Below are 60,948 nucleotides of genomic sequence, written 5' to 3' on the forward strand. Positions count from 1 at the left end.
TTTAAGACTTTATTTTTCCTCACTGTACTTGTCACCATCTTACATATTATATATATATATATATATATTTTTTAAATCTCCCTTAATTAGAATGTAGGTTCCTTGCGTGGGGCAAATGGTTAAAGGCTCAACTCCTAGGCAAAAAGTTGGTGGTTTGAACCCACTCAGAAGTGTCTTGGAAGAAAGGCCTGGCCACCTGCTTCCAAAAGGTCATACATTTGAAAACCCTATGGAGCAGTTCTACTCTGCACACATGGGGTCACCATAAGTTGGAAATAACTTGATGGCAACTAACAACAACAACTAGAATGTATTTTGTGTATCTTGCTTGTTGCTGTATCCCCAGATCCTAGAACAGTGCCTGGTGCATTGAAGGTGCTCAATACATTTTTGCTGAATGGATTAATGAATCCATTGTTTTTTCCTATTCTCATTTCAAGAACTGAAACCATGAACATGTTAAAGTTAACATGGCCAAAACGTAACTCTATTATACTCACGCTGTGAAAACCGTGCCTCCCTTAGCCTCTCCCTCACATTAAATGGCTCCATCATTCCTTGTTGCTCAAAAACCTAGGGATCATCCTTGATTCATCTTTTTATCTCGTCCACCACATTCAACCATCAAAGATCCTTCTAGGTCAATCTCCAAAATATATCCTTAATCCATCTATTTCTTTATATCTCCACTGCCACCATCTAGTCTGAACAACATCATTTCTCCTCTGAATTGTTAAAGTAGATTCCTGACTCGTCTCACCACACCGTGGCCCCTTCCAATTCATGCTCCTCACAGCAGCCAGTGACCTTTTCAAATCAGAACATGTTACGTCCTATTGAAAAGGCTACCACAGCTTCCTTAGAATAAAATCCAATCTACACATGACTGAGAAGACCCTATGTGATCTGTCCCCTATCTCTCACTCTCCCCCTCACTATCACCCAGCCACCAAGCATTCTGTTAGAAGTACCAAGCTCATTCTGGCCTCAGGGCCTTTGCATTTGTAGTTCCCTCTGCCTGGGCTTCTCTTGCTTGGGATCTTCACTTGGCCAGCTCCTTCTTGACATCCAGATCTCAGCTAAAACTCATCTCAGTGCCACCCTGCTAGATCAGTCGATCTGAATCAGCCTCCCCATGCATTCTGTCACATTCTATATGGCATCGCCATCTGAAAGTATCTTGTCTCATTTGTATAATGGTTTACCGTTTGTCTTGTTCCACAGTGAGCTCTGGGAGGATATTTCCTCTCTTGTTCCCCCCGGCCTACTGACTAGAACAGTGGCTGACATATAGAGGTGCCCACTAAACAGTTATTGTACATATAACGGAAAATGCACTCCTAAATAGAAAGAGGTGGAGGTGATGTATTATAGAAAGCTTGCAAGTATCTTAAACGTGAAACTGGTTCACCGATTTCTACCAGTGAGGAAGTATTTCATGTTCCAATATTAGTCACTTTGATTTTAAAATATTCAAACTCTTTGATTCATTAAGAGCATTCCTGTGGAACTATCCTTAAAAAATATTTTTAAATGATCAAAGCTATATACACAAAAATGTTAATTACATCATTTATAAGGGCAACAAAAAATTAGAAACAACCAAAATGTCCAATAATCAGTAAGTAGATAGGGAAATCATAGACATTTAACATTATAATTGCCAACCTTACATAAGATCAATGAAAATGTTTCTGATATGTTACATTTTGTTTAAAAAAGCAGAATAAAAATGTGTATATTTGAATCCAAATCTCCAGAAGAGGTACCCAGGACTCTATATTTTAAATAAGCACTGATGACTTGGCAACCACTAATTTAGGGCAGTGAATGACATCATTGTGTCTTGAAAGAGTCACTGTAGTTTTTAGTACCCCAGTTGGTTTGCTCCCATAAATATCTGTTTCTCTTTCCTCCTTATTCTCCCTTATTAGAGAACCTCAGTGAACTATCTTAATAAGCCTTTCAACCTAGTTCTAGGAGCTCACCAGGTAGCAATGTCCTCAAGCCACACATGACAACATGAAAGAAATGTGCAGCCTGACCTGGGTTAGTCACTGAGCTACAGGTAGAGAGTAGACCAACACACTATTTATGACATCTGGAGGCAGAGAGAAGGAAGCAATTTTTTTTTTTAAGTGACACTAAAGTGATTGCGATAATAGATTGGGGGAGGGTAATAACAGAAGAAGGAAGTAGATATGAACACAAAATAGTGCTTCCTGTAGTCAGAGGGAAAGGTGGCCCTTTTCATTTCCTCCCCACCTTCGGGTGGCCCAAGTAGCCCAGAACCTGTCCAGAGACCCACCACCAGTTGCCCCAGCTCAAATCTGACTAGGCTAAATGCTGTGAAGAATTTCCCAAAGGGGAGGTGGTGTTCATATCTTCATTCCTGATATGTGACAGACAGAAGGGTGTCTCCAGAGCCTAATTGTCAAATGAGCTGTGAGGATATAAGCAGGGGAATCCAGAGAAGGAAGGAGGAACAAAGTATGTACAAAACAGACCAAGTGACTCAGTGGTCAGCTACCCAGCTAATCTCTCTTTTTTAGGCAATGATTGAGCTTTGACAGTGAGGGCAATAGGGTTACTTAATAAGAGACCTCCCCTACTGTTTTATCATGTTGGCCCAGCCAATAAGATTAGCTTCCTGCCTGCCTTGGCTTCCCATTTAGCTTTGCAAGTCCACACTTAGTATAGAGAGTCCAGCCCAGAACATCTAGAGATTCTGACATATGCCTTCCTCTAACCAGCCCCTCCCCTCTTACCTCCTGCTGCTTTCTGAGATGATTTCTTAAAACCACAGATCTGCCAAGTATTGCCCCAACCCACCAGATAAAATGTCCCCTGATAAGAAGATAGTGGCACAGTTTGCCAGGCCCCCTGGGATAATGGACTGATGGCTCTCCATCCTGAAGGTCCGTTTCTCCAGCTCTGGTTCCACTTACTGCCTGTCATCCCAGCCCCTTGACACTATACTCCAGCCAGCATAAGAGCTGACCAATCTGAATGATGCTCTAGGACCCTAGCTACTGGTATCCACCTAACATTTTGTAACAGAGTAGAGGATAAAGGCACCTTTAAAAAGGTGGCAATTGCTTATTTCCTTCAAAGATAATGATGTCTTCAGGAAGCCAGAACCTAAGCAGCAAGGCAGGCATCTAGTTCTTAAAAGCCTCTGCTGGCTGGCCTCTTGCTTTCTGAGGTGCGTTTGAATCTAGCAGAGGGGTTCGGAGCCAGTTTTTCATTCAGACCCCATCAGTGTGTTCCAGAAATCATTAAGACACCCCATGTCTGCAACTCTTGCCATTTCATTTTCTTCTATCACTTCTTGACTCTTAGCTCTCGTTCCATGTCTCCGCTTTTGGAATCTATCCCTCTCAGCTCTTGGCATCTTCTGTTCAGACACTTGATATATTGGCTTTGCTCCTTGACTTCACCATCACTCCCTAATCTGGCTCTGATATGCTCCTGCTATGTCTGCTTCTGGTACTGATGCTCTAAAACACACCTGGATTCCAGGATTGCCCTGTCCTCCCTCCAGTGGGTGGGGGGCAATGACCATGGAATAATAATGGCATTAAAAATACTGTATATTTCCATCCAAAGTTTGTGGTTGTCTTAGTTTCCTAGTACTGCTGTAACAGAAATACCACAAGTGAGTGGCTTTAAAGGACAGAAATTTATTTTCTCATAGTTCTGGACACTAAAAGCCCAAATCAAGGTCTTGGCAGTATAGATTCCTTCCTTGTTGGTAGCCCCAGGTGTTCCTTGGCTCCTTGGCTTGTAGATGATTCTCAGGTGGCATGTGTCTTCTTCAGCATGTCCATGTCTCTGTGTCTAATTTGCTCTTTTTTATAACTCAGAAGTGATTGGATTTAGAACCCACCCTACTCAGGTATGACCATATCAACATAACAAGGAAAACCACATTTCCAAACAGGGTAACATCCACAGGTATAGGAGTTAGGATTCTAATACATACTTTCGGGGAACACAATTCAATCCACAACAATGGACTGGACTTTTATTCTGTCAACATCTGCACATTCATTCTGGCTTGTTTATGCTCAGGACTCCAACTTATGATGTCACATTTTAATGGAGCCTGGAAAAAGTGGAGAAGTTATTAATGCGACACGTCATTCAATACCGTAATTTCTGTCAAAGATGTCATCAGCAAGAATCTCTAGTTAGTCTCGAATCAGAACCATTTTTTATTCTGAAGCTATGTAGATTGGAATTTGACTTGCAGAATAATTTCCCTCCAACTGCAGACCAGCTGCGGCTCACACTAGTGACAGCTCCTCTGTCTACCACTGCCCAACCCCTGTGGATGGCTGGGAGTGATGCTGAACCCTCTACTGTTAATGAGCAGAACCCCCCCATTCCAGACCAAGGACTAATAAATTTAAATACTCCCCAATTTACATCATCATTGTGTTATTGATTCATTGCATACTTATAAGCGTCTACTCTGTCAATGCACCAGGCCAGGTACTTGAGGCATATGAACAGAAATGAGACAAATTCCGTATGGAAAGGAATTCTAAACTTAATTTTAGGAAAAAAAATCAAACTTATTTATTTATCATAAAAAGTTGAGTGACCAATTCCCCACAAAGTTTTATGGACATCCCTAAAGTAGAAGCCAGTCCTTGAAAGTAAGAGAGGAATGACGAAAAAGAATATTCTTGAATAGCTAACTGGTCAGAAAATCTGAGTTCCAATGGTACTGTGAATTTAGTACACAATTACACAGTCTAAAAACTATGAGCAGCTTCCTCACCGATAGTGAAAAATAAACATATAAATATACAGAAAAGCAAACCCTATAATGTGCCTAAGAAACAGGTGTGGAGGTTGTTTACAATGAAGATTCCCAGAGTTTCTGATTTGGTAGATTTGGGCCCAGGAACGTTTATTTCAACAGGCACCCCCAGATGATTCTGACGCAAATTTCTGAGAATCACATTTTTGAGAAATTCTGACCCACAGAAATAAGAGACAGGGGCAGATCATGCATAGCTGACCAAAGACTAAATTGGGATATTGAGATTCAAATATCCAACCGCCCTGCTATGAAACCATTATGCCTTACCATCCTCCATTAAAAATTTCTTTAAATGTGAGAGACGGGGCCTGTAGCAAGTAAAGGATCCTGAAGATTAAGCTTCATTTGCTTTATGGTAACTCCGCTTTTGTGAAGCAGTAAGCCATGGAAATATCCGGGGAAGGAACCTTCCAGTCAGGAGGAAGGATGTTGGGTATGGGAAGGAAAACAGGCCAGTGTGACTGAAGCAGAGGAGTGATGGGGAGAGCAGGCACAGGGGACCAGAACGGGTCGGATCCTGTGGGCCTTTGTGAGGACTTTGGCCTTTATGGAGTGGGATGGAAAACCATTGAACAGAGTGATGTGCTCTGATTTATGTTACAATAGGATCACTCTGGTTGCTGGGTTGAGAATAGACTGAAAGGGGACCAGAGAGGATGCAGAGGCATCAGTTAAGAGGCTGTTAGATAACCCAGCAGGAGGTGACAGCAGCTTGGGTGAGCAGTGAAGATGCGAAGAAGTGGTAAAATCCAAACATACTGTGAAAGTAGAGCCTATAGGATTTGCTGATGGGTGAGATGTGGGGATGAAAGAGGAGTCAAGAATGACTTCAACTAAGGATGCAAGGTTTCTTTTTAGGGTAATGAAAATGTTCTTAAACTGTGATGATGGCTTCAAACAACACTGTGAATATACTAAAAGCCTTTGAATTGTACACTTTAAATGGGTGATTTGTATGGTATGTGGATTATATCTCAATAAAAATTTAAAATAAAGAATGACTTCCAGAGCAAAGAAGAGTGAATAAAAGCAAAGGCTCAAGGAAACAATTAGTCCCAAGGACAAATGGACCACATGAACCACGGCTCCACTAGCCTGAGAACAGAAAAAGTACACGGTGCCCAACTACCACTACTGACTGCTCTGACTGGGACCACAATAGGAGCTCATAGACAAAGTAGGAGAAGAATGTAGAACGAAATCCAAACTCATAAATAAAACCATACTTATTGGTCTAATAAAGACTGGTGGAACCCCTGAGACTATGGCCCTTAGACACCCTTCAAACTTGGAACTGAAATCACTCCTGGAGATCACAGTATAGCCATACAATAGACAGGCCTGTAAAATGTACAATAACACCAGTGAGGAATGTACACCTCAGAACAACCAATTATACGAGATGTAAAGGGTAGCATCTGCCCAAAAGCAAAGGTCAGAAGGAAGGTAGGGGCAGGAAAGCTGGGCAAATGGACACAAGGAACCCAGGGAGGAAGGTGTGAGAGTGCTGACACCTTAGAGAGGTTTGCAACCAATGTCAGAAACATATAAACTGTTGAATAGGAAACTAAATTGCCTATAAACTTTCACCTAAACCACAAAAAAAAGTTAAAAAAAAGAAAAATGAGTTCAAGGTTTTCGGTCCGAGCAACAGTTAGGGTGAAGTTGCCATTAATGAGTCCTTACTGAAACTAGGAACACTGTGGTCAGAGATGGTTTGATGGGACTCAATTTGGAGTATGGTAAGTTGGGGATGTGGTAAGTTTGAGATGTCTACTAGACACCTGAATGGAGATGGTCCTTAGGCATTGGATATTTGGATCTCAAATTCACAAGAGTGGCCTGGGCTGGAGATACGTTTGTTTTAGAAAAGACAACATGAGATAGGAGCCCTGGTGGCACAGCAGTTAAGAGTTCAGCTTCTAACCATAAGGTGGGCAATTCGAATCCACCAGCTGCTCCTTGGAAACCTTATGGGGCAGTTCTGCTCTGTCCTATAGGGTCACTATGAATTGCAATCGACTCGACAGCAATGGGTTTGGCTTTTTTTTTTTTGGTTTAGATGAGATCAGAAGTTCCTGGGTGGGATGAATGGTTAAGCTCTAGTCTACTAACTGAAAGGCTGGTGGTTTGAACCCAGCCAGAGGTGCCTTGGAAGACAGGTCTGGCGATCTGATGCCAAAAGATCATCACCCTGAAAACCCTATGGAGTGCAGTTCTACTCTATAACACATGGGGTCACCATGAGTCAGAATCAACTCGATGGGAATGGGTAAAATGAGGTCACCTAGAGACTTAATGTAAATAATGAAAAGAAGAGGTCCAAGGACTGAGCCCTGAGGCACTCCAACATTAAGAGGTCAGAGAGACAAAAATAGACTGAGAAGGAGAGGCCAATGGAGCAGAAGGAAAATTAGGACGGTACCGTGAACTGAAAGCCAAGTGCAGAAAGAGGATAGAGTGATCCACTGTCTCAAATGTTCCTGACGGGTCAAGTAAGATGAGAATAAAGAACTGGGTTCTTAAGTCTTAATTGGATTTTATACTCTGTAAGTCCAGAGAGCTTAATAAGAGAACTTTTGGTGATATGGTCAGAGTAAATAACTAATAAATAGCTATCATTATAATTGGAAACCCCGGTGGTATAGTGATTAAGTGCAATGGCTGCTATCCAAAAGGTTGGCAGTTCAAATCCACCAAGTGCTCCTTGGAAACTCTATAGGGCAGCTCTACTCTGTCCTATAAGGTCCCTATGAGTCAGAATCGACTTGACGGCAGTAGGTTTTTTTTTTTTTCTATCATTATAATTCTCTTCCCATGGATGTTTCACAGGCCCTTAATCTCAAAACCAAAACAAAACCAAACCCAATGCCTTCCAGTAGATTTCAGCTCATAGTGATCATATAGGGCAGAGGAGAATAGCTCCACAGGGTTTCCAAGGCTGTAATCTTCATGGAAAATCTTTAAAGAAAATTAGAAGAAGTCCATGAGAGCCAAAATATGACCTTGAGTACATCCCATCTGAATTTAGAGACCATCTCAAGAATATATTTGACACACTGAACAGTAATGACCAAAGACCAGATAAGTTGTGGAATGACATCAAGGACATCATATGTGAAGAAAACAAAAGGTCGTTAAAAAGGCAGGAAAGAAAGAAAAGACCAAAATGGATGTCAGAAAAGACTCTGAAACTTGCTGTTGAATGTTGGGTAGCTGAAGCAAAAGGAAGAAATGAAGTAAAAGAGCTGAACAGAACATTTCTACGGGAGGCTCAAGAAGACAAAATAAAGTATTATAATGAAATGTTCAAAGACCTGGAGTTAGAAAATGAAAAGGGAAGAACACACTTGGCATTTCTCAAGCTGAAAGAACTGAAGAAAAAATTCAAGCCTCCATTTGCAATATTTAAGGATTCTATGGGCAAAATATTGAAAGACACACATGCAGGAAGTATCCAAAGAAGATGGAAGGGATACACAGAGTCACTGTATCAAAAGAATTGGTCGACATTCAATGATTTCAGGAGGTAGCACGTGATCAAGAACCGAAGGTACCGAAGGAAGAAGTCCATGCTGTACCAAAGGCACTGGCAAAAAACAAGGCTCCAGGAATTGATGGAATACCAATTAAGATGTTTCAAAAATGGGTGCAGTGCTGGAGGTGCTCACTCATCTACGCCAAGTTTGGAAGACAGCTACCTGGCCAGCTGACTGGAAGAGATCAATATTTGTGCCCATTCCAAAGAAAGGTGATTGAACAGGATGTGTAAATTGTCTAACAATATCATTAATATCACACTCAAGTAAAATTTTGCTGAAGTTCATTCAAAAGCTGTTGCAGCAGTATATCAACAGGGAACTGCCAGAAATTCAAGTCAGATTCAGAAGAGGACGTGGAATGAGAATATCATTGCTGATGTCAGTCGGATCTTGGCTGAATGCAGAGAATACCAGAAGTATCCCCTTGTTCTTTTTGAATGACTGCCTCTTGGTCTATGTACAAGTTCCTCATGAGCACAATTAAGCGGTCTGGAATTCCCATTCTTCGCAATGTTATCCATAATTTGCTATGATCCACACAGTTCAATGCCTTTGCACTAGTCAATAAAACACAAGTAAACATCTTTCTGGTATTCTCTGCTTTCAGCAGAAGAACCTGTACATAGACAAAGAGGGAGTTGTTCAAGCAAAACAAGGGGATACTGCATGGTTTAAAGTCAGGAAAGCTGTGTGTCAGGGTTGTACCCTTTCACCATACTTACTCAATCTGTATGCTGAGAAGCTGGACTACATGAAGAAGAATGGGGCATCAGGACTGGAGGAAGATTCATTAACAACCTGTTTATGCAGATGACACAACCTTACTTGCTGAAAGTGAAGAGGACTTGAAGCACTTACTGACTGGCAAGAAGTGGGTTAAATTGTCCACGGAGTTGTATTCTGTTGTTTAGGTAACAGGTCAGCCAGTCCTGGATGTTAACTAGTTGACTACACATGGAGAGTTAGGGGAATAGGAAGGCTTTTTACATGTCCATTTTAAGAAAAACCGAAACTGCGTGTAACTATTAGATTTAAAACTATGATAAATTAAGAAGCAACAATACAGTTTTTAGAGGATTTTCTATGAATTTCTTTTATAATGAGACCTCCCATAATGTATTTTAAGCATAGTTCCATTTATAGAAATTTGTTTTAATTCAACATATCGAGAAAGCATCAAACTTTAATAAAACAAGGTAGAGTATGAATTCGATTTAAACCAAATTATAATAAGTTCTATGAAGGGATAGCAATAACCTAAATAGAAAGAAAAAAAAAAAATCCACCACCCATTTGTCATACTGTGGTGACCTGCATGTTGCTATGATGCTGGAAGTGACCCACTCATGTTTCAAATACCACCAGGATCACAGATGGTGGACTGGTTTCAGCAGAGCTTCCAGGCTAATATAGACTAGGAAGAAAGGCCTGGTGACCTACTTCTGACAACTAGCCAATGAAAACCTTATGGATCATAACAGAATATTGTCCAATATAGTGCTGGAAGATGAGTCCCCAAGTTAGAAGACACTACACAATAGCTGCAACAAGGGACTCAAAGACACCAGTGATCATGAAGATGACACAGAACCAGGCAACATTTCGTTCTGTGATACATATGGTTGCCACGTTGAAGTCAACTGGACAGCAACTAACGACAAGTATAAAAATGAAATTACAGTCTATTAGTGAAGATAAAACTAACACAATATACAAACACATGTCAGAAACATTTAAGCACAAAGCAAATATTGAATGCTAAACAACCCCGGGGTAGGGAAATTAAACCACTTCAAAGGATTTTGTAACCTGCAACAATAACGGATAAAATGACCAATTATTTACATGCCCAGTGAATGCGGAAAGGACGCCAGTTCTGCCTCGCTAAACACTACCACTGCCACTTCTAACTAATCTTGCTGTAGTTCCCCTCCTTTGCCTCAGCGCTTAGTCACGCTTAGCTTCCTCCTGCAGTTGCCATATCTGCCCCACAGCAATTAGATCCTAAGACAAAGCTCCAAGAGAACAGCACATTGGAAACTCTAAGATCAAGACCAGAACTAAGGAACGAAAAGCTTCAAAACGTAGTGTTTTATGCAACTTTATCTTTTTCATCGCACACTATGAGAACATAAAGACATAGAAATATTAAGCAATCTTTAAAATCTTTTTATTTTGAAATATTTGCAAGATTATACAAGGGACTCTTGTATGCTTTTCACTCAGAGTCACCAAGTGGTAACATTTCATCATTTTTATCACTCTGTTTGAACCATTTGGGAGTAAATTGAGACATCATGCCTCTTGTCCCTAAATACTTCAATGCACGTTTCCTAAGAACAAGGACATTCTCTTACAATTATCCAAATCAGTAAATGAAACATGATTACAATATTACCATATAACCTATAGCAACAACAAGAGAAATGGAGAAAATATTGAAGCTGTCAAGGATTTCATTTTACTTGGATCCACAATTAACGCCCATGGAGGCAGCAGTCAAGAAATCAAATGACGCATTGCATTGGGCTAATCTGCTGTAAAAGACCTATTTAAGGTGTTGAAAAGCAAAGCTATCACCTTGAGGACTAAGGTGTGCCTGACCCAAGCCATGCAATTTTCAATCACCTCAGATGCATTCGAAGGCTGAAGACCAAAGAAGAATTGATGTCTTTGAATTATGGTGTTAGCGAAGAATATTGAATATACCATGGACTGCCAGAAGAACGAACAAATCTGTCCTGGAATAAGCACAGCCTGAATGCTCCTTAGAAGTGAGGATGACAAGACTTTGTTTCATGTATTTTGGACATGTTGCCAGGAGGGACCAGTCCCTAGAGAAGGACATCATGCTTGGTAAGGCAGAGGGTTAGGGAAAGAGAGGAAGAATCTCAATGAGATGAATTCACAAAGTGGCTGCAACTATGGACTCAAGCATAACAAAGATTATGAGGATGGCGCAGGACTGGGCAGTGTTTCATTCTGTTGTACACAGGGTTGCTATGAGTTAGAACCAACTCGATCGCACCTAATAACAGCATATAACATATATTCTATATTCAAATTTTGTCAATTGTCCCAACAATGTCCTTTACAGCTATCTTCCTCCTAATCTAGGAACCCAACCCAGGATTACTCATAAATTTAGTTGTCATGTCTCTTTCGCCACCTTTAATCTGGCACAATTCATTAGTCTTCGTCTTTCATAACACTAACATTTTTGAAGGGTTTAGGTCAGCTAATTAGATTTGCCTACCTCAAATACAGGTTATTTGAGGTAATACCCACCAAATTTCTCTATTTTAGAGGGACTGTTTTCCTCTTTGTAATTAATATGTAATTTGTGGGGAAGTTATTTTGAGACTATGTAAATACCATGTTCCTCATCGCATCTATGTTTACCTTCTTGTCATAGCATCTTGTGATGATTCTTACCTAAATCAAGTATTTTCTTACCAAGATAATTCATGTACAAAAAAATTCACTGTTTTAAAGTATATAACTGAATGGTTTTTAGTATATTCACAAAGTTGAGCAACCATCACCACTACCTAACTGCTCTCCATCCCCCCCTCCCAACCCCTAACAATCACTAATCTACTTTCTGTCTCTATGGATTCACCTATTCTGGACATTTCATAGAAATGGAATCATGCAACACGTAGCCTTTTTTTGTCTGGCCTTTTAAAGCTTCATTCGTGTTGTGGCAGGTATCAGTACTCCATTTCATTTGCCAAAATCCATTACTACTTATTGAAAAATGGTGATTTTCTAACTCCATCGGTCCTTTTACACTTAATGTTGTTGTTAGGTGCCGTTGAGTCAGTTCTGCCTCATAGTGACCCTATGCACAACAGAAGGAAACACCGCCCTGACCTATGCCACCCTCCCAATTGTTGCTATGCTTGAGCCCATTGTTGCAGCCACTGTGTCAATCCACCTTATTGAGGGTCTTCCTCTTGTTCACTGACCCTCTACTTTACCAAGCATGATGTCCTTTCCAGGGACTGATCCCTCTGATAACATGTCCAAAGTATGTGAGACGTAGTCTCGCCATCCTTGCTTCTAAGGAGCATTCTGGTTGTACTTCTTCCAAGGCAGATTTGTTCATTCTTTTGGTATTTTATGGTATATTCAATATTCTTTGCCAACACCACAATTGAAAGGCGTCAATTCTTCTTCGGTCTTCCTTATTCATTGTCCAGCTTTCGTGTGCATATGAGGCGATTGAAAACACCATGGCTTGAGTCAGGCGCACCTTAGTCCTCAAGGTGACATCTTTGCTTTTCAACACTTTAAACATGTCTTTTACAGCAGATTTGCCCAATGCAATGCGTCTTTGGATTTCCTGACTACTGCTTCCATGGATGTTGATTGTGGATCCAAGTAAAATGAAATCCTTGACAAGCTCAATCTTTTCTCATTTCATCATGATGTTGCTCATTGGTCCAGTTGTGAGGATTTTTGTTTTCTTTATGTTGAGATGTAATCCATACTGAAAACTGTGGGCTTTGATCTTCCTCAGTAAGTGCTTCAAGTCCTCTTCACTTTCAGCAAGCAAGGCTGTGTCATCTGCATATCGCAGGTTGTTAACCAGTCTTCCACCAGTCCTGACCTCCTCCCCCCCACCGCCGTTCTTCTTCATACAGTCCAGCTTCTTGGATTATTTGCTCAGCATACAGGTTGAATATGTATGATGAAAGGATACAACCCTGACGCACACCTTTCCTGACTTTAAACCATGTAGTATCCCCTTGTTCTGTTCCAACGACTGCTTCTTGATCCATGTACAGATTCCTAATGAGCACGATGAAGTGTTCTGGAATTCCCATTCTCCACAATGTTACCCATAATTTGTTATGATCCACACAGTTGAATGCCTTTGCATAGTCAATAAAACACAGGTAAACATCTTTCTGGTATTCCCTGCTTCCAGCCAGCATCCATCTGACATCAGCAATGATATCACTTAATAGCAACATTATTTTTATTTTCCTTTGTCAGGAAGCTCTTCTAGAAAACTGCACTGCGTGGAGTTAATTTCAATAGACAGGTTCCCCTTGCCCTCTTGCCCTCAAGTGGTTTCCAATCTTAGATAAAAAGTCCTAAAAAGATCATCTTTCCAGGGGTTCGCATGACCTTCACCTACCTACACTTGAACAAACAGCAGTTTGTGTGTGTCCCTCGGCCGGTCACCTCAGAGGCTCCTCCCCCTCCTCCAGGTGTCTCCTCCCAGACGGCAGCCAGAGCAGGAGGAGGAGGAGGAAGTGACGCACAGGAAGTGTCCCTGTTCCCCTTGCAGTGGGGGGAAGGAATCAAACCCCCAAGATGGCGGCGGCGTCGGAGGAGCGGATGGCTGAGGAAGGAGGCGGCGGCCACGGCGACGGCGGCTCCTCTTCGGCCGCCGGCTCTGCCCAGCGACAGCCCCCACCACCCCCGCCGCCGCCCTCGCAGCCGGGGTCCCAGGCGCCCCCGGCCCCGGCGCTTGCTCCGGACCAGCTGCCTCAAAACAACACGCTGGTGGCGCTGCCCATCGTAGCCATCGAGAACATCCTCAGCTTTATGTCCTACGACGAAATTAGCCAGCTCCGCCTGGTGAGGCCCCCCCCGCCGTGGGGCCCCCGCCGCCCTTTCCCCTGCCCGAGGTCTGGGGAGGGGAGGAGAGGGCAGCGCGTACCCCCGTACCCCGGGGACGGAGCCCCCGCCAAGCCCAGCGGACGCCAGAGCTCTGAGCGCGCCCTGCCTCCCCAGGCTCGCCCGCCGTGTCCGTCAGTGGGAGTGGGCTTCAGCCCGAGGCCGCCTTTCCTCCCGGGCTGGGGCGACCATCGGGGCGAACTTTGCTTGGGCGAGTAAGGCTCCGTGCACCCCGCCCGGAAGCGGGGCGCGGGCGGGGAGGTAGCGGGAGTCGGATTTCCACCTTCCGCGCAGCCGGACCGTGGAAACCCGAGGGGTCTCCTCGCCTGCCTTTTGTATCCGACCCTCCAGCTCCCGGCCGGGGTCGGGGGAGAAAACTCAGAAGTGGGGAAACTAGCCCAGCCACGCTTGGTTTGTATTGCAAGAATAACGTATTCATTGTTCCCCCAACCACCCAAGTTTCCTTGTCGGAGAGGGTAAAGCAGGGTTGGTCAGTTCTCCCCAAAGCAGGTAGAGGTTCCCAGGAACTTGGACGCGTTGGCGTTAGCCTTGAACCCAGCGCTCCATTGACCAGTAAGTAGAGCCCTGGGAAATGACCGTTCCGGCTTCGCCTCCTCCTGACACTTCATCCGTAGTGAAGCAACTTGGCCCTTGACAGGTCTGCCTGTTTGTTTTCTCCTCTTGCAATTCATTTTCTAACTAGTGATGTACGTACACCCTCCAGCTTTAGGTTTTATCTCTTAAAATCATGGTAGTTCGGTCCATGATCTTTATAAATAATGAATTTGTTATTGGGATTTTACTTCTCTCCAGAGGTTTGACTGCAGGTTTGATAAATGTGTTAGTTCCATCAGATATTTTGCTTCCTTTCAGTGACTTTAAGTGGCTGAGGAGATTGAAGGAGGTGGACATTTTGAAGTGATTGCAAACCGATTCTGTGGTCGGGATTGTTTTTAAGAGGACAAAGACCTGTATCTATCCGAGTGCTGGGTAGCAGTTTCTTTTTAATAAACATACCATATTTTAGGCTTACACTTCCACTTTAAAATCGATTTTTAATTGCATTTTTAAAAGGAAATCATGCCTATTTTTTAAAAAGAAAGCTGATAAATATTAATTCAAACTGATGGCCAGTTTCTTCTAGTCAGCACAGCAGTTGAACCATGCCAGTCTGCAGGATGGAGAATTCTTCTGTTGAAAGTGATATTTCAAAATTGATTGTCCCTGAGATCCCAAAACATTTCGTGCTAGAATTTCACGGAGAATTTTAAATACTCCTTGCAATTTTCCCAGTGAATGGTCTTTCGTCAAGTTTCACGGTCTGCATTCACGGTGTCTGGAAATTGGTTATAACATTTGATTGAATGGAGGCATTCAGCCAGACAATGGCTTTGTAAAGCTTGGAATGTCCACAGTTTTATAAGTGTTGAGGAAAACTGTGGTTTCTTGTTTGTTAGCCATTTTACTTTAAAAAATTAAAAAACGTTTTTAAAGGGGGGAATACCACCCTATCCTAGGGAACAGTTAAAAACACGTCCCATAATTTATTAATAAACGACATCTCTTTCAAGTGAAATATTCAGCTGTATTCTTAATTTCAAGCAATCATCTATCTTGTCTTTTAAGGGTACCGATTCGTAATTTCAAACAAAGATTTTTTGTAAGGAATTCCTTCTTTACCACCCCCCTCAGGAAAAAATTCTGCAGCCAATTTTATGTCTGCAAAGACGGTTATTCATCTCCTTTAGTAACGAAGATGTATTCTTTTATTCCTTTTTTTGCTTAAGGTTAACAGGTAATTCATACATAGTTTATCTTTTGTGGGAATTTGGAAATGTCTTTGGTTGTAGATTAATTGATCTGGTGTCAGAAGGTGCAATTCAGGTAACATTAAAAGGAAGATGTCCTTTCTTACCACTAGATGTCAGCATTAATCTAATAATGATCTTTATAAAACTGGCAAATCTAGAGGCAATGTCTGGTAGATGCTTTACATGCATTTCCAATTCAAGTGGCTGTTTATACCTAAAGAGTTGTTTGCCCCCCAAAAAATAAGGAACTTTATCTGGTATAAAAATGTCTTCCTTTTGTTAGAAGACTGTTTTTTGAGTGGAATTACAAAAAGGCATGATATATTTGGACGGGAAACCCTGGTGGTGTAGTGGTTAAGTGCAACAGCTGCTAACCAAAAGGTCGGCAGTTCAAATCTACTAGATGCTCTTTGGAAACTCTCTGGGGTAGTTCTACTCTGTCCTATAAGGTCACTGTGAGTCAGAATCGACTGGACAGCAGTGGGTTTGGGTTTTTTTTGGTTTTATACTTGGAAGGGAATGATTTTAAAACCAGGATTTTCATAAAGCTAAATGTCAGTTATTCGGTGTCTGATGAGTTAGTTTATGTATTGTCCAGGGTTTTTTTGTCCTTTCCAGTTTACTTGCCTTATTAGAACCTCAGTCATAACTATGGTTAGCTCCTAAGATAGAAGATAAGTACACAAATGCGTGTCCTTATTACTCTCTATTTTCTTTAAAATATTTCCTTTTAACCGCTAAATGGAATTTTTGAATTATTTGTCAGTTTAATTGATGATACTTTCTGCTTCCTCTTACCATGAATAATTGAAATTTGACTTTCCAGTCCAGTAATTTCCAAGGGACTCTCTGAATTCCTTATGAAATTGGATTTTTTTTTCCTGCCATGGACCATGGCTCTAAAAATGTACCCAGAACCTGGAAATCCTGGTTACACTCAGAGATAGTTCTTAAATAATTAACTCCCGCAATGTATTCAGAATTATTTGGCTGAGCTTGCCTTTTGAAATGACAGAACATGTACCTTGAGTTGTTTTTCCAGTAAAACTGAGAAGTTCGTGCTGATGCAGCATTAGCGTGTCACCCAGGCCCCCTTGACCGGCACGCGAGAAACTTTGAAACAAGTGGCAAAGGTTAAGAAGTGAGGTCCTACCGTAGTTATAGAGCAGATCTAAAGCTAACTTTGAACCTACAGCTCTGGCTCCGGAGCACAATGTTCTCACCCACTGAAAGATAAGTTTGAAAGGCTTTTGAAAAGATATTTTAGAGAGAGCCTCCCACAGTGCTTTCCTTTGTGATTCACATGGAGCTCCTATTATTCATTACATGGAATCGTATTCGTGGTTCAGGATATGAATGTGACCAAAAGTAAATTCAGAATTCTTGCTAATATATCACCTGGAAAGAAATTTATAGTTTCTTTCACATCTTTCCTTGACTTAATGTTAGAAAATTTCAGCTGTAGAAAGGGTTGATTGGTAGGAAATATGAAGGAAGATGAGGAGCCATTACTTTTTTTTTTTTTAAGCAGGCTAGCCATCTTCTTCCTCTTTTTTTTTTTTTTTTTTTCTTCTTACTTTAACAAAGAGAAATTTATATTCTCACAGTCTAGTAGGCTAGAAGTCCAATTCAGGGCATCAGCTCCGGGGAAGGCTTTCTTTCTCTGTGGGCTCTGGAGAATGGTCCTTGCCACCAATCTTCCCCTGGACTAGGAGCTTCTCTGCGCAAGAACCCTGGGTCCAAAGGGTGCACTGTGCTCCTGGTGTTGCTTTCTTGGTGGTATGAGGTCCCCCCATCTTTCGCTTTTTACCAACAGTTGTCAAAGTTTTCATCTCAGGGCCCCTTTACGCTCCAAAAAATTATTGAGGACCCTAAGAGCTAACCTTGGAAAATACAAGAATACATATACATATAGTGGAATCACTAGCTGTCAGAGCAATAATGTCAGCACGTGTTGTGTTGCCTCTGGAAAACTTGCTATATACTTAAGAGAGGATGAAAGTGAACAAGGCAAATAACATCTTAGAGTTATAAAAATAGTCTGGCCTCACAGATAGCCCTCCACCCCAAAAGGTCTTGGAAACTCCAGGGATCCTCAGACCACAGTTGGAGACCCATTGCTCTATATTGCTGTATTACAGGCCGTACACACTCTGTATTGCTGATTTTTATTTTGAGTTTTTTCCCCCACCATCATTTCTTCAGGCCCCTGATTTTATTAACAGGTACTTAAGTAGAGGAAGGAAATTTTATCCTGTGAACAGTCCATTCTCCTGTTAATTCTGGTCTCACAAAGTGGAAGATGAGTTTTATTAATACCATCTGCACACCACTTTCCTTGAGCACACTTAAATGCACCAGGATAACAAACGTAAAGGTAATAAATGTGAGAGTGTCGAGGTTAATCGGGAGGGTTGAATCAGAGAAAGCTTTCTGAAGACAGTGAGTTTTTATACATTTAGCAAAAGCAGAAGAACATGCTGAGCAGAAAAAAATAGCATATAAACCGATGACATAATTGGAAAAGGGTGACTTAGTGGGATTGCGATGAGTTTGAATTTGGTTGTGGGAAATTTTAGAGGTCCTAGATTAGTGGTGGGTCTCCTCCCTCACCCCAGCTTTTTTAATTTCAAAACCATTTACCATTTGCCATCGAGTTGATTCTCACTCATGGTGACCCCACGTGTGTCACAGTAGAACTGTGTTCTAAATGCTTGTCAGTGGCCAATTTTTCGGCAGTAGATTGCTAGGCCTTTCTCCCAGGGTCCCTCTGAGTGAACTCAAACCTACAGTCTTTTAATCAGCAGCCAAGTATGTTAACTGTTTGCACCACCTCGATAGTCCTTTTACTTCAAAGACCAGACAATTTTAAGAAACCATTTTTGAGAACCTCCAGAATTGACAACTTTTGGTAGAGAGGGCAGGGGGCAAGTTGTTGTGGTTCTGTGCTGTCCAGTTAATTCTGATTCATTGACCCTATAGGACAGAGTAGAACTGTCCAGTAGGGTTTCCTAGGTTGTAATCTTTACAGGAGCACATTGCCAGGTCTTTTCTCCCATGGCATGGCTGGTGACTTCTAACTACCAACCTTTTGGTCACCAGCTGAGCGCTTAACCGTTACACCACCAGGGCTCCTTAGGGGAGCAAGTAAGGGCATTAAACAAAACAAACCTCCATTTCCTATCATAATTATTTCACAAGAGACCAAGTATAAATCCTTGTATGCCCTAGTAAAACTGAGTGGTGTAAATTCTTACAATATTGAAGAATGTACAACATAAACTGGCCTGTGCATATAAAATCCACAGAGAGGAGCAAAAGATAACCTTTGATAGAGATTACTCCCAACCACCTACTTCCCGAATCCTGCACTTAAGATTGGTTGAAAGAAACATCAGTCTATTTAATTTTCCAAACTTCTCAGGCCTCTCCAAGTACATTCTTTTTTCTCTACAGCCTCTCCTTTGTTTCCCTCTTCTAGAAAATACCTGTACCTTCAAGACACACCTCACGTGTTAGTACCTTAAGTAAAGCCTTTTTTGTTATTTTTCTCTCAACTTTATTCAGTATTTATAAGTTTCCATTGTATCATTATTGAACGTATGCATTATATTGGAATTATTGTTGGAAGGGCCTCTTTTTCCACTATTTTAGTTTCTTCCATGGTGGGGACATATCCCATCGACATGAATCCCAAAGGCCTTACACAGTCTGTGATATAGAATATTGCTGTTGTGGGGTGCCATCGAGTCACTTCTGACTCATTGCAACCCCATGTGACAGAGCAGAACTGCTCCATAGAGTTTTCTAGGCTGAGATCTTTGTGGAAGTAGATCTCCAGGTCTTTCTCCCATGGAACCTCCAGGTGGGTTCGAACTGCCAACTTCTAGTTAGCAGCAGAACGCTTAAGTTCTCAGTATTTGGTGAATAAATGAAATAGTTCATAAAATATTTCATTACTCTAAGTAAACAATAAAAAGCATATGTCATTGTGAAATAAGTGTTTTCTATATAAAGTCGATAGTGCTGCAAATGTACCTGCTTAATATTTACTTCTAACACAGATTAGAAAATAAAGAAAATGGTTAAGTTTTTAGTTTCACCCTAGAAAATCTTAGCAAAAATTTACAAGACTATATTAAGAAGCCCAGTGGCTAAAGAAAAGTAAACTCTTAGTAGAATGAAGACTGATGAGGTGGTCTGAAGTTGAAAACCAAAATCAAACTTGTTGCTGTCGAGTGGATTCTGACTCATAACGACCCATGTGTTCCGGAGTAGAACTGCTCAGTAGGATTTTCTTGGCTGTAATCTTTATGGAAGCAGATTGCCAGGGCTTTCTTCTGCAGTACTGCTCAGTGGGTCTGAAACACCAACCTTTAGGTTAAGAGTGGAGCGCAAACCATCTGCGCCACCTCTGGACCTTAAACCAGTTGCCGTTGAGTTGATTCTGACTCATGGAGACCCCCTGTGTTTCAGAGTAGAACTGTGCTGTATGCGGGTCTTGATGTCTATGACTTTTGGAAGGAGATCGCCAGGCCTTTCTTCCGAGGCACCTCTGGGTGGATTTGAATCACCAGCCTTTCAGTTAATAGCTGAACGCTTGACCATTTGCACCACCCAGGGACTTTTTTTGGTCTGAAGTTAGTATATAATTAATAAGAATAGCCACATCCAATGGCGCCTCAAGCCTGCTTCATCACGATCAGTGCTCGGTTCCTATACTGACAAGAACGGTGATGGTACAGATGACAACTGAGACTCATCAGGAAGGCTTTTCTTTTTGGCTTTTAGGGTGCTTTTGAGGAGCCCAGGGAGCAGACTTGTCTTCTTCATTTTTTTGCTCAGGCTGATAATAAAATTAATTTGCATTTCCTTTCCAAGTAAATCTCTCGGGAAGGGTACCCAGAGAAAGCTGGCTAGAATTTAAAATTGTTTGTAATTCTACCTGCAGATAATTGAGAATCAACTGTATAGCCATACAAATATGAACTTAAGAAATCAACACCAGGGCAAGAGAATTTTTTTGTAAAAATTAGAATATTCTTAGGAAAGAGGTGGCGGATTGTAGCTATAGTTTTATATGTGAGGGAAATTAACACGAGTTCAGTGAAAAAGCAGAAAGGGCAAGAGAAGAGCCAGAATGGTTGAGGCCCGTTCCTTGTTCATTTTTTAGATGATTTTCTCACCAGTTGTTAACTTTTTGCCACACTTCTTTATCTGTCTGTTTCCTGCACACATAATATTTATTTTACTGATCATCTGAAAATCCTATGCAGATATAATGACATCTCACCCCTAAATACTTCCCTTACGTCATCAGAATATCATCAGATGACCATAATATCACTTCTGAGGGATTTAATACTGATACAATCCATATTTAGATTCTCAGTTGTCTCCAAAACATCTGTTTTTAACTTTTTGCGGGGGGAAGTCCTAGATCTAATACAAGGTCATAAACTGCATTTGGTCTCTTTTAATCTAGAACATTCCCACTACCTTTTTCATCCTTTTATGCCATCAACTTTTTGAAGATTCCAGACTTGTCTGGTTGTTTCCTCATGATTCGCTTCAGGTTTTTGAATGCTTTGGGAGAATTACAGGAAGATCTTGGTTCAGCTCCATCTCTTATAAATTTTAGCAGTGTAGTGAGAATCCCTGTAGCTGTCCTTAAAATCCCATATCGCCTCAAGAATCCTACTTTCTAGACTGGTGCCAGCAGTATCTGTAGCAGCAGAGACTAATCAGTTGAGAATAATTAGGACAATTATTTTAATCTGTGTAGCTGCATGCACCAAGTGAAAAAAAAAAGGTGTAAGTTAGAAGACCTGGATTCTTAATTTCGCTCTTGCCATTGAATAGCTGAATGACCTTGGGTGAAATCCCGTAACTTCTTTAGCTCTGAGGTTTCTTACTGTAAGACGGAAGGATAGATTCTGGTGTGTTTACATTCCGTTCAGTTCAGGGGTTTGATAAGCAGCTTAGTCTTTGATAATAACTTCCGATTATATGGAGAACATGAAATGTTCATTCATTTAAGAACTGTAGCGTACCAAATGAATACATTAAAAAAATTGGGTACTGCTACAATATTTCCTTGATTCTAAGATACAAATATTACCATATTTTAACATTTTTGAAGTCAGAGTGCATCTTGGTCAACATATGTGTGTATTATTGTGGCAGTGCTTCCTTTTCTTTAGAAGAGCTTTTTTTTTTTAAATTGATAGCGTATCTCGATGTCTCCACAGCATTTTAAACAGAGCCAAAGTCCAGTATACTATATCTTTCAAGGCATCTGAGAAAATAATGCTTCCAATTATGGTTGTAATACACCATCTATTCTAAGACCATTGGCTGTTGGCAATGTTAAAATATAAAAAAAATGCATCTTAGAATCAATTAAAATTGGTATTAAAGATTAAACAGAAAAATTGTGGGTTTCACAGATTTATGAACTATGTGTCTTGCTTTGTTAAGAAGGGCCGTGGTGGTATAACAAATCTAAATAGATTTCTAAACAAATACAACTGAAGAAAAAAGTTTATTACTCATTACTTAAGCTAAAAATGATAAAAAAGAGAAAGCATGGCATTTTAAATTCTGAGGTAATTGGCACAGTAACAAAACCCACGTCCATTCTCTCATACTTGAACAGCCTTTAGCCTGAGCTAAATGTCTTCCTTGTGGACTGACCTGTTCCATTAGTTCCCCTCGTTTTCATATCGTGTACATTTTTCCTAATCCCTCCAGGCACTGATAGCCTTTGACATCGTCATCATCTTCGTGGATTAGGCACCAAAACTTTATTTTACTGTCTTGGGTAAATTGCAAAATTGTTCAGATTTTTATCTTGCTTTAATAACTGAGGAAAGAAAATACCTTCCCTTGAAAAGTCTTGGGAAATTACTAAAATCGCCCTAGATATAGAGCTGCGCTTTAAATGAGATAATTTTGCCTTCCAGGTTAGCATGCATGTCAGCAATTCTCATTAAACTGCTTGCCTGGGGAAAAATTAGTACATTTCTGTCTTCCAGAGGTCACTTTGCTTCTTTCTGAATCCTTAACAAAAGATGCGTGTGTGTCCTTGTGTTTGTGGTCAGTCAGCCAGTGCTTATGGAACATTCTGGAAAGGAGGAGTGCTGCCTTCAATACCGTTCTGCTATTACAATATTGATTTCTGAAAATCTTCTTCAGTTTGGCTTTTGTGGTGCTATTTTTCTGTCTTTGTGACCTCCTACTTTCTTTTTTTTTTTTTTTTTTTTACCAACTTTGAACTCTTAAATGTGAGTTGATGCACTGTTTATAAGCCTTTATTTTCGTATCTTCATTTAGGGTTCATCTACAGTGACTTCAGCTATCTCCCTGTGAAGATTTCAGAACCATATCTTTAGTACTAATGTTTAGAGAAAATGACCAATCAGCTGTCCTAAAACCAAGTCTTTCCAAAAATTAAGTGGTCGTTTAAAAGTAATTTCTCTTTACCACCTGATTCCCCCTGCTCAAAACATGGAAGTTTTTGCCCCACTCATCTTTGCCCACACATTCAGTCTATCTACAGAAGTAGTTCGCTTACTGATGGTTTGTTTATTCCAGACTTTGTACCTCTCATTTAGGAGTCCCTGCCCTCCCTCCTTTCGAAGCCTGATTCAAATCTTGTATCATGTGAATGAAGTCTTACCTGGTTTGACCGTATCTGGTTATTTATTCAGGTCCCTGGTTTTTTTCTGGGTGGTACAGATTGTTTGCTCACCTACAAACCTAAAGGCTAGTGGTTCAAGCCCACCTATCAGCACCTTGGAAGAAAGGCCTGACAATCCACTTCCATACAGCCAAGAAAACCCTATGGAGCAGTTCTACTCCGTAACATATGGAGTCACCGTGAGTCGGAAACGACTCACAGCGATGGCTTTGAGGTGTTTTTTGGTGGTGGTTGTTTATTCATAGTCTCATCTCCAGTCAGTACTTGTATCTAGTCATTACTCGATATTCATTTGAGTTTCTAGATTATTAAAAGATATCTAAATCCTAGCAGTCAGCTAGATTCAGCACAGTAAAATGCTAGTATAATAATTTTAGACAGTACCGTGGACGTTATTGACAGTAATATTCAACCATAATTTTTTTCTGCCAAAAAATTTCCATTGTCTCAGAAATTGTCAGTGAGGTTGTGGAGTCTACAAAGACAGAAAGCGTCTTTCTGTAAGATTCTGTAAGAGGGATGGTGCCTCAGGGTTTTTTTTTTTTTTTTCCTTAATTAGCAATATATACCAATTAAAAAAAGCCAAAGCCAAACCCATTGTCATCGAGTCAATTCTAACTCATAGAGACCCCATAGGGCACAGTAAAACTGCCCCATAGGGTTCCCAAGGAGTGCCTGGCGGATTCGAACTGCAAGCCTGTTGATTAACAGCCAAGCTCTTAACCACTACGCCACCAGGGCTCCAGATAACTTAAAACATCAAATAATTTTAACAGCAACAAAAATATAGTTTTTATAACCCCAAACTCTTATTCCCCAGAGGCACCCACTTTCAAATCTTTTCGCTGTTTTTTCTTCTGTTTTTATTATCTGTTGAGTTTCCACTATGAAAGATGAGAATTTAGTCTTCCTTCAGTCTGCTCCACCCTCATCACACACACGCGCACACACACAGACACTTTTCCTTCCTCCAATAATGCACTAGGAGTTTATTGTTTCCTCACATGGGCTTAAATACTGGTGTTTTCTGGCAATGTGGTTATTCAGCATTGGGCCACGACTCTCGAAATGTGGTCTGGGGATGCCAGGGGGGTTCCTCAGACCCCTCAGGGGGTTCATGTGATCTACAATATTTTCATTACAATACTAAGATGTTTTGGCCTTTTAGCTCTCATTTTTCACAAGAGGAGTTTTCTAGAGGCTATGTGACACATGATGACATCATACTGAGAGCTAATGGAATGTATGTGTATTCTTGTTTTCTAGAATTTTCTAATAATGACAACACATTGAATGCAGAAGCAGGTATTAGAATTCAGCTGTCTTCTATTAAAGCTACACATCAAAGAGGCTTGCAAAAATGTAAAATAATGCCACTTGCTAATTGTTTTGGAAAAGAGGTATTTTTCATTTTAAAAAGCTATTTATGTTAGGATATATTGGGTTTGTTATTATATTTTTTGCAGTAGACACTGAACAGATGTGGATGACTGATTTAGTTAAAAAATAGTACCCACCACATTTTAAAATATCACTTCATAGAAGATACTCTAAGTATCAATACTTAAGATTTATTATATTTTTATTTATTTTGCCTTAATATCTTCAATTTGATATGCTTTGGTTTAAGAAGTATCTGGTATTTAGTATTGTAATATTAAAACCTTCATTAGTTTTAATCCACTTTGCCAGAATTTTTGTCACTGTGTTCTCAGGAGAAGGCAAACTTATATCAGGAGTTTCATCAGTATTTCATTTCCGCAGATATTTGTCAAGCATTTGTGCTTGGGTGCTAAGAGAGAAAGAAACGTAAGATAGTCCTTGCCTCATTGACTTGGCCTTCATATAGATTAATCTCGGTGTTTTGCACTTTCAGCATCCGCACCTCCACACAGTGAAAATTTGTGTTCAGCTTCATGACTGAGTCACTGCAAAATTCTCAGGGATCAAGAAAAACAGATTTTGTGCACTAGATTTAACTAAGACCAGAAAGAAACTGGAATATAGTATACTGAGCAAAGTTTTCAAATAAATGTTATTTAAACAGAGAGTGCATTTAGCATAATTTTTATGTAGCACTTTTAAATTAAGTGATTTAGCGTGTATTGTTTTATTTAATCCTGGTGATATCCCTATGAGTTAGATCTTATCTGCATTTTACAGATGGCTGGCTAGGGCTTCCAGTTAGTAGCTGTCTTGCTCCAGAATGCGTATAGGATAGACTCAGATTTAGGTGTTCTGACTTCTTATCCTGTGTCTTTACAACAACCCTGCCTAAGGATTCAGAGGAGTTGAGGACCTGCTATACATTCCGATCTTCTGGAGGGTGACAGCACCTAGTTTAGGGCCTTGGCTACCATAAACCCACCATGGCTAACCCAAATCACTAGAAGAAAGAAAAAAATAAGGATTGTCATTCTGATGTATTGGTGATACAGAGTTTCGCTTCCAGTTTGAATATGCATTTTTGCCTAAAAAAGAATTTTTTTTTTAATCGTGCTTTAGGTGAAAGCTTACAGCTCGAGTTAATTTCTCATAAAAAAATTTTATATACATATTGTTGTGTGGCCCTAGTTGTAATCCCTATAATGTGACAGCATGCTTCCCCTTTCTACTTCAGGTTTCCTGTGTCCATTCAACCAGCTCCTTACCCCTTTCTGCCTTCTCATCCCACCTCCAGACAGGAGCTGCCCAGCTAGTGTCGTGTATCTACTTCAAGTAAGAGGGACACTCTTCACGAGTATTATGTTCTGTAGTCCAGTCTATCTTTGTCTGAAGAGTTGGCCTCAGGAATGGTTTTAGTTCTGGGTTAGCAGCGTCCAGGGCCGTGTCTTCTGGGTTCCTCCAGTCTCAGCCAGCCTCAGGAATGGTTTTAGTTCTGGGTTACCAGCGTCCAGGGCCGTGTCTTCTGGGTTCCTCCAGTCTCAGCCAGACCACTAAGTCTGGTCTTGTTACGTGACTCTGAGCTCTGCAGCAGACATTTCTCCTGCTCCATCAGGGGCTCTGGTGTGTTCCTCGTCAGGAAGGTCGGAGGTGGTAGCCGGGCACCATCTAGTTCTGGTCTCAGGCTGATGGAGCCTCTGGTTTATGTGGCTCTTCTGTCTCTTGGGCTAATATTTTCCTTGTGTCTTTTGTGTTTTTCATTCTTCTTTGCTCCAGATGGGTTGAGACCAATTGATGCATCTTAGATGGTCACTTGCTAGCTTTTAAGACCCCAGACCCCACTCACCAAAGTGGGATGCAGAACATTTTCTTAATAAACTTTGTTATGCCAGTTGACCTAGATGTCCCCTGAAACCATGGTCATCAGACCCCTGCCCCTGTTCTCTGTCCCTCGAAGTGTTTGGTTGTATTCAGGAAACTTCTTAGCTTTTGGTTTTGCCCAGTTGTGCTGACTTCCCCTGTATTGTGTGTAGTCCTTACTTTCCCAAGATAATTCTTGTTGTCTATCTAGTTAGTGAATTCCCATCTCCCTCCCTCCCCTGCATCCTCCTAACCATCCATAAATGTTTTCTTCTGTGTTTAAACCTTCTGTCAAGTTCTTACAACAGTGGTCTCATACAATATTTGTCCTTTTGTGACTGACTCAGCATAATGCCTTTCAGATTCATCCATATTGTGAGATGTTTCACATATTCATCATTGTTCTTTATCGTTGCACAGTATTCCATTGCGTGTATATACCATAATTTGTTTATCTGTTGATGGGCACCTTGGTTGTTTCCATCTTTTTGCTATTGTGAACAGTGCTTTAGTGAACATGGGTGCACATATATTTATTTGTGTGACGGCTCTTATTTCTCTAGGATATATTCCAAGGAGTAGGATTGCTGGATTGTATGGTCTGCTATTTCTAACTTTTTAAGGAATCACCAAATCAATTTCCAAAGTGGTTGTACCATTTTATATTCCCACCAGCTGTGTGTAAGTGTTCCAGTCTCTCCACAACCTCTGTAACATTTATTATTTTGTATTTTTTGGATTAATGCTAGCCTAAAAGGGAATTTTTGTTTCAGACTCTTAAAAACCTTTAAATATGTTCTTTTGTTGTTCTTCAGGACTGCAGTCTCTGACCATAATAGCAGGGATACATTCAGAACATTCAACAAATACTTAAAGTAAATGATGGTAACATGTGTAGGCAAAGAGTGATTTCTTAATGCAGTATTGTAAGGACTGCATTGCATGAGGGAATCACCCACACATACTGATCTAGATTCAGACAGCAAACTGGGGAATAATGCCAGCACGGAGAACCTGCAGCCATTGAGTTAATTGTCTATTATTAATTTGGTTATCAATTTTCTTATTCTTTCTTCTCTCTCTCCGTAGGTTTGTAAGAGGATGGACTTGGTCTGCCAGAGAATGTTGAATCAGGGATTTCTGAAAGTGGAGAGGTACCATAACCTATGTCAGAAACAAGTCAAAGCACAACTCCCAAGGTATGTCGTGGCTAGCAGTGGCAGTGCTTTACAGTTAGGAGTTTTGCTTGTTTCTTGATTATTTTAAATCTTAGTAAAGATTTACGTGTATGAAGTGATAACAAACCCCTTGCCATTGAGTTGATTCCATCTCATAGCAACCCTGGAGGACAGAGTAGAACTGCTCCATAGGGTTTTGAAGGCTGTAGTTTTTATGGAAGCAGACTACCACATCTCTCTCCCACAGAGGGACTGGTGGGTTCAAACCTCTAACTTGTAGTTCTCAGCCGAGCATTTAACCACTGTGCCACCAGGGCTCCCATGAGGTGAAAGCCACCTGAAAAAAAAAAAAAGCAATTTGAGCTTTGGTCTTCGTTCCTGAGAGCCAGGCCACACCTAAGGCTAATAATTGGGGGCTGACCAGACCAAGAAGGACCATGCACAGGCCCTGTCTTGACTAAGCCTCAGGAGGCATAATGTAATCTCTCATGGCCAGGTGGGGAAGCCAGCAAGAGCCTAGAGCCCTAAGGCACAGAAGAGCTCCTGGTAGGTGACAATTCACAGGAGAAGGTAATTCCTCCATGGGACATGGAAGCGCCATGCTGGGAACTGTCCCAGACCTTGCCCTACGTGTCTCTTCATTTGTATACCTTTTGGTTGTAATAAATCTGTAAGTATATGGCGTATACTCCATGAATTCTGTGAGTCATTCCAGCAAATTATCGAACCCAAAGGGGCAGTGAGAGCTAGCAGGGGCTAATGTCTGCCTATTTGGCAGTTTGAAGGACTATGTCCTTTTAACTTTTGAGCTCTGTTCCAGCTCCAGGTGGCTAGAGTCAGAGAAAGGCTACATGGACAGCTGGTCTGAAAGAAGGTGTCCTTCTAACTGTGAGCTCAGACCCAGCTCCAGGTGGCTAGAGTCAGAGAGTGTGCCACTCAGGCAGCTGGCCACAGGGATGGAGAAGTGGGAATTCTGGGGATTGGATTCACGCCGATCCTTACCACGCGTGCGACAAAGATGTGATTTGCCCACTTTGCCCCTTGGTTAGTGCAACATGTTAAGTGATTTTCAAGCTTTTATAACAAAGGGTACACAGATCACAGTAACTTCTACTCTGGTTTGTCCACTGTCAGCACTTCTATTCAGCATTGTACTAGAGGTGATAACCAGGGAAGTTAGGCAAGAAAATAAAGAAAAAGGCATCCATATTGGGAAGGAGGAAGTAAAACTATTTACAAATGACGTCATCATGCATGTAGAAGGTCCTAAGGAATCCACTGATTAATTAGTAGAGTTAATCAACAAATTCGGCAAGGATACAGAATATATAGAAATTGTATTTCTATACACTAACAATGAACAATCTGAAAAGTAAAGAAGACAAGTTCATTTACAGTAGTATCAAAAAGAATAAAATACTTAGGAGCAAATATAACAAAAGAAGTACGAGACCTGTATACTGGAAACTACAAAATGTCATTGAAAATAAATAAAGAAAAATGGAAAGACATCCCATGTTTGTGTGTGTGTCTCTCTGTGTGTGTACAGTGAAGCCTGTGAGAACCGGAACTTGACGGGACCGCCTTGTTTTTCCAGGTCTCAAGTTTTGCACCTTTGACAGGGTGCAGTCACCACTTCCTGTTGCTCCCTATTGAAAAAATATTTGAGTTTTCTTTCTCTGACAGGTTTCTGCTTTGCACAGGCTCCGGCTTTCACAGGTTTTACTATATGTATATGTGTGTGTATATGTATGTATATATAAATATGTATATGGAGCCCTAGTGGCACAGCGGTTAAGAGCTTGACTGCTAACCAAAAGGTCAGCAGTTGGAGTCCACCAGCCACTCCTTGGAAACCCTATGAGGCAGTTCTACTCTCTCCTGTAGGGTCGCTATGCGTCGGAATTGACTCAACAGCAATGGGTATGTATATGCAGAGAGAAAGACATTTACTTTAAGAGATTTGCTCACTGAGTTCTGGGGGCTGGCAAGCCTAAAATGTGGAGTTCAGGCAAAAGGCTGGAGATTCCTGCTGGCTCGTGGAGTTGTGGGGGGCTGGCAAGTCCAAAATCTGTAAGTTAGGCAGCAGGCTGGAGACTTCTGCAGGCTTGTGTCCCAAATGCCATATGTCAGGCAATAGGAAAACAAATTGGACTTCATCAAAATCCAGTTCTGTGTTTCAAAAGACACCATTAAGAAAGTGAAGAGACAGCCCACAGAATAGGAGAAAATGTTTGCAAATCACGTCTGATAAAAGACAGAAGTCTTAAACTCAACAATAAAAAGACAAATATCCAATTTAAAAATGAGCAAAGAATTTGAATAGGCATTTCTCCAAAGAAGATGTACAAATGACCGAAAAACACATGAAAGATGCCCAGCATCATTAGTTACTAGGGAAATGCTAATCAAAACCGCTGTGAGATACCACTTTACGCCCATTAGAATCTTGGCTAAAGTAAAAAAGACTAACAAAAGTTGAGGATGTGAAAAAATTAGCTCTTGTACATTGTTGGTGGGATTGTAAAATGGTGCGGCCACTTTGGAAGACAGTTTGGCAGTTCCTCAAAAAGTTAAAAGTAGAGTTACCATATGACTCAGCAGTTTCATTCCCAGGTAGATACCAAGAGAAATGTAAATACCCACACAAAATTTGTCTATGAATGTTCACAGCACATTATTCGTAACAGGCAAAAAGTAGAAATAACCGAGCTGTTCATCAGCTGGTGAATGAGTACAATGTAATGTGTCTATACAATGGAATATTACTTGGCAATAAAGTAAGAATGAAATACTGATACATGCTACAGCATGAGTGAACCTTACAACTATGCACAAAAGGCCACATACTATACGATTCCATTTATATAAAACTGTCCAGAACGGGCAAATCCGTAGAAACAGAAATTAGGTCACTGGTTGCCAGGGACTGCTAATAGGTTTCTTTTGAGGATGATGAAAATGTTCTGAAATTAGGTAGTGACGATGATTATATAACTTTGAGTAACTAAAAACACTGAAAAGTGTACTTTAAAAGGGGGAATTTTATGGTATGTGGATTATACCTCAATGAAGCTGTTTAAAAAATCTAAAGGTGCTGATTTTATGAGAAAAAAAGATAGTCTCTTGTCATACATACATCCATGTGTCTTTCATTTATCTATTTCCTCAAACTTTAATAGCCATTGGACTTGATATCGCCCCCCCGCCCCCCCCAAAACCTAGTTTTTTAAAATAAATTTTTTTCCAAATGTTTTATCAGTCCTTGGCAAGTATTTCTGGGTATAGTGATTCATTTATCATGAGACTGTGGCCCAACTGTAGGCTTTAAGTTCACACATAAAAGTTAAACTGTTTTATTAAGGCATTTTTATTGCTTAACATTTTAGTCCACAGTACTACTTTAATAGTTGCCCTTTCTTATTATAGGAGAGAGTCAGAGAGGAGAAACCATTCACTCGCTCGTCACGCAGACATCCTTGCTGCTGTTGAAACCAGACTGTCACTGTTAAATATGACTTTCATGAAGTATGTGGATTCCAATCTCTGCTGCTTCATCCCAGGAAAGGTAAAGTAGAATTACCAACTCAGAACAGCTGGATTGCACTGTGTGAACTTTTCAAATTATTATAAAGTTATAAAGTGATTTTGAAATGCCCTCTTTTCATTGTTCCTCCTCTTCTGATCTGTGAATGTGTGCTTTTCATTTCTCCTGTGTGGTTATCAGTGTAAATAGGTATCATATCTATGACCTTTATATTTATCCCTGCGATTAGGAAATAGACGGTAGAAGCCCTAACGTTCTTTAATAAGAAACTTAAGATATCATACTCAGGAAAATTTTTGAGTTTTTGCTTTGTTAAGATACCAGAGGTATAGCAGTGAACACGATAGGTACTGTCCCTTCCTACAAGATTTTTATAATTTTGGGGAGGGGAGATGGGAGAGGCAAACTGATTTTTGTTCTGTTCAAGAAATGTTTCGTAAAGACAACCTATAAGCTTTCAGATTTGGACACAATAAATAATTGCTATATTGTAATACAGTCAGTTGAGTAATAGTGTCCTTTAACATAGAAATAAGTATATTGTGGCCTATTTACTGTTATTAAGTTAATAAAGACCCAGCATTCAACACGTTACTCATATCTTTGGTGCTGCCTTGCTTCTTGTATTCAGTATAAATTTAGGTGAAATATGTCTGTCTTTTTTTTATATAGAAGGGGTGAAGATGGAAACTAAGGTCATTTTGCTACTTAGTTAATCCTGGCAAAAGAGTCCCTTAGCATGGTTGAAACTAATTAGTACCTAGTGAAATTTGAATATGTTATTTTTGTCATTTCCAGAGATAATTAATATTGGTGATACTTTGTGTTTTCTCCATTTCTGATTTTCTATAATATTTATGGGGGTGGGGGCAGTGCTGTTTCTCATAATTTAATTGAAATTTTCCTCTGTGTATCTCACTTTCCTCATATTAGCTACAGGTGCTTTTGTAAGGTGCTATAAAAGGGTGACCAGTTAGAAACTTTAAATTCTGATTGTTATGCCAAATTTTGTCCACATCTGATTTATAAGCCTTAACTCTTAAGTATTCCTGAGAAGCTCATTATCCTAATACAGGTTGCTCTCTACAGCTTTATAGTTTTCATTGCTTATCTCATTGTTAACAGTATGACTATATAAGAATTGCCTTACAGCCTTCATAACCTCAGAGACTGTAACAGTTAGTCGTTAAAGTAAACCAGTAAATATTGACACACTCGTTCGCTCTCTTTCTATGTTTATAAAAAAAAAATGTATATAGTATATATAAAATGTGATACATACAAATCATGTTAATGGAAACCAGTGTCACACTAAAGTGTCACAGACTACACAATAAAGTTTTATTGGAGCACTGTCAAGCCCATACTTTTAGGTACTCTTTGTGGCTGCTTTCACGTCACAGTGGCAGAGTTGAGTAGTTTGTAACAGCCTATATGGCTTGCAAAATCAAAAGTACTTATTAGCTAGCCTTTACAGAAAAAGTCTGTCAACCTTTGTTCTAGTTGATCAGGATCCCATGATTGGAGTGGTGATCTTTGCTGTCTGAACAAATGAAGTTAATTTCAGTTGAGTCCTGCTGTTTTTTAGAAACCGCTTGTTGACCTTCCACTTTAAATTCTAGTACCAAAATAAAAAAACAAAACTGAGATGGCAGCAGCGGAGAGCATCTTAAGTTCTCAAGATGCTGCAAGCCTTGTTTGTTGGCTCTTTGCCCTGAGCAGCTCTTTCACCTGAAGTCTTTGCCTTGCTATCGTTGTTTCATACTTACCTTTACCTAAGAGGGTAGACATCTGTTTATCCCTTTCTACTTAATAGCACCCACTTCTTCACAAAAACTCTCCTAGTTTTCTTTTTCTCCTTGTTACAAACCTGAACGTGACTGGAAATAAGCAACCAAGAAAATAGAAATGATTTTGTTTTTATAGATATGTGTCATCCTATCACACTCAATTCAGCTTGGATTATTTTGTTTCTTAAAATTGTCATCTTTATGACAATTTTATATGTGCCTAAAACAGCACTGTGTACACTGAGAATACTACTTTTTTTGTTTGTTTTTAAGTAGCTGGCAGTTTTTAACTTAAAAAAAAAAACCCAAACCATTGCCATCAAGTCATTTCTGACTCATAGCAACCCTGTAGGACAGAGTAGAACTGCCCCATAGGGTTTCCAAGGCTATAATCTTCACAGAAGCAGACTGCTACATCTTTCTCCCTTGAAGATAGTCTTAAAAATAGAAATTACTTGAAAGCATTTCTTTTACTGTGCTTGTCTCAAAATAAATATATACAGGACATAAACCTTTAAAATTAGAAAATAAGACTTGGTTTGTCTCCATATTGAATTTTTAGATCTCTTGTCCCCAAGCCATCTTACATAACTAGGAAACCATGTTTATACCCTCCAGGCAGTAATTATCACCAGTTATTTCCAGGGAAATAGTTCGACCACATCATCCTATAGTGACGAATGTCAGCATTTTTAGTCCCCCACCCTGCGTGCCTAGAGCTTCTGATCAGCTTTTTATGTGCTCCATTCTTAAGTATAAGAAGAGAATAGAGAATCACCAGACTAATAGGAAATCCAGAACAAAACAAATAGGAAAAAAAATACTTTTGAGAAAAATCATACATGGATATAAGACCAAAAAAATGACTAGTAACTTCAGAGAGATAGGAAAATATATATTCAGACACACGCCAGAACTATTTAGAAAAATTTCCATACACTTAAATTTTTTAAAGATGAAAATTTTTTTTTTAATTAAAGGGGAGTTGGAAGGGAATGTTAAAGAAATCTCAAGTAGAACAAAAAGACAAAGAAAAATGAGGGAAAAAAATAAGAATGTAGAGGATCAGTCTGTGAGGTCTAGTATTTAAATAGGAGCCCCAGAAAAAGACAGCAGAGGGTTGACTATGGAAATAAAATTGAAGAGGCTGTGAAAGGGCTCATCAGGTGTCTACATAATAAAGGAGAACAGATACCCACCAAAAACGGATCCAAAGAGACAAAGCTTTCAGAGAGGGAAAAGGAAACAGCATACAAAATGATGAGGCGTCAGAAGGACATGGGACTTCTATAAAGTGTCAGTGGGAGCCAGAAGAAGATGGAGCAGCGCCTTTAACATTCTGAGGGAAAAATATTTCCAACTTTGAATTCTGTACCTAGCCAAAATATCAGTCAAGTGTGAGGGTAGGATAAAGACATTTTCAGACATAGGCATTCTTAAAAAATATGCTTCCCATGTACATTTTCTCAGGGAGCTATTGGAACAAATGTGTTATCACAACAAGCGCATAAACTGCGTACAGAGACTGGAGATGAAGATTTAACACGAGGGAGATGGCAGGGATCCTTGGGATAGTGGAGAAAGGAGATCCCAGGAAAACACCTCTTAATCAGATACAGAGGTTAGAGCACATTAGGAGGCCCGCGGAGACAGATGTCCAAGAAGATGACATTGGTAGTATGCCTGGTGCATCTGAATATATTTAGAAGAGATTTAGATATTGGGAAAAGTTGAGGATGGGTTAGTAATAAACTAAATTCCTGCCTCAGTTCTGCCACTCGGATGTGGATGTAGTTGTGAGTTACCTTGGACTGTGAAGTCCAAAACGGGCATAGGTCCTGTGGGGGCCTTTGTGCTGCCAACCCTTAGCTGCCGTCCTTTGACTGTTTAGGTGAGAGAGAAATCTGTCTTGTTTAATCTACTGTTTAGCAAACAAAACCAAAAGCAGGACCTTGAACTGGTTGTACCCCTGCTGAGACTTTGCATTTCTACCCCCAGGTACACTGAATCAAAATTTAGTTTTCAAAAGATCCCCAGGTGATTCCTGTGTATAACTTCCTGGGAATTTGTTAGAAATGCAAAGTCTCAGCAGGGGTTCGAACTCAACTGAACCAACTCTTTTTAATGCTTGAGATTATAATAAGTTGGCAAGAAAAGAAAAGTATATGTATAGACAAATAGCTCATCTATAAATAAATGTTATATAAGCATAGTAATGTAAACACTGGATCTGGATCTAATAAAAACCATCACACAACTGTAGTGGGAGGATGGAGGGATGTGCCGTATGTGGGCGTGGAGGTAGAAGGGGAAAGAGCTGAACCCTCATCTTCCTCTGTAGGAAGTAAGTAGATGATCCCTAACACGGAAAACTCAGCAAATAGCAATACAAGCATGTAATTAGAACTATAAAGGTGAAAATTAAAAGAAAAGTCTAGAAAAGTGGTAAGTGGTTGTCTCTGGGGAGTGGGTCATGGGGGAAGAACTGGGGGATAAGCAGCTATTTTTTCATATCAAGTCTTGCAAAGCTATTGCACTCTTTGTGTACATGTATCATTTGGATAGACTAAAGATTGTCTGGGAACCTGAAGAAAATAAAGCAAATTAAACTTTTTAAAAAAACAACTGAACACATAGAATGGTACAGTAATTGATTTTTCACTGGCTGATGCAGAAGACGAACTTGATTAAGGCTTGCATTGTTTGCCAAACAGTAGATGAAACAAGATGAAGGCTCTCTCTTACCCACAGTAGGCCGAAGGCTTAAATGGTATTCACGGTATGTGCCAGTTGAAGCATACACATGATACAGTGAGCTCTGTGTGTTAGAAATGTAGTAGTTGGTCACCACATTTGGTTTGTATCATACTTTTTAAAACTTAAAAATGTTTTTGGTAATTATTATTTGATTACTTCAAGCCTGATTGGAACTCAGTGTGGCGTATTACGTGAAAGGCGTAGGAACGGCCATTAAGTGACTGACTGCCCTGCATAACACCTGTGATCTTTCTGCTAGAGCCCAGGATTCATACCATGACATTCTCGTTTTTGTTTCTGGGTTTTTTCTTTTTATTGTGGTTAAAAATTTATATAGCGAAACATTTGTGAATTCAACACTTTTTTATTTGTACAATTCAGTGACACTGGTTCCATTCATTATGTCGTACAACCATCACCACTATCCATTTCTAAACTGTTCCACCACCATTAACAGAAACTAGGTGTCCCCTAAGCTAAGACCCCTCTTCTGTCTCCCTCCCACCTCAGCCGTTAATAAACTTTGGTCTCTATACATTTGCCTGTTTCATGTAAGTAGGGTCACACAATACTTGTCCTTTTGCGACTGACTTATTTCACTCAGCATAATGCTTTTCAGCTTCACCCATGTTCTAGCATGTGTCAAGGTTCAGCCTCACCCATCTCCCAGCATGTGTCAGGGTTTAGCCTCACCCATGTCCCAACATGTATCAGGGTTCAGCCTCACCCATGTTCCAGCATGTGTCAGGGTTCAGCCTCACCCATGGTCCAGCATGTGTCAGGGTTCAGCCTCACCTGTGTTCTAGCAGGTGTCGGGGCCACATTTCTCGTTATGGCTGAGTAGTATCCCATTGCACATATGTACTACATGTTTATCCAATCATCTGTTGATGGACATTTAGGTTGTTTCCACTTTTTGGCTGTTGTGAACAGTGCACAATAAACATTGGTAGACAAGTTCCATTGGATTCTTGTTATTAAAATAATTTGCAGAAAGTGGTTAAACCTACTCAGAAAATGAAATATTTTGAAAATTGGGTAAATACTGCCTGTTGTTCATATGTGCCTCTAAAGCCATTATGGCCACGTTAACTCTGGGTGGTCCTAACATGCGGTGGGTGTCCTGTTCTTTCACCTTGTCCTCTGTTTATAACTTCTGGTCAGAGGAAAGACTATTTCATATTTTATTGAAAACACGAATTATCCTACTTGACTGAAATAATCTCTATATAGTAAGATTTAAAAATGTTACCTTTCCTAATGGAAAGATTTAAATAAATGGAAAGAGATACCTTGCTTTTACTCTATATTTAGAAAACTAAATACAATAAAGATAATAATATTCTACAAATTAGTTTATAGATGTAATTTAGTATCAGTTAGCAGTCCCTGTGGGATATTTTGATACAAAATTCATTCTGAAGAATAAAGGCTATGGAGAGGATTAATTGCATAATTTTTACATTAACCCCATAATGTTAAAAAAAAAAACTAGAATAATGCATGGTACATCATACAAACCAAACCCATTGCTACTGAGTCGATTCTGAGTCATAGCAACCCTACAGGACAGAGCAGAACTGCCCCGTAGGGTTTCCAAGGCTATATAATCCTTGTGGAAGCACACTGCCACATCTCTTCTCCCATGGAGCAGCTGGTAGGTTTGAACCACTGACCTTCCAGTTAGCAGCAAAGCACCTAGCCACTGCACCACAAGGGCTCCTTCACGGTACATCATAGTACTACTTAAATGTTGATTTCTCACATATCCATCCACATCTATTCAACCCCACTCTGTCTTTAGCAAGTGTACCCTCCTCCCAAGGAGCCCTGCTAACTGAAAGGTTGGCAGTTTGAACCCACCAGCTCCTCCACGGGAGCAAGATGTGCTAGCCTGCTTCCACAAAGATTATAGCCTTGGAAACCCTGTGGAGCAGTTTTGCTCTGTCCTCTGGGGTTGCTATAAGTCAGAATCAACTCAGTGGCAGTGGGGTCTGGTTTTCGGTTTTTTACCCTCCTCTTGCTCTAACTTATGTATTGAAATCCTTCTTCTCATTGCACGTCCTTCCGTAAAACCAAAAAACAGTTGTCCAGTCAGTTCTAACTAGTGGCAACTTCGTGTGTGTGGGAGTAGAACTGTGTTCCGTAGGGTTTTCAAGAATATGACCTTTCAGCAGCAGATCACCAGGTCTTTTTTCTGAGGCACCTCTGAGTGAATTCGAACCACCACCTTTCAGTTCGCACTTAACCATTTTCAATACCCAGGGATTCCTATGTCTTCCTTAAAAAAAAAAAACCATTTCTGTTGAGTTGATTCCAACTCATAGTGTTGAATATACCATGGATTGCCAAAAGAACGAAAAAATCTGTCTTGGAAGACATACAGCCAGAATGCTTCTTAGAAGCGAGGATGGTGAGGCTTCATCTCACATACTTTGGACACGTTATCAGGAGGGACCAGTCCTCGGAGAAGGACATCATGCTTGCTAAAGTGAGGGTCAGCGGAAAAAAAGGAAGACCGCCAAGGACATGGATTGACACAGTGGCTGCAACAACGGGCTCGAGCATAGTGACAATCGTGAGGATGGTGCAGGACAGGGCAGTGTTTCATCCTCTTGTACACGGGGTCACTGTGAGTCAGAACTCACTTGAAGTCACCTAACAGCAACAACAACGTAGTGACCCTGTAGGACAGAGTAGTCCTGCCCATAGTGTTTCCAGGGCTGTAAAGCTTAAACGAAGCACACTGCCCCATCTTTATCCTGCCAGTCTTTCCGTTAGCAGCCAAGCACCTTAACCACTGCACCACCAAGACTTCCTTAACCCATTGCCATCTATTCAGTTTGGATTCAGCAACTCTGTACAACAGAGTAGAGCTGCCCCAGGGAGCAGGTAGTGGATTCAGACTGCCGACCTGTTGGTGAGCAGCTGAGCTCTTAACATCTCTGCTTTCCCTTTTTTCATGCAACACTTGGCTTGCACGTGAAACTTACGGCAATCTGAGTTATGCTTTGCTGTTTATGAGTCTTTCACTAAGTCGTCATCTTCCAGCAAATGGGATCTGTGTCTTACTCATACTTGAGTGATTGCAACAGTCATTTCTGAACTCGCTCCAGCATGTAAGCACTATTTCAAGTGTTATGTATTTTTTAAATCTCTCTCAACAGAAATTCTGTTAACTGTCACCTTTATATTCAAAATAGAATTTGCTCTCTAAAGATAATATTCTTGTATTGAATTTAACCTTATGGCTTGGCCCTAAACAGTTACGTTTAATGTGTCAGTAGTGAATAATTTAGAATCACTTGACCCTGTTTACCCCTCACTGAATCAACATTTATTATTTGTTATGTGCCAGATACTGCTAGGTTCTCAGGACCTGACAGCGAAACTAGATACGGACTCTTCTCTCATAGAACTCACTGCAGGTGGTCCGTGACTTAAGACGGGGTTCTGTTCCAGCAGCTCTCATAAGTCAGTTCTGACATAAGTTGAATACCTCATTTTCTTTTAGTTTCCATTATTATTGCCTTTTATTATCTATCTTTATAAATGCAGTGTTTGTCTTCGGGGGTTGGAAGCATTACATATAAACTTACAGATCTATTTTAATGCATACATAAAAAAGTACACAAATCATAAAAATTTACTCTGATAAAGTGTTGGACAATGTTGGCATTTTGTCAGCTGCAGTAATAACGTGTGGACGGATCTGGATTATCCTTGGGAATGGGGTGGCGTTTCTAGTCAGAAAATTTGTGAAAGTTGTCTGCATGGTCGTTGTCTTTTTTCCTTCATGTGTTTTGTAGTAACATCTCACCACTTCCCAGATCTGCCTGTCAATTCTAGCAAAGCGATCAGTGTTTGGGTCCGAGTTTTCAGGCAACTGAAGCCCCTGATTTAGTTTAGACACCTAAATCTGTACAACAGTGTTTTGAACAGTAAATCATGAAACTGAACATTTGCGAATGATGACATCAGCCAGTGATGTGCTGCCGCGCCGTATGGAGCGCATATTACGATGTAAGATGTACCCCGAAAAAGAAAACGAGCCGTCCTAAGTGTGCTTCCTCAGAGCACGAACACCTCGTAAGTCAGGGACTACCTGTATATTGTGAGGAAGATGGGCAGAAAGGATGTATTTACAACTTGTAATATGCACTCTGAAGGGTTTGAAGAAGATGTTCATGTGATTTAAACTGGAGGAGGGCTCAGAAAAGACTACTCTGAGAAAGTAACATTTTACTGAGACCTCAAGTCTGAGTAAGGAATTTGGGGTGAGGAAGGTGGGAAGATGTGCAGGGAGAACTGTTGAGAAAAGAACTTCCTGTGCAAAGGCCCTGAGGCAGAAAGGGGCTTGGTTTAGTTCAAGAGCTGAAGGCCAGTTTGTACCTGTCCGTGCAATATACTAAGCTTGAGAGCAACAGAAAATAGTAGTGAAATCTTGTGACAAGTATTTTTCTTATTTATAACACACATTTAAAACTTTAATAAAAACAAATCTACTGTGGATCAGTTCATATCCTGGCATTTAGCACATACGATAGTTGGTGTGAAGGACCTTAAAAAAAAAAAACCTGTAATCCCACTTTACTTATATTTTTTATTGAAACATTTCTTAATTATATATTAGTTAACATACTTTTTTATTTTTCAAACACTTGATCTTCTGCTAGCTTCCATAAATATTTGATATTTGGATATATATATATGTGTAAACTACAGCCTGTTTCCAGCCCTTGAACTCTTTGAACAAGTCAAACAGACTCTGACCCTGAATGTTATCTTAAATATCTCAGAGAAGCCTTCCTGACTACCCTGTCTGTTGTCCCCACCTCCCTCAGTAGTAACTATCACATGACCCTTTTTTTCCTTTATGATGCTATTTTAAAGTATTTTATTATGTGTTTACTTTAGCTTCATGACAGTAAGAATCTTGTAAACTTTATTCACTGTTTTTACCCTGGTGCTTTCAAAGGAGACGAGTGCCTAGTAAGAACTCAAAAAATTCTTGTTGAATGATGTTTATCCTACAAGTTAGGGTATGCTCACATAATTAAATTTAGCCCAAAGAAAAATACTTTTTTTTTTTTTTTTTTAATATATGTAATAATTCCTAACATGGGAGTTCCATAACTAATTGTTGAAAAAAGTTGTTACTCTAAAGTGAGTTGATAATCTGGTAGTAATGCCAGAAATGAATGACCGCTTACCCAGCGGAGCCTCAGCGGTCTGCACTTGACTGTCAGGATTACTCCGACTGTTCTCCCCGGCAGTCTCGATCCCTCTTACGCCGTTAGCTACTGCAGCCTCATCACCATCCACCATTTCTCTCCTGAGTGCCTGACCTGTATTTCCAGCTGCCTGCTGATGATTGCCACCTGCATGTCCCATGTGATTCCAAATCAGCGTATCTTCTCTCCCATTACACCTGCCTACATATCCACCAAGGAGCTCTGGTGACGCAGTGGTTAAGTGCTTGGCTGCTACCCCTAAAGGTCAGCAGTTCAAACCCACCAGCCACTCCACAGGAGAAAAGACCAGGCAATCTGTTCACATAAAGATTTTGGCCTAGGGAAACCCTATTAGGTAGTTCTCTGTCCTGTGCTGTCACTATGAGCCACAATTGACTTGACGGTGCACGACAACAACATACATATACACCACTTTAGCCTAAGCCAGTTCCTGTTCATCTCTCCAGGCCCACAGATGTGGCCTCTTCTGTGAAGTCTTCTCAGGCTCCCTATAGAGACACATCCTAACGGTTTAATTTTACTGACATTTATCAGGTACACATCACGCTAGACTGACAAGTATGACATTACACTGAGAATCTAGAAACCATTACAGCTATGAATTTGTCCTGGTACTACTGGGCAAGATTGTATGTTTCTGTAGCACCACTCAGCAGCCTGAGTAAAGGAGAAGAGAAAGCAGAGTGTAAGACTGATCCACAGTTGGCAGCCGGCTGGGTAAATGCAGTAGGAGAATGAGTGGAGCTCAGGGTTTGGAGTTTTGGTGACAGTGGTTCGGTGGATTAGCCTACAATTCTGGTGAGGCGGGGGCTCCTTGGAATAGATGCTGGCCAGGCTGGAAGTCTGCATAGATGTGAATTATTGATACCAACTGGCTGCTTCGATTTCCTCAAGTCTCTACTGAAGCTTTGAGAAGTACTAAGGATAACGTCACAGGGATAAAAGGCTGAGTGCAAGAGTCTAAGGAAGGTTCAGTTACCATTCCAGCAAGAGAGTTAGGTTCCAGAATTGAAGAACTTTGTTTCTTCTCCGTGTGTATTATGCTCTGTGTTTCCCCACTACAATCATCATTAAAACAAAAAAAGGATTCCTTCCTACCCTTTGGTGATAAGAGGGAGGTGGTATCTGAGGAGACCTCATTCCAGTCCATAGCAAGTCTTAGAGAAATGGAAGCTCAGGGATCGGACACGGTGCAGTGTAGAGGAGGAGGAAATCAGGCTGAATCCCTGGGGCTTTGGGGAGCAGATGCAGCTAGAGGAAAGTGGGCTTGGAGGATTAACAGACTATTGCCTGGGTATTGCCCCCTCCCCCCCCGTGCAGGGTTTAATTTTTTAGGTAAGTTCTCTAGTTTCTTTAATAATTTATACATCCCTCTTATTTTGTGTCATGTCTTTACGCGTGTGTATCTCCAGTTAGACTGTGATTTCCTTCAGGTCAGGAGCCATATATTAGTCATCCTGGTTCCTTAGCCCCAGTACAGTCTCAGGTACAGAAAAAGTGCTTAATAAATGTAAGCACGAGAAATACAGAACGTTGTGTAACAAGCCCCAAAGCTGTGTGTTGCAGCTGGTAACATTTGGTATTATTATCAGTGGTCAGGACATCGGTTAAATTACCCTGTAGTTCTTCACAGCAGTTGAAAACAAGCAGTCACTTCCCTCCTATTTAGTTGTTTTCTTTAAAAAAAAAAAAAAAGTCTACAGTGCTAATGCAGATTCATCATTTTTAGGTGATTGATGAAATTTATCGTGTATTGAGATATGTCAATTCTACCAGAGCCCCTCAGCGAGCTCATGAAGTACTTCAGGAGTTAAGGGACATTTCCTCCATGGCGATGGAGTACTTTGATGAGAAGATTGTTCCAATCCTAAAAAGGAAATTACCAGGATCAGATGTATCTGGAAGACTCATGGGCTCCCCTCCAGGTATCTCTTGTTTATAATAATGTTTGTATATAGTTTTATAACTTCCTTTTTTTATTTGACCATGTACCTTGAACTTTTCTGTGTTGGTAAATATGTATGTGCAATATCATTTTTAATGACTGGAATAGAGTCTGTAGTTTAGGTAGTTGACCCCCTACCCATGAGATACATTTGTTCTTCCCCGTTTTTTCAGTATTTGAACTATACTCTGAAGAAGTATCTGTAGCTAAATTTTTGCCCAGATTCACAACTGTTGACTTGCAACAAATTGGTTAGTAGTAGAACTGCTGGGTGGAAGGGTATGTACATGTATGTTTTTTTGATGATTCTGATGAGTCAATAACTGTCCGTTTTTAAGTAGTATTAAATATGTCAGATAAAACAAAACAAAACAAAAAAATCTCCGTGGAACTATCCAGTGAATTATTTGAGCCCCCAGAGTGTCCGGCTACTACTTTAAAACACAGGGTGCTAAAGCTGTTTTGAACACTGTCACTTCTGTGGTAGCTGTTTTACAGAAGTATATTGAATCCTAGAGGTTTGTGTACTTGTCTGTTGAAAGACGAAATGGTTCGATATCCTTAACTCCTGAAAATACTTTTAAGTTAGGGAAAAAAACCTTAATAAAACTTGCTGTTTTCCTCGGATTAGTTAGCTCCCTGCAGGACTCAGTGGGTCTGCTGAGTGGCTCTCTGTAATTTAACGATAAGGCTGCTTGCGCCTGAGCATTAATGTATCTGTTATTTACTGAATGCTCGTTATGTGCCCAGCACTGCACTGTGTCCTGTGGAGATAAAAAGAAGTGTAATACGTGGATCTTACTGTTTCAGAAGGTAAGATACCCAGATAGAAAGTTAAGTTACCAAAGACAAGAGGAACATGGTAAGGCAGTGTCCCATTAAATGACACAGTAGCAAGACAGATTCTTATGGAGGAAAAAATCACCGCTGGCTGACCTGATCAGGACTTCACAAGAGGTAAGAGCTGATCTGAGCTTGATGTATGAGAGCAGGCTTGATAAGCAGAGAGGGATGGAAGAATGCAGCCTCAGTCAGGAGAATATGCACAAGGAGGAAATTAGCATGATGGATTTAGGATATGACTGGATCCATCTGGTCCTTTTAGAAAACCTTCAAGAGATAAGGCTTTTAAAAAGTAGGTTATTAGTTCAAAATAGTGAGTGTTATGCCCTTGTGTAAAAATGGTGAGGCAGGGGTGTCTGACCTCCTCTAACTTCACAAAGGGGAAGGAGAATCAAGATCAGCAGCCTCAGGCTGATTCCTGTGAGGTGGAGGTCAAACATACTCCACCTTCCGACTTTTTTACCCATTATGGCACCGGCCGTTCCTCCCACGGCATCCTCTACTTCTCTCCTGGGTTTGATAATTCACTGCAGTGGCCACCACAACACTCAAACAGTAGTCACGATTATAGGGTTTATTAGGGAGATAACAGGTTACAATTTGGATCAGAAACTGCTCAGAATACAGTTCTTCAATCAGGAGAGCTTCTTAGCTGTGCCCGCAGGCAGGCCTCTTCCTGGCCCTCAACCCTTTGGCCCCTTGGGCTGGCCTGGCCTCTTTCCAGCTTGGGCAAGTGTTATAAAGCTCTTTAGCTCCACCAGAAAGTGCCTAGAGCCACCCGACTCTGCCAGCAAGCCTCGTGCCTGAAGCCTCTCAGTTTTCTTGCTCTGCGGGTCAGGAAGCCCATCACCGTCTCCTGCCAGTCTCCTGGTACTGCTGCTTCTATTGCCACCATTTCTCTGCCGCTGCTTCTCGTTGTCTCTCCCCGTCTCTGGTGTTATAGCTCCCTCTCTGTTTCACCTGGTCTAGGAGGTTTCAGCCCAGGGACCCCGAATGCAAAGGATACACTCTGCTCCCATCTCCTCTTCTTGGTGGTTTGAGGGCCCCCCTCCCTGCTTCCCGCCTCTGGGATGGCTCATTTTAAGCCTAGTAGGTGGCAGAGCTGCCTGATCCCATTATTAGGGTTCCATATGCTTTATCTGCCTCGTCACACCGCCACGGACGTGCCATGCACCTTACTCTTAGCAAGCTGTCCATCCCCTTAGTGGGCCACAAGCACCATATTACATAGTCCCACCTGGTCGTTTATGGGAGTTATAAGACTGACTAGAAGGGCCATGTTAAGTAATTCACTGCACGGCACCTTGGCACTCAGTTGTTACATTCTTATTATTCCTAAAACACAGTAGCTCCATAGCCTTCCTACACCATGTCAGAAGTTCTTTGTCATCGTCGTGTGTGTATATATATATATATATATAAACATATAAAAGGAAATTGGAATGTGGTTCCAGCCCAGAAGAAGACATGGCTTCGTAGCCTGAGCAGTTATGCTGTCAGGACACTGCGGACGGCAACACGGTGGCCCTTGGGCTTCTAGGCTGTCAGAACATAGCTTCTATATGTCCCCCTTGTCGACGGAGCCCCTGTTTATCTAAATTGAAGGTTTTGTGTATAATTGGGTGCAGAGAACTTGAAAACATGAGCATTCTGTACTTGTAAACTGGAAACTTTGCTCATTAAAATCAAATTGAGAGAATATAACTTTTCTCATTTTAATACTTGTATTTGCTTACTCTGCTAGGTTGTAAAATGTTTTATAGTATTTTAAATTTAAGTTTATTCCCTTAAATGCTCTCTGCATTTGCTGGCAGTCCACATACCGCCATATCTGCCAGAAGAACAGAGTTCAGAGTTGTTCACAGCTAAAACAAGGCTGTCTGGTTCATCCCATGGACCAGGTAGATTGCAAAGACAGAACTATCAGAAGTGATCAAATAAAGATACTGCACTTTTAAATAAGCTTAACGAATCAGTATTAGTGGAAGGGCAGTGCTGTCAGAGATTAAGTGACCATGTTAAACTGTTTCTCCACAGTCCCAGGACCTTCCGCAGCCCTGACGACGATGCAGCTCTTCTCCAAGCAAAACCCCTCAAGACAAGAGGTTACCAAACTCCAGCAGCAGGTTAAAACCAACGGCGCTGGAGTGACTGTTCTCAGGCGGGAAATTTCCGAGCTCCGCACCAAAGTGCAAGAACAGCAGAAACAGCTTCAGGACCAGGATCAGAAACTGCTAGAGCAGACCCAGATCATAGGGGAACAGAACGCACGGTTGGCGGAGCTGGAACGCAAACTGCGAGAAGTCATGGAGAGTGCGGTCGGAGGCTCCTCGGCCTCTGGGCAGAATGAGGAGTCTCCTCGGAAGCGAAAAAAGGCCACGGAAGCCATAGACTCTCTTAGGAAATCGAAACGTCTTCGGAATAGAAAGTAAACTGGAAAGTGGTTCCAGCTCCAGAAGAAGACATGGCTTAGTGGCTTCTTACGCAGTCATGCTGTCAGGACACTGTGAGCAACACGGTGTCTCTTGGGCTTCTAGGCTTTCAGAACACAACTTAAACTTGAACTCTTTCGTGGTTAAGACATTCTTTCCCGCTTCTCCTGGGTGAACTGATGCACAGAATCTTTTACTTTGCAATAGATTTGTACTAACCAGACCTGTTCTATCATGTTTTGAGGAGTTAACTTTCCTGTGCAGATAATGTTTAATGTTTGTTTCTGCATATATGCACATTACATAAGGATCTTAAACAAACCCAGTCTTGACAGACTAGAAGTTAAGTTTAAATACAGAAAATGTCCTGCTCACTTGAAAGAAAAGACCTACTTTTTAAATGGACACTATCTTGTTTTTTAAAAAAAGTTGACTTTTTGTTATAAGTGACCTTTGTCCGGAATGTCTGAGAAGTAGTTTATGCTTTTTGGTATTGAAGTAATGGGTAACGAGAACGGACTTCCACAGTGTTGACTGTAGAAGGGGACTCTACAGTACTGACTATATATTTTTATAAACTGGCGAGGGACTTCCCCAGTTGTTACATATGCGTTTTCAGTTCTCTTTGGGGCCACGTCCTACGCTTGCATGGATGGATGCATGCATTGCCTAATCAGCCCACTTAAAAAGCTCTTGCACTGGTATTGATCTTGAACCTCTATACTTCACTTTTTAGAGCAGCTTCTTAGTTTATTTAAGTGCTTAACATCTCTGCCATCACAGCTTGCCTCTGGAGGGTAATAGTCCATTTGTCCTCCAGCTTTACAGGGGCAAGAGAGTATTGAAGCCCATTGCTGTATCTATTCTCCGTAGGGCTCAGGTACACCGGCTAAGGCAGAACCCCAAATTCCAAGTCTATGAATACCGGACCTCTGGTAACTAGTACTGTTCCTTACTCGCCACTGTGTCACTTGCTGATCGAATGTGATTGAATAGGGGACGTGACTGCAGGGTGCAGTTTCGCCACTGAAGCCGAGTTCATTGAAGAAAAGTAATTCATTTCTGGGGGTGACCTTAGGGAAGCTTTTCAATATTAATTCCGAGCTTTCCTTATCCTACAATGTTAAACAAAAGCTTTAATTTCTTTTGCACTCCTGTTGTGAGCGTGTAACCAGAAAAGCATGTCTTGCACTGTCCAGCCTTCTGAGTGGTCACTTTAACAACCTCCAAATTGTGTACAGTGGTTCTTTTTCCCGGTTGTATATTTTTGAGACATTATTCAACTATCACTGTCCTAGTTTTATTTTAATGTACTAAATTATGTAGCTGTTATTTGACTGTTAAATTCTTTTAAACAACTGTTGCCTCGGGCTTCAGTTATTTAAAGTAAATTTAGGTGTAAAATAGGAAATGGTCCCTTTCCAGGTGGGAGTTTGACACCTCTATAAACCTAAGTTTTGGTAAGTACCTTCGTTGAATAAGCACAAGGCTACCACCCTTACATCCGTCCAGCATGACATGGTTATGCATCCTTTAGATAAACCTCACCAAATGAACCTTTTTTTCCTGTCCATTTTTAATATTGTCCTTACATAATATTGTCCTTAGATTTTGGTCAATTCTATGTCTAACTTTGCAACTCCATTTACAATGTAGTATGTTTTCAATGAAAAACCATAAAGTAACATCCAAGTGTTTTATGGCTTGTTGGGAAGATAATTTTAAAATAAACAATTTCCAAAAAAACATTTGTCAGCCAAGGTCATCCATAAAAGTCCCCGTCTGGAAATCATTTTCTCAGCAGGTCTCATTTTTGTAACCATAGGATTTAGCCATGTTGTCATAATTTTGGAGGAGGCCTACTGGAACACTCACGGCCTTTAATAGTCTGCTTTTCTGGTATTGGAAGGCTCTTAAAATAACCAAGTACATGTTTACAGGTTAACTAAGTATGATCCTTATGCATTGGAGGGATATAGCCTTAGATTGTTTCTTGAATAGTAGTTAATGAATTCCAAGAGTTTCCTGAATTTCATTTTAAACTACATCTAGATACCCTAGAATGGGCCTATAGTCTTCCATTAGTGAACATGAGTATGTGGCATTCATAATAAGCATTCACACTATTAGAATGTAGGTTTTCTATTTGAAAATCCAAAGTTGTACAGCATATCCTTGTAACCATCTGTCCATAAGGTTAATGAGTTGATGCATGAATATTCCATAACAGTAGGAGAATAAAACACTACATTTTAGTCTTAACTCTTAGACTGTCTAGCTCAAGGACATTAGAAAACTGCCTTCACCATTAATCGGGACAGTTGTTTATGTTTGCTTTTGGATAGCATAGTGGTATTTAAAGTTCAACAAATCGCAAATTATTTTGATCACCTAAAACTGACATATTTCAGGAAAATTGTAAATTAGCCTCCTGAAGGAGCCGTCCTGCCCTGCATTGTAAGTCAGTGATTGAAATGCTATGTGCTGTTACTGTTGTGTTGTCCTAGGGCAACATTTCATGAAGTAGTCCCATCATCTTCCTTGGCTGGCTTTCAGAGACTTCTCTGCCGTAATGGATCGTTCCTGCTTAAAATTTATCATGGTACACTACTACAGACATGCATCGAATGGGAAAAGGCATACGTAAGAAATTCAGGGGGTTGGTCCCACCCCCTTGGCCCAACCAGATCCTCTGCATAGATCCACATGGACTTGTTTTACTTGATTTTCACATATTCTGAGGTTCTTGAACCTGCCGTTCCTCAAACTCCTCTTTTGATGTATAGAGCCTGGAAATAACGGGGCAAACACAATGTATTCCGAGTGATCGCACTGTTCTAAGACTATTGGGGTGCCAGCAGGTCTAAAGCCACTGGTTTTGGAAGCAACTTTCTTTTGTAAAATGTGTTTTTTGGAGTACTGAACTTTACAGGGGCTTGCCTTAATCTCTATTTAGTAGTTCACAGTGAATGCGCTATTACTCTACATGTCGAAATGTTGAAATGATTCTATGTAGCCCCCAAAGTGGGTAAAACAGAGTATAAAAAAAAATAAGTAATGCCTAAATAAATAAGCTAAAAGGTGTCACTGCAGCCGGATTTTTGAGAGAAAATGGGCATATGGAAATAGGCTGTGTGTAATAAATAATGGCACCTTAAGATTGCACTACTTTATGCATTATTTTATAGGCCATTTCATAGCCTGCACTTTAATCTCCAAAGAAACAATGTATGTTGTCCCAGTTGTTCCATATTAATAAACCTTTTCCTAAGACAGGGCACTTTATTTTATTATACTGAATTTGTTTCTTGGAGATGGATTCCTTTTTTGAGTTCTCTGTTTCCTTAGCCATAATATTTTCTAGGATCTGGGAACTCCCTATCTTGTCTATTTCCAACACTATATAATCTTAATTTAAAGTAATGTACCGCTCATACTTGGTGATCAGCACGTTCTTATATCTTGCTCTATCAGTGAGTACCCATGTGTTAGACTTAGCAAACCCTCTAAAAAATATCGTATGCTGTAAGTAAGATTCGAAGCCAGGAATAAAAGGTCTTCTGGAGGAAACATCCTGTATGATGCAGTCTCTTGGAAAAGGGTGGTTCTGATATGAAATTCAATTTGTCATCTGGTTCTTTGACTTGGGATTTATCCGAATCCCATTAATTAGCACCCGAAAAGGTTAATAAGATAACAGACTTCTCTAGCCTGTCGTCTGAGGCAAATTATTTTCAAAAAATGCTAAAGCAACTCTACATAACAAGACTGGCAGCTGACTGCCGTTTACCACGACCTCACCTCAAATAGCAATACGGTTACATTGGTGATAAAGAGGATAGGCTTAAGTCATGTTGGCCCTTTCCAGCTTCCTGAGAGTCTTAATTCAGAAATTAAATCCAAATTTTTCCAGTTGTGTCTGAAGAGAACCATGAGATTTAGAAACATTGGTGATTTATTCCGTTGCCAAAGTATACTGGTCCATATTCAAAGCTATACTAAAAGGTCAGAAGTGTTTAAAATCTCTATGTGGTACCATGTCTGTTACCTATGAGCAACAATAAATTACTAGTTTACCTTCTGGAATTTTAATTGTTTATAACCTAATTGAATTACTGGAAAGTGGAAAACACCTCCCGGTCACACAACAGGGTACATGAATAAATGTGTTGTTACCAGTGCTACTCGTTTTCTTTGTATTTCGTGCACAAAAGAATATGGAGCTCCGTTGCTAACAAATACCTTATTAATAGCCACCATCTCTTGAAGCACTGTGTGTGCTTTGCATTTGTTCTTTTAGTTCTCACAGCCACCTTGTAAAGGAGGCTTTACCATGGCAGTTGAACTCGGGTTAAGCAACATGTCCACAGTGTTAAACAGGTAAGCAAGTAAGTGGGATTTGAATCCAAACCTACCTGCCTCTGAAGCTTCTGTACGTCCTGGTACACTGTGCTAAAATTCTGAAAACGCTGGGGCCTATGAGTTAGACTCTAAGTCACATTAATTCTCAGATTACTAATATGTAGGTGCTCCTTCCATACATCTGCGAGAAGCAATCAATGCCCCAATCACCGGTACAATGGAACTGAAGCGCAGGGAAAAGCTGGGCTTGGAGGAGGCAACTTTCATCCTAAAGGTTTTTTGGCAATGTGTTCAACCTAGGCATCAGGTAAAAGAGAACATTTTTAAGGCTTCTAGAACCTGTAATCATAAATAGGAGGCAGTACCAGTAGTAGACATGGTCTGGGGTCACTAGCGTAGCACCTTACTATAATATATGCTGCCAGTTGTGACCACCAGTTATTTTGCCATGCCGGTAAGGAACAGACACCAAAATTCCTTCCAGCTCCAAAGCTAAATATTCGTATTTCAATGAAACAATCATGCCAATAATTACCAGGTTTTTTTTTTTAAAGGTATAAAAAACCAAACCCGCTGGCAGTCGAGTCAATTCCAACTCACAGCAACCCTGTAGGCCAGAGTGGAACTGCCCCGTAGAGTTTCCAAGGAGCGCCTGGGGGATTTGAACTGTGGACCTTTTGGTTTGTCAGCAGCCGTAGCAGTTAACCACTACGCCACGAGGGTTTCCTTTTAAGGTATAATGATGTGAAATTGGTCTAAACAAAGTTCTCTAAGGAAGAGTAAACTCTGATATTACTTTTTTTTAATACTATTTTTGCTGGCAATATACGTGAACATACATCCATTCACAATTTCCACATAATCGGGTCAATAACTGGTTACATCATATTGTGTCACCATTCTGTCTCCACTCATATTGTTTCATCACCATTAGTTTAGGCTCTAAGCCCCTTAAAGTTCTCTGTGCTTTAGATGAACTGTTGTCGTTTTAAACTCAGATAATTCTTTCTAAGAGTGCAATGCTCAAGGCAAACATTATTAATGGGGCTAAACTGTTGTTTAGTTTAACAATGGCCTCATGGGATAGTTTCGATTCAAGATTTAAAAATTATTTCCAGGCATTAGATTTGGGGGTTTCCCCAGTCAATGGCTCCGGTAAGTCTGGTTTCTATGTGAATTTGAAGTTCTGTTCCATGTTTTCCCTCCTTTTGATCAGGACCCATCTGTTGGGTCTTTGATCTGACACCTTCTTTACCCAGCCTGTCCACAACTTAGATGTTGAGGAAAAAGATCACAGATGACTTTATGTGGAAGGGGGAGGCTGACGGCAGTGGTATCTCTTGTCCCAGTACCACATTCTAGTCAACCAGATATCACAGCCTAGAAGAACGAAGGCTGCTACTCTACATGTCAGTCTACGGCAGGTAGGTCAGGGTGAAAATCTTTATATTCTCCTGGTGGCTCAGTTGCTGCCTTATAAAATCACATTGTTATAAAACCAAGGGTCTTTATTTTATTTATTTGGGGGGGGCAGTAAATATACACAACAAAACATTCCCCATTTCAATATTCTTCACATGTACAACTCAGTGACACTGTCATAATCAACCATTACCTTTATCTGTTTCCAAATTTTTCTGTCGCCCTTAACAGGAGCTCCATGGTGTCCCCCTTTTCCCTCCCTTCTGTCTGCCCCTAGTAACCACTATTAAACTTTGGTTTCTATACACTTGCCTGTCCTAGGCATTTCATGTAGGCGGGATCATGGAATATTCTTTTGCGACTGACTGACTCGGCATGTTTTCAAGGTTCATCCATGTTGTAGCAAGTACCAGAACGTCATTTCTTTTTAGGGCTGAGTAGCATTGTATGTATGTACCACATTTTGTTTATCCATTCATCTGCTGATGGACATGTAGGCTGTTTCCACCTTGTAGCCATTGTGAAAAGTGCTGCAATGAATACTGATGAGTATCTGTTTGCGTTCCAGCTTTCAGTTCTTTGGGGTATATACCGAGGAGCGGAATTGCTGGGTCGTATGGTAGTTCTATGTTTAGATTTTTCAGGAACCACCAAACTGTTTTCCATAGTGATTATATATACCATTTTACAATCGCACCCGCAATAGATGAGGGTTTCAATTTCTCCACATCCTCACCAACACCTGTTGTTTTTCATTTTGTTTGTTTAATCATAGCTATCTTAGTGGGTGTGAAGTGATATCTCATTGTGGTTTTGATTTGCGTTTTTCTAATGACTAATCTGTGATGTTGAGCATCTAGAAAACCAAAGACCTTTTACTAGTATTCTTGCTTTTCTTTTCTTTCTTTTTGTGTGTATGTGTGTGTTTTAAGAATTATCTTTATTTATAAACTTCCCCATGTTTGAATTTTATTCCAGAAACAGTTCTTACAGGATCCATTAAAGATTATTCCCTTGTCCAGAGAAGTGTGTCTCAGCTTGCTTGTATACACTCCTCTGGTTTTTGGTGAGTTGTTTCCTCAAAGCAAACCTATAGGAAATTGTGAGGGGACAAAAACTGGAGTAATGTTGGAGCAAAAAGCACAAGTTATGACTACGAAGGAAATACAAATCAAGAATGAGCTTTCCAGCCCAGTCAGCCAAATAGCTTTCAACTTTGTGTTTTTTAAGTTCCCTCCCTGCTCCTTTTCTTTATTAAACAAAAGTCCATTTCTAATTAACTGATTTGTTAAAAGTCTGTGAAACAGCAGCAGTGAAAATAGTAAAATTGGCTCTGGGATGCAAGACTTAAGGTGTGCCCTTCTGTGTTAAAGAGAACACCCCTCCCTACTCAAGGCTAAGTAGGCAAAAGAGGGGTACTTGGGGGATAAAAGGGGAGAGAGGGTTAAAATGCTTGTTCTTCCTCTTGAGAGTTGAAGCGAGCTTACAAGAGAGCGATTTAGCTCCCTAGATGACCAGTTTCCATAACTCTAGGCAAGTTTACTAGTGGTTACGGCCCTCCATTCCCAAAGCAGCTGTGAAATGCAGCTTGTTTCTCATGGTGGCCAGCTGGCTACCCTCATAAGAGTGCAATAAGGGAATGACTGCCAAGAGGTTAACACAGTGCCCAGCACATGAAAAACCAAACCCAGTGCTGTCGAGTCGATTCCAACTCATAGCGACCCTATAGGACAGAGTAGAACTGCCCCCACAGAGTTTCCAAGGAGCGCCTGGCGGATTTGAACTGCCAACCCTTTGGTTAGCAGCCATAGCACTTAACCACTATGCCACCAGGGTTTCCACCCAGCACATAGTAAGCCTGTAATAAGTAGTGGTGATATATAGAGATATGACTACGGAAATACACAAACTCCCCAAGACTCTGGCACCGAGGGACCCTCACTTCCTTTCCCCCTAGGGGCAGTGGCTGCACTGAGCTAGGTGTTGCTTCAGGTGTAGTGACGCACATTGGGTGGCTCCAGGCACAGCTGCTCAAGGAGCTTATGTAATGCATTGACTGCATCCCTGTTTTAAGAATATTTAAATGTATACCAGCCAAGTGGCTGAGGTCCGGAGAAAGAGGCCTGCCTGTGGGCATGGCCAAGAAGCTGTCCTGGCAAAGAATGGTTCCTGATCCTGAATTATAACCTGTTACTTCCCTAATAAACCCGGTAATTGTGAGTGTTGCCTGTGAATTCTGTATGGCCATTGCAACAAATTATCAGCTTCAGCAGAGAAATAGAGAGTGCAGGGGGAGGGATGGCTGGTATTAGAATTGGTAGGTAAGTTGGAGGGTAGAGGAATGTCTGACTACCTCATAGGAATCAGCCTTGGTCTGAAGCTGATGACCTTGATTCTCTCTCCCCCGCACCTTGTGAAGTCAGACAAAGAGGTCAGATAACGTTGCCATCATATATTTACAGCACTCAAAATAATGTTCTCTAGTCTTGCAGGCTTTCTAACCTCCTTGGGTAGATTTATTTTTAGTCTATCTTAGTTTTGGCATCTCTTATAATCCTAGAACATGGAGGTGATTTAAGGAAATTACACCCCCTTGGTTTTCATCACTGAGGTAACTGAGTGATATGCACAAGGCCACACACCTTGATAAAGACAAGTCAGGGTCACTGAACTCTATCCCTTCCTAACATTTACACTGCTTTTTGCACTGCCCCACACTGACTTCCTGAGAGCCACAGGAGAGCAAACCAGTTCTTGAAGTGCTCATCCAAGAGGCCTAGAAGGGAGATTTAGGGCTACATCTAGTAGAGTGAAGAGAGGTCCCTCTTCAAATCTCCCCTCTGTGTAGGGCAATTGATATTATCACCACTGTAAAAGATAATCTAGTGTAAGGGTTAAGCATCTGTGCTCTAAACCAAAAAAACACACTGCCAACAAGTCATTTCTGATTCATAGTGACCCTATAGGACGGAGTAGAATTACCCCACAGAGTTTCCAAGGAGTGTGTGGTGGATTTGAACTGCTGACCTCTTGGTTAGAAGCTATAGCACTTAACCACTACACCACCAGGGTTTCCATAGGTGCCCTAGAATCGGAATAAATGGACTCCTAATCCCATCTCTAGTCCCTGAGTGGTGGAAAGGATTAATGCACTCGGCTGCTAACCAAAAGGTTACAGGTTCAAATCCACCCAGAGGCGACTCAGAAGAAAGCCCTGTCTATCTACTTTTGAAAAATCAGCCATTGAAAACCCTAGGGAGCACAGTTCTACCCTGACACACATGGGGCCACCATAAGTCAGAGTCAACTCAATGGCAACTGAATCCCAGCTCTACAGTTACCGGCTATGTAATAGCAGCTTGGGTACTTAATATCGCTGAGGCTCAGTTTTATCAATTGTAAAGTAGTTCCTACCTTACAGGGTTGTTGCAAAAATTACATAATCCAAGGAAACTATCAATTCCACCTCCTGGCACATACTGTGAGCTTTGCAAATGTTCAAAAACCAGTGTCACACAGCTTCCACAAGACAGTTCAGGTGAATTTCCATTATGTAGCTATTTCTCTGAAAAAAGCACAGAAGTTCCTGTAGGTCATCACCTCTTAAAATGTGGTCTGTGGGGTCAACAGCCTCTCAGTCAACCTAGGAGCTTCTTTGAAATGTTGAACCTCAGAACTCTGGGTCTCATTCCAGAGCTATTGTGTTGTGTCAAGTCTATTCCAACTCATAGTGACCCTAAAGGACAGAGTAGAGCTGGCCATAGGGTTTCCTTGGTTGTAATCTTTATGGGAGCAAACGGCCCGGTCTTTCTCCCAAGGAGCGGCTGGTGGGTTCAAACCACCAAACTTTTGGTTAGCAGCTGAGCCTTTAACCACTGTGCCACCAGGGCCCTTAACTACTGGATCAAAATCTGCATTTTATGTACCAGATCCCCGGTGACTAACCTGCACATTCAAATTGGAGAAGTGCTGCGGTAGACGCATCCACTGTTTTAAAGCCAGGCTTTCCTTGTTACTCTTAGCTTCCCATATATTTAGCCAAATAATACTAAGAAATTTAGCATTGGCCAGGGCCAGCTTTTACTTTCAAGCCAGCAGGAGTCACCAAACCAAAACAGGAGACAAACAGTTTTGTCACTTTTGGTGTCATAAGAAATTTCTATTAAAATTCCACCAGTATGAGATCAGTCACTAACATTAGAGAACAAAGAAGCTGTTTTTAAAAATGTAAATGTCGAGAAGTGGGGCCAAGATGGCGGAGTAGTCAGACACTTCCGGTAAACCCTCTTATAACAAAAAAAACCCCAAAGACCCTAAGAAATAAGTGAAATGATTATATTTATGACAAGCTAGGTTTTTTTTTTTGTTTGTTTTTAGGAGCCCTGAACATCAAAGGCAAAGTTAGAAAATGGACTGAGTGGTAGGGAGAGGGAGAGACGGTTCAGAAATGGAGAGGAGTTACCCGACCTGAGTCACCAGGAACCCTCAGGCACCATTCCTGGGAGCGACTGCAGTAGGCTGGTAGTAGCTTTCAGCCGTGGCTTCCTCAGGGAGAAACAGCCAGCCACACAACCTACTCACACCTCCAGGACCAGAGAATGGCACTCTTGGAAAAAGCTAAGTACTTGCGTATATTTTACCGCACCCCAAGCCCTCAAGCTGGTTTCAGTGGCTGTCAATTTCCCTGGGCCTGAAATAGGTCCTGCTAAGTGGTCTGAGCCATTCTCCTTGGAGAAGGGATAAATTCACAACTGAGGGAAAAGATAATCTGCCAGCTCCACTAAACTCAGGAGCTCAGGAAAGAAGTGGCTCCCGTCCAGGCATAAATGGTCTATGGACTTTGAATACCTTCCCCCCTGCATGGACCTGTGTGGGCCTATTTCAGGAGAATAGACCCTTGTTGGTAGAGTGCAACTGTTTCAGTTGTGTGGTGGAGAGGTGGGTGTTTGTTGTGGGACACCAATTTGCCTATTAAACAGGGTCCTCACCCATGCACATCAGGGGCCAAAGGACTGGTGTCTCCACTCAGGTCACCCAGCCACTCACGACAGGAGTCCAAAGACAACTGGTACCTCCCAATTCTTACAACTGAAAACATTGGGTGCCCATGGTCTGTCTGCAGAACACACCCTCCTGTGCAGTCTACGGCAGAGGGACACACTTTCCTCAGAGACAGTTGGGGAACAAAATTCTCAGACCTCTGCCTTGTTCAGAGCATGACCCCTTGCTGCAACCAGATAACGGTACCTACACCAATCACCCCTGCCCCTCTAAGACTGTAGGACAGAGCCTGTACCACACACTTGATGACCAGCTACCTGGATACCTAAGCTGAATTCATACAAGAAAAGTGAATGGACTTCTAGACTGATATACCTGATAACAGCTCTAGCCATCTGGTGATATGATGTTAGAGCGTCAAAGGCAAAAATAATAAAGCTAGCTCACTCAAGCAACCCATTTGGGCTTATCAAACCAAAAAAAAGCAAGAAGCCAGGATACAGTAAGCAAACATAAAATAATATTACAACTTACAGATGGTTCAAAGACAACAGTCAATATCAAATCACATAAAGAAACAGACCATGATCGCTTCAATGAGCCCTCAAAACAATGAATCAAGGGATCTTATAAATGAAAGTGCCTTCCTGGAATTACCAGATGCAGAATACAAAAGATTAATATACAGAACCCTTCAAGACATCACAAAGGAGATCAGGCAATACACAGAACAAACCAAGGAACACACAGATAAAGCAGTTGAAGAAATTGAAAAGGTTCTTCAAGAACATAATGAAAAATTTAAAGCTGCAAGAATCCATAGACAGAGAGCACTCAGAAATTCAGAAGATTAACAATAAAGTTACAGAATTAGACAACTCACTAGAAAGAGGGGCAGAATTGTGGAAGTAGAATGCAGAATTTGTGAGACTGAAGATAAAACAATTGGCACCAATACATTTGAAGAAAAATGAGATAAAAGAATTTTAAAAAATGAAGAAATCCTAAGAATCATGTGGGACTCTATCAAGAGAAATAACCTATGAGTGATTGGAGAACCAAACAGGGAGGAATAACAGAAAATACAGAGAGAATTGTTGAAGATTTATTGGCAGAAAATGTCCCTAATACCGTGAAAGATGAGAAGATACCTATCCAAGATGCTCATTGAACTCCACATAACGTATATCTTAAAAGAAATTCACCAAGACATATTATAATCAAGCTTGCCAAAACCAAAGATAAAGAATTATAAGAGTGGCTAGGGATAAACTAAAAGTCACCTACAAAGGAGAGACAATAAGGACAAGCTCGGACTATTCAGCAGAAACCATGCAGGCAAGGAGGCAATGGAATGACTTATATAAAGCATTGAAGGAAAAAAATTCCCAGCCAAGAATCATATATTCAGCAAAACGGTCTCTCAAATATGAAGGCAAAATTAGGATATTTCCAGATAAACAGAAGTTTAGAGAATTTGTAAAAACCAAGCCAAAACTACAAGAAATACTAAAAGGAGTTCTCTGGTTAGAAAATCAATAATATCAGATACCAACCCAAGACTAGAGCACAGGACAGAACAACCAGATGTCAACCCAGATAGGGAAATCACAAAAATAAATCAAGATAAAAAAACACTAAAACAGGGAAACAGCGATGTCATTATGTAAAAGAAGACAACATTAAAACAAGAAAGAGGGACTAAGAGATGTAGTCATAGATCTTTCAGATGGAGAGGAAGACAAGGCGATATAAAGAAATAAAAGTTAGGTTTAAACTTAGAATAATAGGGGTAAACATTAAGGTAACCACAAAGGAGACTAACAATCCTACACATCAAAATAAAATACCAGAAAAAAATAGAGACTCAGCAGAAACAAAATCAACAACGATGAATAAGAGGAAAAGACAATATATATACTACTCAGCACAAAAAATTAAGTGGGAAAAAGAAACTGTCAATAACACACTAAAAAAGACATCAAAATGACAGCACTAAACTCATAAAAAAAAAAAAAACTCATACCTATCCATAATTATGCTGAATGTAAAGGGATTAAATGCACCAATAAAGAGACAGTGGCAGAATGCATAAAAAAAAAAAAACATGATCCATCTATATACTACCTACAAGAGACACAACTTGGACTCAGAGACACAAACAAAAACTCAAAGGATGGAAAAAATATATCAAGCAAACAACAATCATAAAAGAGCAGGAGTGGCAATATTAATTTCTGACAAAATACACTTTAAAGTTAAATCCACCAAAAAGGATAAGGAAGGACACTATATAATGATTAAAGGGACAATATACCAGGAGGATATAACCATATTAAATATTTATGTACCCTATGACAGGGCTGCAAGATACATAAAACAAACTCTATCAGCATTGAAAGGTGAGATAGAGAGCTCCACAATTATAGCAGGAGACTTCAACACACCACTTTTGGTGAAGGACAGGACATTCAGAAAGAAGCTGAATAAAGACACGGAAGATCTAAATGGCACAATCAACCAACTTGACCTCATAGACATATACAAAACACTCCACCCAACAGCAGCCAAGAATACTTTCTTTTCCAGTGCACATGGAACATTCTCTAGAATAGACCACATATTAGGTCATAAAGCAAGCCTTAGCAGAATCCAAAACACTGAAATAGTACAAAGCATCTTCTCTGACCATAAGGCCATAAAAGTAGAAATCAATAACAGAAAAAAGCAGGGAAAAGAAATCAAACACTTGGAAACTGAACGATACTCCACTCAAAAAAGACTGGATTATAGAAGACATTAAGGATGGAATAAAGAAATTCATAGAATCCAGTGAGAACGAAAACACTTCCTATCAGAACCTTTGGGACAGAGCAAAAGCAGTGCTCGGAGTTCTATTTATATCAATAAATGCACACATACAAAAAGAAGACAGGGCCAAAATCACAGAATTATCCCTACAACTTGAACAAATAGAGAGCAACAAAAGAAACCCTCAGTCACCGGAAGAAAGCAAATAATCAAAATTAGAGCAGAATTAAATGAAATAGAGAACAAAAAAACAATTGAAAGAGTTAACAAGACCAAAAGCTGGTTCTTTGAAAAATTAACAAAATTGATAAACCATTAGCCAAACTGACAAAAGAAAAACAGGAGAGGAAGCAAATAACCTGAATAAGACATGAGATGGGCCATATCACAACAGACCCAACTGAAATTAAAAGAATCACATCAGATTACTGTGAAAAATTGTACTCTAACAAATATGAAAACCTAGAAGAAATGGATGAATTTCTAGAAACACACTACCTACCTAAATAACACAAACAGAGGTAGAACAACGAAATAAACCCATAAAAAAAGAGATTAAAAGATAATTAAAAAACTCTGAACAAAAAAATGCCCTGGCCTAGACGGCTTCACTGCAGAGTTCTACCAAACTTTTGGAGAAGCGTTAAAACCACTACTACTAAAGGTATTTCAGAGCATAGAAAAAAGCAGAATACTCCCAAACTCATTCTATGAAGCCAGCATACCCGATACCAAAATCAGGTAAAGACACCACAAAAAAAGAAAATTACAGACCTATATCCCTCATGAACTTAGATGCAAAAATCCTCAACAGAAGTCTAGCCAATAGAATTCAACAA

At 40.6% G+C, this 60,948-nt stretch overlaps 1 protein-coding gene across 1 annotated transcript; it reads left to right on the forward strand.

The window, feature by feature from the left end:
• Positions 1-13,677: 13,677 nt before the first annotated feature.
• FBXO28 (F-box protein 28) lies at positions 13,678-50,594 on the forward strand. The gene is made up of 5 exons (XM_049868159.1): positions 13,678-13,971; positions 27,856-27,965; positions 31,374-31,512; positions 43,023-43,218; positions 46,119-50,594. Exons 1-5 carry the CDS (start codon positions 13,705-13,707, stop codon positions 46,511-46,513), a joined length of 1,107 nt encoding a protein of 368 aa, XP_049724116.1. The 5' UTR covers positions 13,678-13,704; the 3' UTR covers positions 46,514-50,594.
• Positions 50,595-60,948: the final 10,354 nt, after the last annotated feature.

Source organism: Elephas maximus, chromosome 24, assembly GCF_024166365.1.
Source record: "Elephas maximus indicus isolate mEleMax1 chromosome 24, mEleMax1 primary haplotype, whole genome shotgun sequence".
Taxonomy (NCBI): Eukaryota; Metazoa; Chordata; class Mammalia; order Proboscidea; family Elephantidae; genus Elephas; species Elephas maximus.

Coding starts and splice junctions, on each gene's coding strand:
- FBXO28 (XM_049868159.1), top strand. CDS start 13,705: ATGGCGGCGGCGTCGGAGGAGCGGATGGCTGAGGAAGGAGGCGGCGGC. Junction 31,513..43,022: donor GCTGCTTCATCCCAGGAAAG/GTAAAGTAGAAT, acceptor CATCATTTTTAG/GTGATTGATGAAATTTATCG. Junction 43,219..46,118: donor ACTCATGGGCTCCCCTCCAG/GTATCTCTTGTT, acceptor GTTTCTCCACAG/TCCCAGGACCTTCCGCAGCC.